At 34.5% G+C, this 71583-nt stretch overlaps 6 protein-coding genes and 1 pseudogene across 7 annotated transcripts; 5 read left to right on the forward strand and 2 right to left on the reverse strand.

Moving 5' to 3' along the window:
- The first annotated feature begins 3902 nt into the window (after positions 1-3902).
- LOC114725608 (subtilisin-like protease SBT3.9) lies at positions 3903-9426 on the forward strand. Its single transcript, XM_028912134.1, has 11 exons — positions 3903-4056; positions 4181-4278; positions 4600-4697; positions 5544-5699; positions 5984-6095; positions 6389-6932; positions 7155-7252; positions 7417-7656; positions 7789-7903; positions 8079-8307; positions 8720-9426. The coding sequence occupies exons 1-11, from the start codon at positions 3970-3972 to the stop codon at positions 9292-9294; spliced, it is 2352 nt and encodes a 783-aa protein (XP_028767967.1). The 5' UTR covers positions 3903-3969; the 3' UTR covers positions 9295-9426.
- Positions 9427-20981: 11555 nt separating this feature from the next.
- LOC114725602 (GATA transcription factor 7-like) lies at positions 20982-22262 on the forward strand (annotated as a pseudogene).
- An 8607-nt stretch (positions 22263-30869) lies between these two features.
- LOC114725603 (endoglucanase 24-like) lies at positions 30870-34048 on the forward strand. Its single transcript, XM_028912128.1, has 4 exons — positions 30870-31283; positions 32281-32580; positions 32710-32871; positions 33326-34048. Exons 1-4 carry the CDS (start codon positions 30870-30872, stop codon positions 33932-33934), a joined length of 1485 nt encoding a protein of 494 aa, XP_028767961.1. The 3' UTR covers positions 33935-34048.
- A 6572-nt stretch (positions 34049-40620) lies between these two features.
- Positions 40621-47083, forward strand: LOC114725604 (kinesin-like protein KIN-7E). Its single transcript, XM_028912129.1, has 14 exons — positions 40621-41269; positions 41785-41874; positions 41986-42086; positions 42183-42296; positions 42381-42462; positions 42535-42602; positions 42688-42753; positions 42842-42966; positions 43371-43707; positions 44129-44230; positions 44315-44531; positions 44638-45296; positions 45939-46252; positions 46433-47083. Exons 1-14 carry the CDS (start codon positions 41050-41052, stop codon positions 46749-46751), a joined length of 2814 nt encoding a protein of 937 aa, XP_028767962.1. The 5' UTR covers positions 40621-41049; the 3' UTR covers positions 46752-47083.
- A 755-nt stretch (positions 47084-47838) lies between these two features.
- Positions 47839-51506, forward strand: LOC114725606 (NADH dehydrogenase [ubiquinone] 1 beta subcomplex subunit 9-like). 2 transcript variants are annotated; one of them, XM_028912131.1, is made up of 6 exons: positions 47840-48034; positions 48128-48169; positions 48621-48702; positions 50252-50307; positions 50935-51005; positions 51323-51506. In XM_028912131.1, the coding sequence occupies exons 1-5, from the start codon at positions 47903-47905 to the stop codon at positions 50974-50976; spliced, it is 354 nt and encodes a 117-aa protein (XP_028767964.1). In that variant the 5' UTR covers positions 47840-47902; the 3' UTR covers positions 50977-51005; positions 51323-51506. The 2 variants fall into 2 exon arrangements, with proteins under 2 accessions (XP_028767965.1, XP_028767964.1); XM_028912132.1 differs by lacking the exon at positions 51323-51506 and having other exon boundaries at positions 47839-48034.
- Positions 51507-53848: 2342 nt separating this feature from the next.
- LOC114725607 (30S ribosomal protein S31, mitochondrial) lies at positions 53849-54417 on the reverse strand. Its single transcript, XM_028912133.1, has one exon. The coding sequence runs from the start codon at positions 54383-54385 to the stop codon at positions 54101-54103; it is 285 nt and encodes a 94-aa protein (XP_028767966.1). The 5' UTR covers positions 54386-54417; the 3' UTR covers positions 53849-54100.
- A 5894-nt stretch (positions 54418-60311) lies between these two features.
- On the reverse strand, positions 60312-63394 carry LOC114725605 (arginine decarboxylase-like). Its single transcript, XM_028912130.1, has one exon. It carries the CDS (start codon positions 62845-62847, stop codon positions 60622-60624), a length of 2226 nt encoding a protein of 741 aa, XP_028767963.1. The 5' UTR covers positions 62848-63394; the 3' UTR covers positions 60312-60621.
- Positions 63395-71583: the final 8189 nt, after the last annotated feature.

The raw sequence follows: 71583 nt of genomic DNA on the forward strand, positions 1-71583 counted from the left end.
TGTTTAGATCCAGTAACAATATAACCTTCTACACCACGGACAATATCCCTTTGATAATGCTGAAGAATAAAAAGAAACTATCATTAGTCAAGGAAGTAAAAAGGAAACTGAGATGGAAAATGAAGAATATATAAAATCAGAGTATGAGGACCATGTAACCTTTCCTGCACGTGTTGATATGTAAAGCTTTTCAAGTTTCTGATGTTGCTGAAGCTCCATCCCATCGGTGACCACACTATCTGAACCTCCATATGCCCCAGCCCCAAACTGTTTCAGAACAGCCTATAAAATAATAATAGTGATTAACACCTTCATAAATAAAGCACACAAAAATGTTGAACATATTAAGAAGGAAAATAGAAAAGTTAAGAAAGGAACATGGTCATCATAACAACTATACACGTATGCAAGGGTCAATAATTTTCCGACACATGGTTATGCCAATCAACATAATGAGAAAAAGGCAGCACATATGAAGAAGAAAATTGTCATAAAAATATATCAATGCCATCTGTTAAGTTAAAGGTCTAGGTGTCTAATTCTAAAACAAGAGTAAACGTTTCCTTGTACTTCAAATTTAACACATGCTACCTAACCTAGTTTGTAGTGCAATTTGCACTACAAACTAGGTCTTATATTTAGGACCAGAGGTAGTATTTCCTTACATGGCCAATCAAAGAGCATATAAAGTCCAGCCAAACATAACATTAGGTTTGGTACCAAGTCGTGGTTCCCTTGAATATACAAAAAATGAAGAGTCAACTCCATCAAACCTAGTGATGTTTGAATCACTTATTGATTCTAAAGATGACTTTACTCATGATGGTTATCTCAATGCTTCCATGACAAAATTTGAAAGTCAAGTTCCAGTACATCTCCTTAGCAGTACTCATGGATACGAACATTTTTCTAATATGATGTCTATCCAGGTGATATTAAGAAAGTATTTAATGTTTCTAATCTGTGTGTCCCTCCAAACTATGATAAGAAATTGATCACTGAAGATGAAGGGGATTGCTTGTCATTCCACAAGTTTGAGTTTGAAAACTAAGAAAGATGATGATAATACTGAGATAAAACGTTTTCCACATCCAGTTGACTTCTCATGCAAAAGTTTGTTAATATAACAATTGACGAGTGGAGAATCAGTTGCAGCAAAAATTATGTAAAAAAAGCTTAAAATTAAAAGCAGAGTCTACTAGGGGAAAAACTATTAGATTCATGAAAGAAACAAAGTAAAAGCAAATAAAAGATGCTTAGTTGAGTTTTTTATTCAAACGAATTATAAAGATGAGAATTTGTGTGATGTTACTCCAATGGATGTTTCTCATCTACATTTTGGTCAACCATGACATAACGTAGGAAGGTTGTCAGTGTTGATTTTAAAAGTTCCTGCTCTTTTGGTGGTGACAGAAAATTGTTGGCATAAAAGAAGTATTATACCAGAGAAAATAGAAGAGGTGCAAGTAGGGGAAGATTATTTATCCTCCAAAGCAAATTTTTCAATCGTGAGATATTTTCAATTCTAGTTCACTGCTTGCTCAGAACCTTAAAAGGCCTTTTCTACTTCTCTCTCACAAAAAATCTTCCATAGCCATTTGTCCATTTTCCAGATAATTCCTTCTGCCATTGAAATTATTCCACGCACCTCCTAAAAGGCCCCTGTAACTTAATATGCAAGCTACCTTCCCTCTTAATCGATCTTACAATGATACTGTACATCCAGAACAGTCCCTGGCATAAGACAAGCAATAACGAATGACCGAAACTTACGTGAAGTTTTTTAAACGTTTGATGAAATGCCGATATTCTTTTTAAGCTTAGCACTACTCAATGGATTTTCTCTCCATGTGCCGTATTTTTATCGGAAACCTCACCATAAGTTTTGTCCATAAACCATTTTACAATCCATCTGATCGAATTCCAACATCTGCGATGATTCTGAGTTTCTTGACCAAGTTAATGTATATGCAAGCAACAGTACCAGCTCAAAATTCAACTTCTTCTGTGAGAATAAACATTAACAAATGCTGCGGCCATTCTCAATTTACTTCAGCAATATAAGCGCACAACTTCGTGCGTCTTATAACTAACCAGAATCAATTTCATGCGAACCAAAAACAATAATCATCCAAACGAAGTTGCATCGCCAACGTTAAAACCTCAGAAAACAGAGTAGAATAAAATTTCATCAAGCGCATATCAAAGCATAGCAAACGAAAAAAAAGAAGAAGAGCAAAATAAAATTACACAGGTAAAGAAATTTCATAAGAGGATAAAAGCGACCGAAAATATCTAAGATCTGAGGAGGAATCACACAATTGAGCGGGAGAGTGAGAGTTAGAGAGAGAGAGAGAACCTGTTGCTGCCGAGAGACCTGTTCTCGGAGCTTGTGGGCTTGCTTTCTGATGGCATCCATTTGCCCTGATGAAGAGATTGAAACTACCACCAGAAATCGATCTCAGAGCACCTCGCTCCAACACAAATCGTGTAAGAAAGTAAGGAAACACACACACAGAGTCAGAGGATTTTCAAAATTGATTTGGCATTCGGTTCCTTCGTGGGGACAGCATAAGTGTACCTCAAAGCCTCCCCGTTGGGATGATTAACTTCGTCAAAGATTACTCCACTATAATTTGAAATACAAGTTGGTCTTTGAAAGGGTAATATATAAATCTTTAAAATTAAAATTCAATAAAAATATTAAAATGATATTTAAAATCCCTAATAACCAATATCAGTACCACTTGCAGCCCCCTCCCATTATTATTATTATTATTATTAAAGATTAAGATAAAAGTAGACCCCACACCACTGGTTTAATTTTACCTCTGATTTGTTAAATTTGATGTAATCTGACTCATTTTTCAATTTTTTAATATTATTTCTGATACTAATTATAAGATCTTATTTGTATAAGATCTTATAATTAGGACCAAAGGTAGTATAATTGTAATTTCACAAGAGATAAATATGTAAAAAAAATTCAACTTAAATAATTAAATTGTATGTTATAAAAAAATTAAATTTCAAGCAATCTTATCCAATTATATAGGTTCGCAGTCAATTCTGAATATTAAGCATTTAAGCATATCTCTAAAAGGGAATGGCCACCCACCAAACAGGATGTTAGCTAACCGTAGGAAAATTTTAAACTTAAAAATAATTATGAGTAAGCACAAATGTTTTTTTTCTGCGTCCTTATCTATTTTTTAATCTTAAAAAATATAATTTTAATCTTTTAACTCTAAAATTATTAACAAAAAACAATATTAAAATCTTAAATATTGATAAAGCATTATTAGATGCTAATATATTAAGTTTAATTTTTAAAATAACTATAATTGTTAAAAAAATTATTTAAGTTTAACGATCATAGAATTAAAGCACTAAAGATATAATTTTTAAATTTAAGAGATTAAACTGAAATATTGTGCAAAATTAAAGAATTAAATGTACAGAAGGGATTTTACCGAGAAAAAACAATGGAGTTTACATCACCAAGCGCTAGTCTCGTCATAAACAGGAAAGTCAACGCAATAGAAAAAGAGTCGTTGAAGATGCGCCAGTGATATAAAGCCAATTTCTTACGTACTGATTTCACATCTGGGGGGTCTGTCTCATACGCTACCCCCCAAATGGAACCCACAAAAATCCCAAGATTCCTAAATCAAATCATTGGAACCTAAAGCAAAAGCAAAAGCCTATCGCCATTAATGATCCTAGTGGAGTTTGTACGTGGCGGAACTTCCTTTGCCGATATCTTTTTTCATAAATCAAATTTCACAAATGCACAAAGAGTTTACAATAAAATAGTCTTCACAAAAAGTTTTCACTCACTTGTATATATATAATCCAACATTATGAGCCTGCTTCTTAAGAATCCCTCTCTACTGTGTACAAAACAAAGCTAGGCTAGCTTAGCTATCCTATCCCATAAGCGCCACTCATTCTGGTTTTCTCGAACTCATGGCTCGCGCTCGGGATTTAAGCATGGGTTTGGTGCTTCTTGCTCTGCTAGTATCTTGCTTTCTTGTAGCTTCTGAATCAAGCAATGTGAGTTTATCTTATGCCTCTTTGTTCTGTGCTATGGCCTTCTGGGATTTCTCTTTCTCCCCACGCTGCAAGTTCAGTTTTTTTGTTTCTTCCCATATCTTCTCTCTTCAATTTTGTCCTGCAGGTTTATATTGTGTATATGGGAGACAGAAGCATGAACCTCAATGAACAAGACCTTCTTGAAGATTCTCACCTTCACATACTGTCAAACATTCTCGGAAGGTTTTCAATCCCTTGTTCTTTTGTACAATGACTTTTTTTTTTTTCCCCAAGAGAGAGAGAGATTGAGAATAACCAGTATCAAGCTACAAGTAAACCTTTTCTCTTATTCTGTTTTCGTTAATCTCCATGCTTAATTACTTTGACAGAAGTAAGGAAACACATTTGAAGAGTTTAGCCACCTGCTCTTTGTTGAATATGGAGTAGATACTAGTATAAACTTGGCCCCTTAACACAATTAGTCACTTACAAATAAACAAGCAAGTCATAATAATAACAGTGAAATAGAGTTTTATAATCTGTTATTTTTATCATTGTTAACAGCAAAAGAGCTGCTAGGAACTCCATTCTGTACAGCTACAAACATGGATTTTCAGGATTTGCTGCTGTTTTAAGCCAGTCTCAAGCTAAACTCGTTGCAGGTATGGCAATGTTTGGGTTCATATATCAGAATTTGAAGATCAATAGTATGAAAACCTTTTCACTCTTTTTTTTTTTTTTTCCTGATAATCAAGTACGGAACTGAAATGGTTGAGACTAGACTTGTATGGCAGTCTGGCTTTCTTGTTGGATTCATTAATTGGCCCATAAATGCTTGTGACAAGTGCCAGAGCAATGCGCATGATAGTGATGTTTATGAAATGTAACTTTGAACAATTAATAAGACTTTCTATATATGCATTGTATTACTTATATCATACTCTCTCCAGTCTTATTTATAAAATCTCAAAATTTGAATTGATTTTGTCATTTTTGTAAGATCCCACTGAAGATTGTCTGAACATTAAATGCATTTTCACCAATTTTGCTACTAATTAATTTTCTATTATCTTTCCCCTTTATCTCACAACTGGTATTTCTCTTTCTTATCTGCTCCCTCATTAAATAAAGGCATACTTGAAAAAAAAAAGGGTTTAATTTGTATATATTTATTCTTTTTAACTAATTTTAATTGTTTTCTTAAACGGCATAATTTAATTAATAGGATTTTATAAAAGAGACTGGAGGGAGTATTGAAGAACACATTGGCTAAATATGCTTGCTTTGCATACACTAGGAAAACACTTTCTGAGGTCTGGTGAAGTCTCTTCTTAAGACTGTGGTCCACGTTGGAAATTTAAAAGTCTTAAATTAATGCCGATGATTCTTTCTTACTTGAAGTAGCACTCTTCAATTTTTTCATAATAATGATATGGTGTACTTTGAAATTTGAATTTCCTCCTTGAACGATATTTTAGGTACAGAATTTAATAGTTTAGTTAATGCAGATTTTCCAGGAGTTGTTCATGTAATTCCAAACAGAATTCTCAGTTTGCACACAACTAGAAGCTGGGATTTCTTGAGTGTAAAGCCAGATATTGTGAATGGAATTCTTTCAAAGTGTAAATCTGGAAAGGGCACTATCATTGGCATCTTGGACACTGGTCAGTATCAAAGATCCCAACTTCAGAACATGTAGACAAAACATAATCTGATGTCTCTCCATATAATTTTTAGTGTCGTATCACATTTAATGTGATTTTCCGGTACTTGATAGTTCATAACCATTTAACCATATCTTAGCTCAATCCTGTTAAGACCCAACTAAATCTAGCCATTAGATTAATAACTAAGTAAGTGGGATCGATCAAACAATTGGTGTATATGAAATTGTCAAAGGTGCATATGATTAAGTATGATTATGATCTTTCCATTGTCGGGTTTGCAGGCATATGGCCTGAGTCAGAGAGCTTTATGGATGAGAATATGGATAATCCACCTTCTAGTTGGCGCGGCATATGCCAAGCAGGAGAGAATTTCAGCCACTCCCACTGTAATAGGTCGGTTTGAAACATCCTTCTTAATCGCTTTCATGCTCACTTTTTGTACGCATATCAGGATTTTTTAATGGTAACATTATTCAAATAACGTAATTGGATATATACTGTTTAAATTTAATCGTCCAAGGGGCTCTAAATTCAATATAAACGTTACATATATCCAACACTTGGATGAGACACAGCTTAAAGCCTGCACGTTACACACACGTACTTAATATTGCCTCTTATGGCACTGTCAGACATATCAGTGTCATTTTTTCAGCTTTAAACAGTGTCATGTGATACGTTACCAGGAAAATCATTGGAGCTCGCTGGTACTACAGAGGCTATGAAGCTGAATTTGGGAAATTAAACACAAGCGATGGATCCGAATTCCTATCGCCACGAGACGCATCGGGCCATGGCACTCACACTTCATCAACAGCAGCAGGAGCATCAGTAGAGAATGCAAGCTTCATGGGACTAGCAAAAGGGTCAGCAAGAGGAGGTGCTCCTTCAGCTCACTTAGCTATCTACAAAATCTGCTGGTCTAATGGAGCTTGCAGCTCAGCTGATCTTCTTGCAGCATTTGATGATGCAATATTTGATGGGGTTAATGTTCTTTCTGTGTCTCTGGGATCATACCCTCCACTTCCCACTTATGTTGAGGATGTTTTGGCCATTGGATCTTTTCATGCTGTTGCTAGAGGAATTTCTGTGGTGTGTTCTGGTGGCAATTCTGGACCTTACCCTCAAACTGTCATAAACACTGCTCCTTGGATTCTTACTGTAGCTGCTAGCACTCTTGATAGAGCATTTCCTTCTATAATTACCTTGGGAAACAATCAAACCCTACAGGTACTTCATCTTTGAAATGTCCTATCAGGTCTTGCACAAATGTCTGACGCATTTTAAACACAGATGGATAACATACTCAGTTTTCATTTAAACGTGTATCTTCTTTATGGATATAATCTGGTTTTTGACAACGGTGTTCACAATTCACAAGTGTGCATGCTTCATAGTATTATACCTTTTGCAGTGTGCAGACCCAGAACAATATTTTGTTTCCTTATATAGGGTCAGAGTTTATATACAGGGAAGGACGTGAACAAGTTTTACCCCATTGTGTATGGAGAAGACATAGAATCTGAAGATTCGGATGGAGAAAGCGCAAGGTAGAACAAAAATGCCTTATTAGAGAAATGAGATTTATAACTAAGCATATATGTACGTATGAATTCAGATTCTGGGCATTACTTAAGAAATTAACGCCATAACATACAGTCAAAAAGAGATAGGAATGAGTAGAGTATGATATATAATCGTATATTTTGCGCAGAAGCTGTGAAGCGGGAAGCCTGAATGCAACATTGGCTAAAGGAAAAGTAATTGTGTGTTTCCAATCTGGATCACAGAGATCAGCCGTGGGTGCTATAAGAACCGTAACGGAAGTCCAAGGTTCGGGTCTCATCTTTGCTCAGTTTCCTACTAAAGATGTTGCTTTGTCTTGGAGTATTCCCTCTGTCCAAGTTGACTTCATCACTGGAACTTCAGTACTCTCATACATGGAAGCTACCAGGTTAGTCCTTTGAATGGGCCGAATCACTAAACGTGACAGCTTATTATTTTGTTATAATTAAATTAGTAATTATGTACATTTCATTTATAATGATTAATAAAGCTAAAAGAATGGTTGTGGGGAACGTGGTAGGAACCCTGTTGTGAAGTTCAGCAGGACCAAAACAACAGTGGGACAACAGATATCTCCAGAAGTGGCATTCTTCTCATCTAGAGGACCGAGTTCTCTGTCTCCTTCAGTGTTAAAGGTTCTCATCATATTCTTGCTCTCTATCTATTAAAAAAAAAGAATTAAAATTTTTTTTAAAAAAAAAGCCCTATCTTCTTCTAAGTTCTTAGAAATCAGAATCTAGCTAGCAAGGTATTGGCCGGAGTAGAGATATATAAAAGCTTAATGAATGTATGGATGGTGGGTATGTGCAGCCTGACATTGCAGCTCCGGGAGTTGATATTCTAGCAGCATGGTCGCCGGCTTCTTCTGATTACTTGCAAACTGATTATGCGGCTGTGAATGGATTCGTTCCTCTTCACTTCAAGATTGAATCAGGAACTTCAATGGCTTGCCCTCACGTTTCTGCCATTGTCGCACTTGTCAAATCTATTTATCCTGCCTGGTCTCCTGCTGCTATCAAATCTGCCATCATCACTACAGGTACTGTAATTGTACCCATTAATTCATCATCTAATCTCCTGTCAAGAGTCCTACATTGGGAGGGTTATCTTGTTTTTGCTCGTTATATTAGTGCTTTCATTGAAAGCCCATCAATATGAGAGGCTACCATCAAAAGGTTCTCACTAGTAGCAGGAGGCTGAGTGAAGCACCAAGTGAAGTGATATAGTATGGAGCCACCGGAATGTCAACTCTCGTGGAAAATGCATTGTCGTGAGTCTGACGTTGAGAGGATTATCTTAAAAGAAAAGCCTTATAAGACCTTGGGTTGTCCAACTCCTAGCTTTTAGGATGCGTTTCTCCTAAGAACTTGTGCTCTTCATATCAGCTTAAAATCTAATCTTTAAAAAGTAGTTCAAGCAAGGAATTAATTATTTCACTCATTCATGTGCAGCTTCATTGACAAATGAGTACAACCTATATGTTGGAGCAGAGGGAGCTCCGCACAAGCAGGCTGATCCATTCGACTATGGAGGTGGACACGTTGATCCCAACAAAGCCACGAATCCTGGTCTCATATACGACTTAGGAACCTCAGATTATGTTCGTTTTCTTTGTTCTCTGGGCTATAACTACACTGCCATAGCCTTAATGACCAAATCCCCCACTAAATGCCGTAAATCCCCCAAGTTCTTGCTCGATCTCAACCTCCCTTCTATCACCATTCCTGAGCTGATGAATAACCACCCTTTGACTGTGTCGAGAACAGTCACGAACGTAGGACCAGTGGAATCTACCTACGTTGCTCGTGTTGTTGCTCCCATTGGAGTCTCTGTGACGGTTGTACCCCAAGTCTTAAAGTTTGATGCTACGAGGAAGAAACTGAAATTCAAGGTTACGTTTTTGCCCAACATTAATGTTGAAGGCGGTTTCTCGTTTGGGTATCTGTTCTGGGAAGATGGCTCACATGAAGTGAGGATACCTTTGGTAGTCCGAACTGTTGTTGACCAGTTTTACGCAGACGCATAGTCTCATTGTCATTAAACTGACACAATTTTTCTTTCTAAATTGAATTATATATACACACCAATATGATTGGTCTGGCGTTGTAGTTCAACACCGTCTTATTCATAAATCATGATACATGTGGTTTATTCTAAACTTCCTATAATGTGGCTAATATGAATGAAAGGATTCGAATCTTTCAGGTTTAATTAAGCACCAAGCACTTGATTCAATTAGAAGTCTTGAATTTAAATTATGATAATGCAGTAACGTTAAATACTTGGTGGTATAGTTTTGTCGTTGTTATAGGCCTACTCAGCTTGATTCGAATTAGTCTAAGGAGGTGTTTAGGTAGAAATAAAACCATAATTTTAAAAGTACTTTTACGGTATACGAAGTAAATATATAAAAGAATTTGTCTTGATTTGCGGAAAAGTGTTTTTGAAAAACACTTTTACACTCATCCAAACACCCTCTAAACCTTCGATGAATTCGCCTAATTAGGCTTAGGACATCAGGTGCTTCATATGGGGAAAAAAAATGGGTTGAGAGCAGAAACGACATGCGCATCGAACTAATTGATGGCTTCCAAGTCATCACAATAAGGAAGGACCATCGTCGTCTGAGATGAATGATAATATACATGATAGGTCAATGGATAACAGTGGAGGGAGTTAAAGAGACATGATATATTTTGCGCCTGCTTTCATGTGGAGCCAGGCCATGGGATAAGAACAAGTGGCGGAGCGAGAGGGGCAGTGTCGTTTTAGTGGATTCCCTTGTAGTGATGCTGGTAATTATACGATAAGAAAGTCCAAAACGACTGGGACCATCCACGTAGAAATAAATGGAGTGACGTGTCCACTTTGTCCTCTCCTTGTTGCTTTCGTCAAAGTGTCGGCCTAGCTCCCCCATGCTAACTGCTAAGGCCCGGTTTGACATTAAGCACATTTCATCGCAGTTATATATATTTTTTTAATGTATTTACTTTATATTTTCTGAATTATGATTAAGAAATTATTTATAAGTTATTTTAAATCGGTTCTAAAGGGCCGGACGCCAGACTGATATATCAATATATAATACTACCTCATATATTTAATATAACAGTTATTTAACTAATTAAAATTAGTTATTTATCATAGCTATGAGTTGATTTTTTTTAAAGTTTTTTTTTAATTATGACTGCTTATGACTGCCCTTGATGAAAACCTCTTAGCATGTATAATCAATAGAGATATTTTAGAAAGTAAATTACAAATTTAGAAGATAAAATGGATCGAGGTCTTATATTTAGAACCAAATTAAATATCTAACTAATTTTATATTAAAGACGAAATATTATACCACAAATTACAAAATTGATAAGGTATTGCACTCTTTTTTATTTATGAACTGATTTATTTATCAGTTTTTTGTCCAATATACGAGCTTAAATACAGTTCTTAAATATGTTATCAAAAAATACAGCCTTAATTGATATTTGAACAAGTAAAGTTATGTTCTGGTCTGAGTAGGAATAACATTTCTCTTCTACATGTTTATGGAACTTTAAAAAATCCAAACATCTCAGAAATAGATAGAGACGTAGGAATTTATTGAACCAATCGTACTCTTTCATATATGTCAAGAGTCCATTGATGCCTTACACGAAAATTTTAAGCATATCAGTTGAAGCCATACGAACCTTTTAAAAAAATTACATTATTTTTTGAGAGAATAACAAAAAAGAAAGTTAAAAATTATTCAATCACAAATCAAGTTTGATAACAATACTTCATCTGGTGTTGATAACAATAAATTTGCAAATGACAATAAATTTTTGTTGATATTTTTTATCTGGTATTTACAAATTTTCAACTTTTTTATCATTTTCCCTAATTTTTTCCTAAAATTTAACAATGATTGGTAATAAATTTTCTTAGATTTAATTAGTATTTGTATCATAACTCATGAATATATACATATATATATATATATATATTTGCGGCGACTTGCGTATAAAGAACCCACACCACCCGTAATCAGATAAAATATCTTATTATGAGGCCAAAAAGATATCTTATTAATTTGATTGGCAAAATAGTGCATTTTTCCTTTTAAATTGAGACACGTTCACATCATTAATATAATATAAAATCAATACAAATAACTTTATTAATAATTTATGATAAGTCATAATATTAATACGAGAAAAAAAAATTAAGAAAAAGAATATTTTGAAAGTTCTCACATTTTCTTATCTGTCATCCAAAAGTGAGATCATAAAAAGAAGACTTTTTTTTCGCCTACCATAAAAAGAAGACTTAAGATACTTTTCTATAAACTTTTATGATAAAGAGAGACCGGATTCTGGCTTTAATGGTAATAATAAAGCTAGGATAAACATTACTTTACTGTTTTCACAAGACTAATCAGCTAATTGCCATGCCATTTCTTCTTTTAAGACCTTTTGACCTCTTCAATCCCTAACCTCATCAGCCGCCATTTGATCAACCTTTTGCTTTGAATTTGTACCGCAAAACTCAAAACTAATCATAATCACTATCTCTACTTTAGTAAAAACAATTACTAATTAATTAAAATCACTTTTAACAGTTATGACAAGATGGATCATATGAAATAGTAGTGTTTATGGATCAAATTCCCTTTATACGATTCAAAATAAAATCATATTTAAAAGTTCCTCTAGAATGAATGGGACCACCGTGTCAAATGGACACAAAACATCGATCAACATGTATTCGTTCAAGAAAATAATTATTGTCAGATAATCCATACTTAATATGAGATCTAATTAAAAAGTTAATGTTAATCTTATATAGAAGACATATTTTATATAACTAATAATTTTTTTAAATTAATCATGTTAATGTTTTCTTAACAATAATTAAGTAGAAAATGAAGGAAGAGAATTAAAAAGATATTTAAGATATTTTAGCAAAAAATCATTTAACTATTCAACTAGCATTCTTAAGTTACTCAAAATAATTAATTAGGTGTTATATTAAGAACCAAATAAAAACTATTTCCAATCCTTAATATAATATTTAGTTTATAATTTAATTTTAACTACGAACTAAATATTATAATCAGCCGAGGTAGTAACTTTATTTGATTTTAACCTGCTTATCTTCTTTTTCTAGTACATAACCAAATGAAAGTCTATTATATACTTACTCTTTTGGTCCTATTTATAACTCATTTTCAATATGTTTCACACTCACTAAAAAAACTTTAAACTTCATTAATTCTCATTTAAAATTCAATAATTTTTCAAACTTATCCCCATTTAATACACATTATACCTCATGTAAACAAAGTCAACACAATAATAAATAAAGAGTATAATTGTATATTCATATAAAAAAAATTTTTCAGTACCTTATAAATCAAACTAAAAATACGTTTTTTTTTTTTTTCTGTTTTATAAATAGAACCAGGGAGATACCGCTTTAAATTGGTACACACGCGCCATATGAAGCTGTCAACCATAGGAAGTCATCAGACCCAAAGAAAAACTAAAGGAAGCCCTATTTTTCTCTTAAATACACGTAGCTTTTTTCTTATACGCGGTGCAATAAACGCGGAGAAAAAATTTAGTTTCAAAAAAATGCCATGAAATAAAAAAATGCTCCCTCTAATACTTATTATAAGAACACACTAACTACCAATAATAAAACAGTTACAAACATTAAGGGTTAATATAATCTTTGGTCCATCAAGTTTATTGTCATTTTGATTTTGGTTTTTCAAATTTCAAATCATAGGGACAAAATATTCAAGTTTTTATTGAATTATAAAGATTAATGTTTTAAATGAAAAGAAACTTAAGAGATCAAAACCTAAGGTTTAAAATTTGAGAGACTAAAACCAAAACTAAAACAAATATAAGGGATCAAAATTTATATTAATCCAGGCATTAAATTTTTCATAAAATTCAAATAATTTTCAATATTATTTTTATCAATTGCACTAAATTCCAACATCACATTAATTTTTATATTTTTTAACTATCCTTATTAAACGTGGATATATATATGAAAAATATTTAATACTCATTCATTTCATTCTAAATATAGCAAGTATAGTAAATATAAGTCACAGGAACTAAAAAGGAAAAACTATGTTCTAAATCCTTATAGTTTCAGTCAAATTTAGTCAAGGTCCCTGTAATTTATTTTTCAGGAGATGGGTCCTTATAGTTTCAATCAAACTCGGTCAAAGTCCTTCCATTAATTGATATAACTTGACAACGTGAAAATTGATTATGTGGCAAATGGTTTAATGAGTTGGCATACTTTTTTATGATGATTGGACATGAAAAAAAAAAAAAAAACTAGTGCCAGCTCACAATTCTAAGGAATGCCCACTACCTGTAGATCCTCCTCTTCTTGCATTCTTCATCTTGCCTTCCTTCTAGATCTAAGCAATTCAGACGTTAGACCTTCCTTTTCGGTGACCATGACTTTGGATTCGGCATCCATCGCGATGAACTTCAGAATCGTTGCCGATCCCATTTTTGCACCAGCGCTGCCTCGTTGCAGAAGAAGGAGCAGAGAAGCTAAGCAATTGTCGTGGTTTAATTTCTTCAACTGCTCAGTTTACCCAAAAAAAAAAAATTCTTCAACTGCTCACGATCTTCAATTTTATCTAGAATCGTATCCAAAGCATTAACAACTCTTTTGAGCATTTCAATGATGCCATTGACATTATCGAGTAAATCAACGAGTAAAGGTACGAATCCGTCTCATATCGCGAGGAACTCACGATTCTCTTTAGATTCTTCGGTGAAATATGCAATTCTTGTTAAGGAATTGAAACAGTCCTCACCTTGGCCATCCAAGAATTTAATAGAGTTGACGGCCTGATTAGGGGAGGGGACTGTTCTAGTGGCCAGAGAATCAGCCAATTCAACTCGGCTGCTTACTGAGTTAGACAAGATATAGATAAGCCTCTGTACGTTAGGAACAAATTCTTTGGTTTGCAAAACCTGCATGGTGGCTGGGCAGGTGTTTTTGCCATTGTCGAGCTAGAGTTGGATGATGTAATGATTGCAGGTAACGCTAGTGCAAAGACTCACTAGAGATTTCATGATATCGAGGGATATAGGACACCAGAAGAATCTCAAAATGATGATGTATAGATTGTCCCTAACCATGGTGACCGTTATTTGGCCTCCAGGAAAACGAGAGAAGGCAACGAAAGCAAAGAGAGAAAAAGAGAGAGGTAGGAAGTTGAGTGGAGAAGAGAGTGAGAGGGAGAAGATTCGAAGTTCTACTCAAACATAAGTTGTTGAGACAATGTTTTGAACAACGAAAGATGAAACACGATTAATAGAAGAGTGCCGACACATACCCATAATAGCTATAGATGATCAATGGTGACCCATGGCGACTGGAAGTGGAAGAGAAGGAATAGTGACTAGAGAGTGAACGAAACCCACGATGGGCGCAGAATATGGTAGAATGAGAAGGAACAAGACACGAAATGGCCCTGTTTTGGACCCTCGTCATGGAATGGTCTGCTTTAATTAGGCACGTGCATCCTATTTTGATGATCACTATGAAAGACTGAAACCCAGATGTAGAGGGAAGGAAAGATGAAGAGCGCAAGAAAAAAAGCATCAATAGGCGGTAGGCATTTCTCAAAATCATGAGCTGGCACCACTTTTTTTTTCTTTTCCTTTTTTTAAAACGTCTAGTCATCATAAAAAATTGCCAACTCATTAAACCATTTGTCACATAATCAGTTTTAACGCTGTCAAGTTATATCGGTTAATAGAAGGACTTTGACCAAGTTTGACTAAAACTATAAGGACCTATATCCTAAAAAATAAATTATAGGGACCTTGACCAAATTTGACTGAAACTATAAGGACTTAAAACACAGTTTTCCCAATTAAAAAAATACGAGCACCAGCACTTAGGGGTGAGCAAAACCGAACCGTAACCGAAAACCGAACCGAACCGAATTCAATTTCGGTTTTTCGGTTCGATTATTTCGGTTTTCGGTTATATATTCGGTTTTTATTTTTTAAATAATTCAGTTTCGGTGTTCGGTTCGGTTAGTAGAAAAAAATTTCGGTTATAACCGAATAACCGAAATAAATATATCATATATTTATATTTAATAAATATTATTATATTAAATATATATGTGGGTATATGTGAACTTTTTTAATATATTTATATTCAATAAATATGGTTATAATAAATATTATTATAATAAATCACATTGAATCATGAAATATTTATTAATTAATAGTTGTAATTGTGTTTTATTATTATTTTTAATTTAAAATCATTTTTCATATTTATATATTTCGGTTAATCGGTTAACCGAACCGAAATTTTCGGTTAATTCGGTTTCGGTTAGTTCGGTTAATCGGTTTCGGTTCGGTTTTTAAAATTTACTCTATTCGGTTATTCGGTTAGTTCAGTTATCACCGATAACCGAACCGAAAAACCGAATACTCACCCCTACCAGCACTCTCCCCACTCGCACTTAAAAAGGCACCGAAAGCACTGAAATCCGTTATAACCATCCGATTGTAATCCATTAGGGGAAATATGACCGTGGGATCAGTAGTGCGTGACGTAATCATCACAAGGCTCACGTTAGGAAACAGGTGGCGGGCAGCGGGCACATATAACTATAAGGGTTGAAGGAGGAAAATTAGAAAACAGAAAGCGGGAACGATTAATTTATAAAATTAACCTCATTACGAGGCGTGATTAACGCCGCTAAGCAACCCCTTCTCGTAAATATCCCAATCATTTTGTTTGCCCGAAATGTACCCAATTATTTGAGCTGATTCCAAAAAGGCTTTTCAAGCGCAAATTACAAAAAATAAAAAAGAAATTTATGACTGGAGATCGTACTAAGCATTTTTTAGTTATCGTTTTGGGTTAGGTAAATGATAAATATTCCTAATTCCACTGTTATACGCAAATAATACCCGACATACTGTACATACTGTACATCTTCCCGTATTGTAAGATGTACTTCCTCTTATCTTTAATATAAGAGATAGTTAATTAATTTGAATAGATTAATAAAACTAGTTAAGCTAATTATTTATAATAAATAGGTATTATCTTTCCTAAAATATCCTTGCTAATCAAGTTATTGGCTAAAAACTACCATATTATAAGCACTACCTTAAAAAAATAGATAAACACGAGACACAAAATAGATTGGGATCTTATATTAAGATCAAAATAAAAGTTATACGAGTTTTATATTAAGAATCTGAGGTATTATAAAACAAAAAAAAGGCATCAAATATATATATTATGTATATAAAAGTTAGGAATAATAACGTGATTTGGACCCCCAAATTATTTAATTATCACATGTACCAATTAAACTAATTTGACTAATTTATTTCTTAAACTGCTTTTATTTTTCTGATTCGACCTTTATTTAGCACCCACTTTTGTTGGCAAAAAAAAAAAAAAAAGCACCCACTTTATTGACTGACTTTAATTTAATGGAAAAAAAAACAACATTTATAACAAGCCATTGCATACATTTAATAGAAACATATTGAAAAATACCCATATAAACAGAAACAAATCACCTACCCAAATTTGTCCCACAAACATGAGCACAGAAAGTGCTCCCTCATGTCCTTTTTTATAAGTTACAGTTTTTTAATAGATCTGGTTTTTATTATAAATTACACCTTGAAAATGTATAAAATTTTAATGTATTTTTTATTTTTATCCCTAGTTAATTTTATTTCTCCTGTTCGTTCACTTTCTTCATAAATGAGGATGTATTTTAAAAAAAATACATTTTTTACATAATTATTAGGTTTAATTAATTTAATCAACCTTTTAATTTACATAATTTAGTTATTTTTAACTTGTGAAAATGACCTGAAGGGATATTATGTATGCATTAACAACTGAGGTGTTATATCTCCATTAGTATGGAAATTAGGAAGACTTCATTATAAATTATGACGTTTTAAATGTCATAAAGTAGAAATGTTATTTATATGTGTGGGTCCAAAAAAATTGAGATGGTACCATATTTGATGTTCATCACTTTCTTCATTCGTTCTTTTTAATACTTCCTCCATTTATAAATAAAGGTATTTAAAAAATTAAGTTAAAATTTTAAATATCTACTTGTCTTTTACTTACTCTATTTGTAAACAAAGGTACTAAGTTTGATGCTTACATAGAGGAGGAGCACTACTAATGAACAGAGTTGACTTGATGAGTCAAGTGAGTTCCTTTTTCCGTGATCACATGCCTCATTAGCGTGGACTTACTCGGACATAACTGGACTAGGACCGTTTAAGGATGTATTTAGAGTAACGGTAAAAATTACTTATAAATACGTTTTACGTAAGTTGAGAAAAAATTCATTTTATATACTTATCTCATATTTTATAAATTATAATTAAAAAATTATCTGTCAAATATATTCTAAATCGGCGGGTTAGGCGAGTTGCCTCATGATGATTGACGAGAAATTGCGCGTTTTGCACAGGCTCGAACCGGCGCACGTGAGCTGATTTTTTTTTTTTTTGAGTGATTGATGATAAAATTTAAAAACCAAATTCTTGGCAGTGAATAGTCACCAAAAAAGAATTCATTAAAGCATCAAATATAAGTCAATTTTTTAAAATTAAACTGTTAGCATTTGACAATCATAACTTCAAAAACAAAGACAAAAAGGATTTGTTTAAAATCTGTGTTAAATTTTACGATGGTAGATTCTAGGTTTTGATACTTCCATTTTTTAGATAAAAAACAATAGAACTTAACATGAAGTTAAAATATTTCAATTAATTTTCATTAATAAAAGGTAATTTAAGTTACAAGTCTACCTTATCCATATGAACTTATTTAAAAAGTTGAGTTGGACAGCAACTTTAATTATATCTAATGTAGCTTTACGTGGGGAAACAAAATTACTTGTCACAGCATTTAATATGGTAGATCACTTTTGACAAGTTGCTAATTCTTTAAAGAAGCGATTCAAATTTGAAGAAAAATTTGAATTTGAAATTTTGAATGCAACCCCGCCAATAATAAAAAACCTCTGAACAAAATCTGCTATGTAATTATTTCACTAATTAATTCATATTTCAAACTAAATATATAAATAGTTTGATCAACTCAAATTATCGCATTCGAGGAACAAAAAGCTTGCCTGTTTATCAAATTACTAATATCCACTTCATTTGTGTCACTGTTAGATTTAAAGAGGGTGAAATTTCTTTTTAACTATAATTTATATCTTTATATGATTTTGGTCATGTTATTGATTTTTGAAACTATCTATTAAAAATTTGATCATAAAAAAATGATTTATACATTCTCCGCAAAAAAGGCGTAAATGTAAAACCATTTACAATGAATTCTCCAGACGTAATTAAATTTTTTAACTATTTTTCGCCTGATTTTTTTTTTGTGCAGCCTATTTAAAGTATGATCATAAAAATGGATTCAAAAAGATAAATAATCTTTGCGTAGCAACTATAGCAAGTTTGGTATCATATTATCAGGTTACTAATTTTTTCCCAAAATATTGATTATAAATTATCTAATATCTATGCTCCACTAATTATCAGGTTTATGCATTGCTGAGTCTGAATGAGAATACTTTTAATGTGAATTTTATAATTTATAAAATCTTGGGGAGTTTGAAAATGTTTTAAAGTACAAAACTCTTCTCACATTTAAATATCATAAAATTATTTTTAAAAAGTTAATTTAAATAACTTACGAGTATTTTTTATTCTACTCAAGGGGAATCAATTCAGCGCCAAAGCACTGTTTTGAGACTGTTGTGGTCAGTCGAGTTAACCTCATCCGTTGATCGCCGTAACGGGCAAACTACGGCTGCGAAGTGGTAAAAAGTCAAAACTGGCGCGTGACTCACATTAAAAGTTTTGGATTTAATTGGTTGGACGGAACAAGGGGCAACCAAATCCCTGGAAAAAAAAAAAATCAGGGCCCACCAAGTCAGTCAAAATATGCCAATTTTTTTTTTGTCCAGAATGAAAATATTTGAATTCAAAAAGTTACGTATTATTGAGATTATAATATACTTTTGAACTAACTCAGCGCACGTTCAAAATAACTTATAGAGAGTTTTTTAATCGTAATTTTTAAAAAAAAACAAAGTAAGTATGTGAATAAAATTTTATTTTAAATTATATGAAACATGTTTTTAAGTGTTTAGATGTGAATAAGTTTCACATAATTTTTCTATAAACAAGTTTTACACAAATGTTTTTTTTTATATACAAAGAAATTTAAATGAGTTAGTATTGAGGGCTTACCAATGTTGGGGCTTACAGAAATATTCATAAATTGCCCATCAATAAAATTCTTATATCGGTAGCAGGATTTAAACTCATAACCTTGTAGGTTGTAAGCTCATTCCTTACCAATTGGACCAACTCTTATTGGTTCTTTTACATAAATGTTTATCAAACATGAAAAAAGGCTATTCAATCATAACAAAATAAAAAAAACAAAGTTTATTTTTTAAAAAAAAAATCTTAAATATTCTAAATAGTTGCTCAAAATTTAAACATATATAAATCTTGAAAAATAAAATATATAATTTTAATTTAAGAGTATAACCTCATTATGATCAAGCTATAGTTCATACAGCAGAACTAGATCAACTAGTTCAACCTGTCGGATCAAAATTAGACTTATGTTTAAACAAGATATGAGGGAGAATGAGGAGAGGAGAGAATCATCCAAAAATTCATCCAACCAGCCCTAACCAGTAAAAAATGCTTCAACTAGTAAGTGAACAAGTTGAACAAATCACAATTTTTTTAAACTAATTAATATTTTTAAGAAATAAAATGTGCGGTTTTGTGCTAATAATATTGGGAAACAAAGAATAATGACAAATAGGGAAAATGTGTAATATGTTCTAAAATCATACTATCTCTGGTCTTAATTATAAGAGCCAGTTGACTAATTTGAAGAGATTAAGAAAGTGAGTTGAGTTAGTTATTTGTTCTAAATAGGTATTGTCTTTCTTAAAATATCCTTGTTAATCAAGTATATTGACTAGAACTATCATTGTTAGAAGGACTACTTTGAAAAAAAATGCATAAATATGAGAGACAAAATGGATTGGGGTCTTATATTTAGAACCAAAATAAAAATCAAACAGTGTCGTATTAAGGACCGGAGGTAGTAAATAAATATAGACATCTGCATAAATATTAAGAAATATTTATAAATATTCTTTTTTTACATATATTACTTTGATTTAAATTTAATAATTATTTTTATCATTGAAAATATGTTATTTAGAATATACTCTATTGATTCATTATTAACTAATTTAAGCATCGAACCGTGAATTGGGGTATCTTAAATCTTAAATTAGCTCAATATATGTACTACCAGTTTCATAAGATATTCAAATCCCATCCCAAGACCAAATTCCCCACGCCAGGTTCAGCCACCCTCTCTCGGAAAATTTGGCAACATATTTAAATTGAAATTTGGTAGTGAGAAGAAAAGCAGAAAAAGATAAAGATAAACCAATAATCCACCTACAGTCTCGCTACCGAATCTGCCCCTATTTGTTTCAGTGCTTTCTTTCTACCCACAAAAAAATAAAACTCTTGCGTGCTTTCTCATCATTCCTTCCTTCCTTCCTTCCTTCGTCTTCTTCCATCAGGTAAAAGTTTCACGTGTTTCATAGTTTCAAGAATCAGCTCTGTGCAGAAATGGAGTTTGCAGTAGCTAAAGCGTTGAAACCCAGTTTACGAAGAGAACTATCCTTTCAACAGAAAACCTTGTGCGAGGAAATTTTGTACTTGAACGGAAACAACGGCGTCTCCGGTGAGGATTTCTCGGTGGATGACCTTCTTGACTTGTCTCACGACGAATTTCAGCACGTGCTTGCTGAAAAGGAAAACGATTTCGAAGACGACGAGGAGAAAAAAGATGGTTCCTTTGTTTCGGATGATGCAAACTCTAACTCTGGCAGTGATTCCGGCACCGCCGATACTGAGTCGGCTTTCGCAGGCGAACTCGCCGTTCCGGCAAGTTTACTTTCTCAAGCTTCAAGGTTTTCATTTTGTTTCTGGCAAGGAATTGAAATTTAAAACGTATTTGAATATTCTGCAGGCCGATGACTTAGCGGACCTTGAGTGGGTTCTCACTTTGTAGACGATTCTCTACTCCAGTTCTCGTATCCGCTTTGCTCAGAGCAGTCGAAGGCGGAGAAGCACTCTGCGACGGAGCTTAGAACGGACTTGACGACGGCAAAAACTCCCGTTTTCCGTCTAAAATCCCGGTGAAAACGAGGAGCACCAAATATAGAAAAGCCAACGCTCGTGTCTGGTCATCCAGCTTAATACTTTTGTTTCCCGGTCATCTCCAAAGTCTTCCTCGGCTCTCATCTTCGCCGGTGAAGCGTCGGCGATGAAGCAGAAAAAAGAGGAAACCGGTGGAAGGGGAAACGGGTGGGTCCCAGATTCAGCGTCGGTGCAGTCATTGTCATGTGCAGAAGACTCCACAGTGGAGAACCGGCCCACTAGGCGCCAAAACCCTGTGTAACGCATGCGGGGTCCGGTTCAAGTCCGGTCGGCTTTTTCCAGAGTATAGACCCGCATGCAGCCCAACTTTCTCCAGCGACTTGCACTCAAATAGCCATCGCAAGGTGTTGGAGATTAGGAGGAGGAAGGAGACGGTTGGTCCGGAGGCCGGTTTGACCCAATCACAAATGGTTCAGAGCTTCTGAAGTTTCAAATTCCCAAGTAAACCGGGTCCAACCCGGTTCGGTTTTTGTACAATAGTAGTATCAGTTAACGGTCAGTCTTAATTAGTGAAGTCGGCTAGGAAGGTCACAGGTAGGTATTAATTAGGAGGAGATTGATTGTTTGTGTTACTTTAGAATTTAGGGCAGTTGATTTAACTTATATATTTATTATTAGAGTAAAGTAGAAGCAGAGGAGAATATATATATATATATATGGATATATAAATATATATATTATGTAAGCCTTTTTTTTTTTGGACTCAATATATTTATAAAGCCTTTTAATTTGAGCCATTTATTGAGTCTGGTGTTTGATATTTTAATTGCATTTGAATCATTCAAGTTTGCGGGTGTCGAGTGATGGGAGATTCAAAGAAAGAGATGGGTGACAGTGTGATTGAAACTTTTTATTAAAGTTTGTATTATTGATTTGAGACCACTGAATCTGTATTAGTGCCATATGGAGTGGTCAAGTGGGAACCAACGTGAGGAACATTTAAGTTGACCCAGAGATTTTTCTTTCATATCACAATTTTTTTAAAGTTTTATATTTTTTTTAATCAAGGTCCTTCATTGAAAATACAATAAACAGGAACTTGTAATATGATTTATGACTTGAGAGGTAGTAGTTTTACACATTCAAGCTAAAAGCATGGTGGTAATTACAAAGGTTAATTGGCCCCAAAAAAAATTATTAATTTGAATCTTGAAGCCCTAGTTCTATAATAGAAGTCTGTTTAGAAATTTATTAATTAAAAAATATTTGATATATTTTTATGCATAGGAAATTCAATACTCAAATTCAAGCCCTTTTGTTATGATCAAAAAATTTACAAAAATGACTTTTCGCGGATTTTCTTAATAATAATTGAGTTGAGCAAAAAAAAATTCAATACCTGGAGGTCAAGGTTTAAGCACCGCGAATGTATAAAAATAATGCTTCTCTAATCTTAAATATAAGATCTACTTTGTAGTGTAAATTACATTACAAAATGAGTCTTATATCAGGATTGGAGGAGTATTAGGTTATTTGGATTTAACAATATTTAAATTTAGATTAGTTGACAGTACTAAATACTATATAATTACAAAAAAATAAATAGAATTTTTATTAATTACCGAAATGAAAAAAGTCGTTATGGCTAAAAAGAAAATCAATTTATTTTAAAACTAAGCATGAATCGATTATTTTTTACGTTGAAATTCGAATAATTTAATTTTATTTGAATGGTTGGTATTTTAATGATTATAAATACTAGAATATAGAATTTAGACAAATTATTATATAATTTAATTTCCACTGTTCAAATTTAGGATGAGCGCTTTGTCTTCCTTGAGTCGAGCAGAGAATCTATTATATCACTATATGCAACGTGCTTAAAGAAAGATACATGCATGCAACATTTTATATACTTTCTTATTCAATTTTAAAGATTTTTAATATTAATTGAAAAATGATTTTTTACCTGAAGAAATTGATCTTTTGATATATCAAATGAGGGAACAAAAATTAAATATCATCATCATCATCATCATTTTCTGCAAGTTGTAGGATCATCATATCCGAAAGAAGTTGACATATTGTTTCCGCAACTTCTAAAATAGAGACCTTCATTGGCATTTTTTGTACTGCACGGATTACATCGACTTTAAAAAAAAAAAATGTTGTTTTCCGATGTCGTTGATTAAGAGCACTCCTTTTCATCCAAAATATGTTTTTGACCCAAAAAAAAAATCTAAAATATATTATCTTTTAATTTTCATCTATAATATATGTAATTGATACTTAAACACTGTTCTTTACATTTTTCCTCTTCATCCATACCTCACTCAATAAGTATGAAGTTAGAGTTTTTTTTCCCCTCAATTTAAGACAGGTTTAATAAGTTAATTATTTCTTTTAATTCTGGTAAATTAATTGAAAATGACTTTATATTTTATAGCGGATATATATATATATTAATATTGGTTGAAATTTTCTTCATTTGAATTTGGCACAAAAAGTTGAAAAATATTCAAGTATATATGCAGACATTAGAAGATACTTACGTTCGACATGTTGGCCCATAGATCCATGCATCGAAAATGAAAGAAGGAATTTATTTAAAATTATGATTCAATAAATAATAGGGGGCTATTTTTTTGGGGCCAGAATAAGGGGCTAATTAAGGGTCATGGGTGCTTTGGATTACAGAAAAATTTCACATGAGCACAATTTCAGACTTTTAAGCTAAGGCTTAGGCATTAATATAATAAAGTTTATAATAAAGTTTAAAATTAGAATTATGTTTAGTTGGAGAAAAAAAAAAAAGGGGTGAACAGAAATGAAGGCGTGGAGTGAAAGCATGAGGGAGCCGCCTTTGAAATAAACGTGCATGCACGTGAGCCAATTATGGAAGGTGGTGGGTCAGTGGGCATATCATGTTCAATGGATCAACATAATTCAAATTATTGGTCTTGTATATCATTTCTGTTCCCAACCCAAAAAAAAAAAACAAGATCAGAATTTTGAAAAAAAATTCATTTCTTATCCCAAATTTATAATTCATGTATAGGACTGCAGAAAGGTGTCCTTTTGTTGTGAGTATAAAATATAGTATGTTAATAAACTACTCTTTTATTTTTATTTATAAGATAAAAGAGATTTTTTTTAATTTTATTTATAAGTTACTCTATATCATTTTTTTTTAAAAATGTACTTTTGTTGGTGTTTGCTTGGAGGGTGAAATTAGTAGGCACGGGGATGCAGGTCTTAACAACACTGATGATTCCATTTTTGGACTATGAGTCCATGCAAGGCCTTCATAACATTTCCCCTTTTTGGTAGGCTAACTAACAGGTATCATTTTCGACATGATTAATTATGGACATTTTAAGAAAAGAAAAAAGGTATTTAACGAAGCAATTTATATTGCTGGACAACCAAAACATACCTTATAATACCTCTGGCCCTTAATATAAGAACTAGTTGACTAATTTAAGTAAATTAAGAAAACTAGTTAAACTAGTCATTTGTAATAAATATATGTTGTCTTTCCTAAAATGTTCTTACTATGTATTAGTAAAACTATTATTATTACAAGAATTATCTTAAAAATAAATAAATAAATATGAAAGATAAAATGGATTGTTGTCTTATATTTAGAACTAAAATAAAAATCAAATAAGCTCTTATATTAAAAACCAGAGGTAATATATAAAACTAGAGAAAGTTCGTGACATTTAAAAAACACCAAAAAAAAAACCAACAAGAAAGGGATCAAAGAAAGAAGCTAAAGAAACAGCAAACTAAATAAAGTGGATTCTCTTTGAGTGGTACGTATTTTTTTGATTTGTGCTTTCAACTTGCGTCCCTCTTTCCTGCAAAGGCTTCCTTATTTCATGTCTTTAAAATTGCTCAATTACTCAAATAAATACGGAAATTGAAATAAAGGAGAGCGCATGTGGGGCCCACATGTACAACTTGATATTGCTTCCTCCGCAACTTCCAACCAGTCTTCCTTGCCTCCACATTCTTTTTTAAATGACAAGGCAAACATCACGCTTGAAGTTACAAAACACAAAAAAAATCATCCACTAGGGGAAGGCGAAGCTTCCTGGTCGGAACTTTCCCGATCAAACCTCAGCTGGTCCAAACACACGGGGTTAGGGTCTTGGAAATAAATCCCCTTACTGGCACTGCTGACATTGTGAGCGTTTCTGGCAAGATATCAGCACATTTGATTGCCTTCTCTTTCTTTCCCAGCAATTTCAGAGAAAACTCTCACATCCACCCACCGGCCTCAATGGGCCACCGAATTATTGGAAACATGTTGGTGATGGGTCAACCCACCCACACTCAGGGGTCTAGCCCGACTCACCAAAAACCATGGTGGGCTTTTTGACATAGCACGTGTATCTTCACCTGATAAGATCGCTGATGAAGATGGCCAAAAAACAAGGGATAATTAATCTGTAAGTCATTATAGTTTTAACTGATTTTAAATCAGGTCTCTGTAGTTTTATTTCTTTTTATTAGGTCCTTATACTTTCACATCTTTTTAATTAGATCCTTGTATTTATTTTTCTTTTTATGAAATCCTTATAAGTTCACCTCATTTTTAATTAAGTCCTTGAATTTTTTACTCTTTATTTTATGAATTCTAATAATACTATTCTATAATCATAAAATAGTATATATTATTTAATATTAGTTTATAAACAATAATACTCTAAAAATAATGAATTATTACAATAATTTTATTTTTTGCCAGCAAGAAAATATTATTTGTTCTAAAAAATTTATCTGAATTAATTAATTATATTACTTATATTAATTTAATTTAATTATTAATATTTTATATTTCAGTAATCTAATTAATTAAGTTTATATTTAACTAATAAATAAAAATTAAAACAACATGGACTTGATTAAGAATTTAGGGAAATTATAAGGACTTTATAAAAAGAAAAATAAATGTAAGGACCTAATTAAAAACATGTGAAAGAATAAGGACCTAATAAAAAGAAAAAAACTATAAGGACCTGATTCAAAATTAGTTGAAACTATAAGAACTTACAGATTAATTAATCCAAAAAACAAAAAAGCAAAAACAAAAACAAAAAGAACAAAAGATCATTGATTTTTTTTTTTTGGTAATGAACGAGGGCTAGGCCCGAGGATATACTCCTTTGGTCCTATTTATAGGACAGAGAAAGAGAGAGTTTTTTTTTGTTTTATTTATAAGTCACTTTATTAAATTTTTACCATAACTGTAACATATTGTCATTCATTTATTATAGTATAGATAGTTTTTTTTTTTAAAATGTATACATTAAATAGGGATAAAGTTGAAAAGTTGTTATATTTTAATGAAAAGTTAATGCAGTTTAATGTTTTCTTTAGTATGTATAAAACATGTTAGAAGTACCTTATAAATAGGATTAAAAGAGTATTAAATAACTTAGAAGGGAATAGTCTCATACAATCACTCGAGAGCAAAGTTCCTAAATGAGTAGGATAGGAATGTAAAACTAAATCAAAGGAAAGTCCTTGTTTAGCTAGAGCATCAGCCAGCTGGTTTTGTTTTGGGTCACTTGCAGGTCCTATGAGTAGTTAAACATGCTCTAGATTTGAAAAAAGTAAGACTACTACTGTGAAAGGTATCTTTGGTTTGAACCATCTCTACTAGGATCTTTGAATCTGAATTCCAGAATTATTTTTCTGAATCCAAATTCCCAAGCCAATCTCAAACCTCTTAACATGGCCCATTCTTCCGCAGCAAGGATAGTACAGCTTTTAAGAGTTTGAGTAAACCCCACAATCCATGACCCATCATGGTTTCTAATAACTCTGCCACATCTAACTTTGTTCTTGGTTGTTGAAATAACACCATCTACATTCAACTTCAACCAACCAGGTTGAGGGGGTAGCCACTTTGAAGGAGCTCTTGGTAGAGGAGATGTCTGTGTGAAGGAAATATTAGTATCTTGCACAAATTTCCTCCAACAATTCAGAATAACAGTAGCTAGGTTGTATGGTTTTATGAAGTCAGTATCAAAGATAAAACTATTCCTCCCTCTCCATAGTAGCTAGACAGTAACGCCCCATAAAAGACTCCAAGGGGGAGAGGAGTTAATTCCTAAATCTTTTTTGAGATTCATGGCAAACCAATCTCTAATAGAAGCAACAAAGAATTGGGTATAATGAAACGGATTCAAGAAACATATCCACAACCGTCTAGCATAAGTGCAATATCTCAAGATATGCATCACATTTTCCATTGTAGAATTGCAAAAGGAGCACAATGGTGAGGCTAGCGACTATTTACTTCTCCATCTATTAGTAGGAAGTCTGCTATGAAAAAAAATTCATAAGAGGACTCTAATTCTTTCAGCTCCTCTCCATTTCCAAATAGCCTTGTAAGTTGAGCTATACAAATTATTAGGTGGTCACTCAATCACATAGTAAGTACTTTTAACAGTAAAGTTACCATGTCTATGAGCATCATTACCAGCTTCTACCGCAGGGAGAGAGATTATACTTAATAGGGAAGGAGACTGATTTCAAAAAATCACAACATGCACCTACGGTGACCAGAGACAACATTAAAAAGCTCCTATCATGGTAAATGTCAAAATCCAATGGCTGTGTTGTGCTTTTGTTCAGATTATTACATCACCTTCCTCTGGAAATTTATGAAGCATGCTATTCACTTCTGTTTTGAACTTCTGCGTTTTGTTTCTGAATACAAGAGATCCATACCCTTCATCAAGGACTAGATTCTGGTTCAATTATCCGCAATTTTTTTTACATTATAGTAAATATAAATAATAACAGATATATAATAAGTTTCAAATATTTTTTTTTTGGGTGCAGTAATTTCAACTGTTTATTGAGGATGGGACGTCATGTTCGGCGGGGCAGAGGTCGTGGCATCTGCTATAGAATGGGCCATGACAGAGCTTATGAGAAGCCCAATGGACCGCAAGGAGACCCAACAAGAGCTGCTGATATTGTGGGCCTGGATCAAAGATTTGCAAAACCCATCCTGACAAGTTGAATTACCTCAAATGTGCAGTCATGTACCAGGGAAAAACAATGCGCGCTCCAAGAAACATTATGGCATCTTAAGTTTAGTAAAAATAGCTAATTCTTCCAATGCACTCGTAGAGATTGAATTCAGCAAAAGAAACTAGTCTCCAAAATATAACAAATCAAGATTTGAATCTCCATTAAAAGATATATCTGCATTTAGTATCTAATAATGTCTCGGAAAGGGGAAAAAAAACTTATTAAAAAGTGCAACATTTTTTACGGATGGAGGTGAGCACAGTCCAAATTATATTACTAATGATTATTAGAGCAACGAGTTAATAATTCTCAGAGCAGAGATTTTTCTTTTGTTGTTAACTTACAATTTTCTTTTTTGGGAAACTCCAATTGTAACCCATTTAGCCAACTTCCAGAGTCGGAAATTAACGATAATTGTCACATCGAGATCGTGAGGATAAACAGTTTTTGAAACATTATATCTTTAATAGAAACTTAGCTTGATGCTAGAGATATATGAACGATTCGATTTTTCTGTTTTCAGTGAGTAATACGATTTTTAAAATGTGATGCATGCTCGTTATTACAGTATCGTATTTTAAGGACTATGAATGAAAAATGCATTAAATCGGTGGTTAGATGTATATTGCGGTATGCACTGATCGACTCTCAAGGCAAACTCACTATATGTACAAAGAAGTGAAGAACCAACCACACTCTTTTGTCCTGCTATTTTCCCCCTTTTTTTATGCGAAGAATTTGACGGTTTCTCTTAATCATCATTCTTTTATTCTTTTAAAACTTATCTTCGGTAAAAGTAAAAAAAAAAAAAGATCACGATTCATGAATAAAAAATAACACTCTTGTTCATATTAAAAAAAAAATAAAGCGATATCATTAAACTATAAAAAGATTGCATATATAATTTTGAAACTCAATCTGAACACAACAGATGATTTTTCTCATGCAGGAAATTTGGGAATGTCACTTTTATTTTGTGGACTCCGAATAGGAGGTGATACTTATATGAAGAAGAAAGACGGGAATTAGACATTAAATAATAATAATAGTAATACCTCCGGTCTTAAATATAAGATCTATTTTGTAATGTAAATCACACTATAAAATGAATATTATATTTGGGATTAGCGGAGTAATAATAAAAGAACTGCTCAATCACCAAGCCGCTTTTTGCTAACTTGATTAGAGGGATAAGTATATTTGATGTCTCTTTATTTTGGCTCTTACACATTTTTTGGAATCCATCTCTCCCACTCTTCCTTCTCAACTTCCACCAAAGCAAATCCCACTCTCTCCTCGCGAACATGTACCACGCGCTCGCGCGTACTGTTCTTAAAAATTCAATATCATGTGATCCTCAGTCTTAAAACGAATAGCAATTTGTTACGTTTTTGCTTTAAAATTCGATAGTCTTTTTTGAAAGGTAAAAAAAAAGAATGAAGACTAGAAATAGCAACGACACAGAAAAAACACAACAACAATTTTACCCTGACGGCCTAAACAAAACAAAAATGACACTCTTTCCAGTCCTAAATATAATGCTCGTTTTGTAGTATAATTTTATACTACAAAACAAGTCTTATATTTAGGACTGGAGAAATATTTTTATGAGCGTCAAATAGGAACAGTCATAATATGCTGCGAATAAAATAAACAAAGCAAAACCTGCGCGTATGGATTATAGTAGCGTAATAACTTAACAAATTCAGATTAATTAGCAATTACAATAATAATATTATTATATATTATTTAAGCACAAAAGGTAAAAATTAATACTAATAATATTTTTTTAAAAAAAGGATTGGAATTGGCCCCACAAATAAAGCCTCCATCACCTTTCCCTCAAGCTCAAGCATTGTGCACTCTCACACTTCGTGTCCTTTTTGCCTTGTGCTTGCATGTGACCTCACTCCCACTTCCCATTTTACTGTCGGCGCTTTCATATTTCAGTTATCACAAACCCTAACCTTTCTGCTTCTTATTCTGATTATTAATATCCCTTTTTTTTTGCCAACATTAATATATAATATATTACTACTATTTAAGAGAGAGTTAAAAATAATGAGTATCTATTTCAACATTTAAAGTAATATTAAGTGTTTCATATAAAAAAAAAAAAGATACGACTAATTTTCTAAAGATTTCAAAGTCTCTCACTCTCTCTAGCTTGGCTTTCAAGTCTCAAACCCGTGAGACTCACTGCTACTATAAATGAATCGCACTTTCATTTCAGTTTCAACACAGAGCGTTTCATCAAACACATTGTGCTCACTCAACAATGATGCTCCTCAGATTCTCTTACCTCGCTCTGTTCATAGTCTTCCTCGCTGGGTTGCCGGATACTGGAATCGCTCATGATTATAGAGATGCATTGTCGAAGGCAATCTTGTTCTTCGAGGGCCAGCGATCAGGGTATCTGCCGGTTGACCAGAGAATGAGATGGAGAGACCATTCAGGGCTGAGCGACGGGTGGACTTACAACACAGACCTCACCGGCGGCTACTACGACGCCGGCGACAACGTGAAGTTTGGATTCCCGATGGCATTCACCGCCACAATGTTGGCCTGGAGCGTCGTCGAATTCAGAGATGAGATGCCTCCTGAGGAGCTTCGGAATTGCCTCGTTGCTATTCGCTGGGGTACCGATTATCTGCTCAAGACTGTGTCTCAGCCCGATCGAATTTTTGTTCAGGTAACTACAATTGCAAATGAATCATTTTCACTTAGATTTTCTTACTGTTTTTGCGAATCAAAATTGTTTTATAGCAATCCTCCATTACATTATTAATCATTTAAGATATAGAAATATAAAATTTGGATAATAATTTCATGCATCGATCCTAGACAGTCGTGTGGTTGAGGTTGAAAACAGATTGAGAAGGTAGGTGAGGTTAGTTTGGAGAATTGAAAGGGCAGGCATGATCTTGTGTTGTGTGCTCTATTAGTGCGTGAATGGGCAGCGGGAATGTAGTTACGTGGTCACACTCTTTTTTTTTTTGGCCAAAGGTACGTGGTCACATTAGTCCTCGCCTTTTCTTCGATCTCGACCCTTTCGTCTCCACGTCATTCCATTCATTTTCTTTTATATACTACCAATCAAAACTACTTGTATCTATACCTCTTCACCTGATATTTAAGGTTTTATTGATTATTTTTTATTAATTTACATATTAAGATCTGATATTCTTCTATTCAATAATGTTATTTTTCACATTTTCTCGTGCACAGATGATTGGACCACTTTCTTTTCCGTCAACGTTTGCTCTTTTTTTAAAAAAAAATTTAATTATCATTGGATGACTCAAAATATTGATCAAATTTATGTGTATGAATGCATCCAGTTATATAACTGTTTTGTTCTTAATTTTTCTATTTATTTTTTAATCATTAACTGAAAATAATTTTTATTATCTCATCTGTATGTTCTAAAGTTAAAAATTACTCACATAAAAAGGAATATATGAGATGAGGGGCGAAGAATCAGAATCTAGGCTAGCAAGTAATCTAAGGATTGTAAGTTAAGATTCTTCTTTCGGAACAAGATGCTTCACCTACGCGCTGACGATGATCGTGTACTATACTCCCTCACTAACCCAGTTATTAACAAGGCTTTAATTATTATTAATAAATTGATTGATATGATTGATGGATTATTGACCTGTGTTATATGAACGCAATGAAATTTGAAGGTGGGGGATCCAAACTCAGACCACAACTGTTGGGAGAGGCCAGAGGACATGGACACAGACAGGACGGTTTACGCCATTGACGCGCCAAATCCAGCTTCTGACATCGCCGGCGAAACAGCGGCGGCACTGGCCGCTTCATCCATGGCGTTCCGGTCGTCGGACCCCGGATATTCCGAGACACTGCTAAGAAATGCGATCAAGGCCTTTCAGTACGCTGATAACTACAGAGGTGCTTACACGGACAATGATCACGTCAGGGACGGTGCTTGCCCTTATTACTGCAACTTTGGAGGCCATCAGGTAAATTAACTTCACTATTAATTAAATAATGATGCTGCGATAATTATAATTTATTAAACAAAATTGATTATTATCATCGTGCGATTGGGAAATATATATGTGAATAATCAACAAATGAAGACGATACAGGATGAGTTGTTATGGGGAGCGGCATGGCTGAGGAGGGCAACAGGGCACGATGATTTCTTGAACTACGTTCAGTTCAATGCCAAAGCATTCGGTGCTGACGATAACATCAATGAGTTTGGCTGGGAAAACAAGCATGCTGGCCTTAACGTTCTTGTCTCCAAGGTATATTTATTATATACACAAATTCAAATTCTTAATTTATTCACCAAACAACCACGTAGCACCATGATCTTATTTCCTAGGTGTATCCAGAATTCGATATTTTTATATGGTACATCCAATACTCTTATTTTTAGTGTATCTAATACTCTAAAGATTTGGGATGCTAGATGTTCTTAGCAAAATAAGATCAGGGGTTAGGCGTAGCATCCTGATCTTATTTCCTATGTACGTTTAAAATCCGATCTCTTATATGGTATAGATCTTATTTTTTTATGCATCCGCTACCTTAATTTTATTTTTAGTGCATCCAATACCCTAAACATTTGGAATGCTGAATGTTCTAGAAAAATAAGATTAGGGTCTTAGGTACATTTTTACCCTAAAAATTTTTCATGAATAGATATGCATCCATTCTGTCTATATTCAAATAAAAGTGCATGGGTTTAATTTTCAGGAAGCGGTAGAAGGAAGCTTGTACTCTCTACAATCCTACAGGGAGTCAGCAGAGAGCTTCATGTGCACACTGATACCCGAATCACCAACCTCACAAATCCAATACACTCCTGGAGGTCTCATTTACAGACCTGGAGGCAGCAATTTACAGCATGCCACCTCCCTCTCTTTTCTTCAGCTTGTCTACGCCAATTATCTCTCTCGCTCCTCCCAAACCCTAAATTGTGGGACCCTCTCCGACATCACTCCCCAAACCCTTCGTCGTATAGCCAAGAGACAAGTTGACTACATCTTAGGCGACAACCCCATGGGACTGTCCTACATGGTCGGATATGGAGATCATTACCCTCAAAGGATTCACCATCGTGGCTCTTCTGTGCCTTCCATTAAAGACCATCCTCAGTTCATTTCATGCAAGGAAGGCTCCGTCTATTACAATTCTTCTAACCCTAACCCTAATCTTCTTGTCGGGGCTCTCGTTGGAGGGCCTGAGGACGATGATGAGTACGAGGATGATCGAGCCAATTTCAGAAAGTCTGAACCCACTACATATATTAATGCTCCTTTTGTCGGCGTTTTAGCGTACTTTGCCGCTCATCCTGACCCTTGATCCATTACTCATGATGACACAATGACGGCATAACTTAAGAACAGGTATTTTTAGGTATTTATTGTCAGGTTCTTCACAAGAAGTCGCGCCTGCGATGTTGATATTGCTTTTTACATGTGATTAGGTGTTTTGATCGAATAAAACCTATTCGGCTATTCACATGTTTTACATATATATATATATATATTAAATTACTGAAGAACTTGAGTAAATACTTAAAAGAACATTTCTTAAGTCTTTTCTCTATATATATATTTGAGGTTTTGTAAATAAAAGGAGATGCTGTATACAGTAAAGAGGTCTCTCGTCTTGAGAAAAAGGCAAGGGGGAAGAGGCTTGCTTGTGTTGGATATATATCTATATATAGGACATTGTGGTTGTTTGGAGAGCTACTTGAGGTTTTTAATTAAATTACAAATTACACTATGCATGTTGAATGGAAGATTAATTAGTTCGAGGGTCTCATTCTCGATTTTGAGGAGGGGTTGAGAGATTGTGTACTTTACAAGTTTGTTAAATATCATTGTATAAATGGACGTGATGATATTGCCTCCCCTCCCTTTCTTTTAAAACTGATATATTTAATTAATTGTCGGTGGCAACTAACTTCATATTTTATATATCTCATCATAACACCTCTCCATCAATTACCTTATTCATTGATTGATTACTCTTAATATATAACATTAATTTATTGTTATTAAAACTAACACGACACCAACTGCAAGAATTTAACCTTTCATTTATCAAACAAATATCATTTTCGAATATTATGTTTGAGTAGTGAAAGAATGTGACGCAGAAAACAGAAAGTCATCAATCGTATGTAACGTACGGGAAAGCTGAACAGCGAGCACGAACGCCATGAATTGCCCAAACCAAATAACGTATTGGACCACCAAATGAGCAATCACCAACTATAGCTGCAGATTGAATTTCAGCACTGGCTACTAGAAAAATCTCTCTTTTTTTTTGTTGATAAAAAGAAAATTTAGATCAATTAGGTCTCGAGAGCTTAACAGGATCATGACATACCTTAATATTAAGTAATCATGCACATATTTTGATCCACTTTTTTATTTGGTAGAATGAAGATTGAATGCAGTTGGGTTTTGAAGATTTTCTTATGGTTAAAGCATGTCCTATAACAACTGCTTATAAAATGACTCGCTAATAACTAAGATCCTCGCGTAAGGTCATCATAAATGAGCTTTGTTTTAATTTTTGGGCAGTCGGATGTGGCTTCTTGAACAATGTTTTTTTTTTTTTTAAATAAGCACAGTACCTTTTTATTACATATGGACATATAGATTGAACCTTGGATTCCCGAACAAATTAGTTTTTTTTTTCCCTAAAGCATAGGTATTATACTATTGGAGGTAATCCTAATCGAGGCACTGTCAGACACTAAATGTGGACACCTCTCCTAGCGGGGATTCAAACCTTGATTTATCAGATTGTGGGAGACTAGTCCTTTCTGCTAGACCTAACCCTCGTTGATCTGAACAAATTAGCTGAGAGTTGAGAGAATGCGAAGGTAAACATAATGCCCCCGTTGCAGTACTGGGCTTTAGTTTTGTTGTGGGAGCCGTAAGTGGGCTTTTTTGGGTCCATTGATGGTGGGCTCTTGAAAAACAAAAAAGGGAGGTCCTATCCTAATCTTACCTTCTAGTCTAGGCTGATCTTAATAAGAGCCCACGCATGAAAACGATTCCATTGTAACCAGGGGCGGCAAAAAAAAGAAAAAGGAAAAAAGCCCACATAAAGCAACGAAATGAAATTACACAAATTCACAAACAGTAAAATGCCCGTGCAGCCATTTACAACACTACGTTATTTTATGTACTATGCATATATACTTTCAAATCTGAAATTATATGATGCCATAACTTCATCAATTCTTTGAAATGCCGGGGTAATTTTTGTTATTCTGTACTACTTTTGGTCTATATAGAAGAACTAGATAACTAATTTGTAAATTTTAAAAAAATTAATTAAATTAGTTATTTGTTTTTCCTAACATGTCTTTATGAATTTTGCACATTGGAACTAATATTGATGAAAGCTTCTTAACATATGCAATCATTATATGAATTACTTAAAGATGAAATAGATAAATATTGGAAATTGATATTTTATATTTAGGATCAAATTAAATCTTCAATTAGCTCTTAATATATTAAGGACAGGAGGTACCATAATATTTTCTTTTTCCCTCATAAATTCATCAATTAAAACTGTGCCCACATGTTTTTTTTTTTGCCGAAAACAAGTCTATTTTATTAATTGCAAAAACAAAATCATGTTACTACACACATGTTGTTTCATTAAACCTATTTTGTTCGTAGTCCTGTGTTGAGGAGTTTTTTTTTTTTTTCCCGTCCATGATGAGTTGTTGTACTTGTACCTTCTCAATCCAAATTAGTCTTCTCATTAATGCTGTGGACTGTGGTTGATTGTGGACCGATCTTATCATAATATCGTTTATCCATTTTAAAAAATAAGAATGTAAAACTGTCGGCAAAGGAAGAAGAACAAGGATATAAGATTCCTTGGTTGGCTGCCCTAGCGAGACCATTAGCCCTAAAGAATTAAAAATTTCCCAACACAACCAATTCATAAACCGATTTGATTGAGATCTTAAACCACCTAAAACCAACTAGTTCTTCCATTTACTCATAACACTCTCATCACTAAACCAAAAACCAAAACAACTCCTTTTATATATAACTTTGCTGAGATTATTAAATGCCAAGTTTAATTATCAGTTCTCATTTAATTTACTTCAAACCTTTAAAATAGGCCTGCTTGGGGTTGCTAATTTCGTCATGTTAATAGATAGATTTGCTGGTGCTCCAAATAAAACGATTCAGCTTGTCAGAATGGGTGTATTATGAAAAGGATTGGCCTGATAGATCTCTCTAATTAAATCACACACACATAAATGATCAGTTGGACTTGATAATAAAATATGTTGTTTTTAATATAAAAATATATCATTTTTAATGCCAAATTTGACGCTTTCAAAATATAAAGCCTTCTTGAGTAGCTAATAAGTGCTCAACTCATGATTCCGAACGCACATAATTTCCATTGTCAGATTAGTTGGGAGAAGGCAGAATTAAAATCGTTTAGCAAAAAAACGATTTCCCTTCTTAATCTAAAAAAAACTACACTTTAGATCTGTCACAACATGAAAATTGTTTTTGCCGTGAACAATTTCGGTGTAAAATTCAACTCCTTCTGAGTATGAATGAGCTTGGGTGCAGCATCCTGATAAATATTTTTAACAATGCAGCATTTCAGTAATAATTTTTACTGTGCATAGCATATGGGTCAAAAAGCCGAAATTTCATCATACATAAAGCAAAATTTATAATTCAAAATCAAATGTAAATAACAGTAACGCTAAAAATATGACTCCTACGTGTTGACCAGCAACAGGGATTCTATGACGAGATGTTTATTTTATTTTATTTTTTAATTCTTCCTACGAGGAAATGGATCTATAAAGGTTGAAGCCGACAAATTAAATACTCCCTCGGTCTTTAATATAAGATTTATTTAACTAATTTGATTAGATTAAGATAGTTAAGTGAGTTAGTTAATTATAAAAAATATGTTATGTTTTTCCTAAAATACTATAATCATCTTTTTTAATATCCTCCATCTCTCTTTTACTTGGTTATGGTTGAAGAAGTATTCATGGGGGTAATTTAGAAAAAACTGATAAATATGAGAAATAAATCTTATATTTAGGACTAAAATCAACTTAACAATTAGTTTCTATATTAAATATCGAAAGAGTATATATATTTAGAGAGAGAGAATTTGATTGCCATTGGTTTGACTTTTGCAGATACCATATAATGTAATATAATATAATCGCAGTGTTTAAATGATTTAATTGGGTATGGGCAACGACTAATTAAAATCCTTCGTGACCACTTTTTCCCTTCAAATGATGGTAATGGTCTCCCAATCATATGATGGAATCTTGACTTAATACACACACATATGTAAATAATATTTTATAAAGTTGAAACTGCTGTAATGTACCAGTGTTAATATGCATTAATTTCAACCAAATAGTTCAATGGTTCTTGTCAACCATCGTATAGTAGTATTATTACTCGTTCCATCTCTAATTGTAAGATCTTTTTTTTGAATGGATTTGTACCTTTTTATAAGATCCTCTTAGAGTTTGTCTGAACATTTAATGTATTTTTACGTATTTTATTCCTAATAAATTTCATATATTACATTTTCTCTCTATTTATTTTATTATTACTCTATTACATTTATTAGGGGTGTATTTGAAAAAAAATTACATTTGTTACATATTAATTGCTTTTAACTAATTTTAACTGTTTTTTTAAAAAACACAATTAGGCCAAAAGGTTCTTATAATTAAAGACAGAGTAGTATATTATAATTTTCCTGCGACTCTTCAGATTTGTTTCGTAATCAAGCATTAAACCACCTTATGTGCATCGAGGATAAATAATTAACGAGCTTGTTTAACTTATTACATATCAGAAACATGTTTTCTCGAGCCTAATGCGCGTTTTATACTAATTTATGTCAGCAAAATACTTTGATTTTATGGATATTATAATATAATCCAGGTCTCATTTTTTTTTGGATTGTTTGCAAAAGTTACCACAATCTAAATAATTTGGCACTCCCTTCATTATAGTCTCACATTTATATATGAGCTTATTTCAAACATTATAAATATATTGTGTAAGTTGAAACAAAATTTTTATATCATATACTGTGAATTACGTAAAAAAGTTATTTCTAAAAAATCTTACCACCATTTCAAATAACCACACACACACACACACGCACATATATATAGATTGACGTATGAATCTTGCTTAATGGTTATTTGAATGTTTTACTTTTTTTTCTTAAATATTAAATAATTTATTGTTAACACAATCTAAATTTAGGAAGTAATTATTTAACTTTAAAAATTTGCCATGCATTTCGAGCTAATAAATTATGGTGTAGGGGCCGTACGTCATGCATAATAAAAACAAAAAGAAATATATAAAATATAAAGTGATATATTTGCAGTTATGATCATGTACTTCGATTCTCATTCATTCAACTGCTTGAGTTAGATAACAATTAACAAGGGATAATCTTTACATTTTAAAGATTTTAAAGCATTCAATAAATTTCAACAATTAAATAAATATTTATCATTCCCTTTTTATTATTTCCCTATTTTAGGTTTACTTCAAATGACTGTTCCGTCGTCGTCGTGAACTGAGATCAAATGACCGTTAGAAGCCAGAACGTAAAATCCTGCAGCGCATTTATCTTCGCTAACATCCTCGTGTGACCGTTTACTAACGGTGTTCATGATCAACCGCCAACCCTCCGACGTGGAAAATAAATTTTTTATTTGTTTTTTTCTGTGCCGATAAAACAAAGAAAATATTTTTGGCCACAAAAGAAAATGGAAATGGCTGTTGGATTTGGATCTTCGCTAGTTCGCTTCTCCCACCACTGCGAGGGGAAAACGAAATAAATATACAGAAAATAGAAACTTCAACGACGTTGTCATTTATCATTGACACTCCTCGCTGGCTTCAGATTTACACGGACCTGTTTGGTGTTGGTCCATTTTCACACTGCGAGAGAGAGAGAGTGCAATCGACGACTCTCTCTCTCACACATGATCTTATTGTCGATTTATGTAGCTTTCGTTTTCTCTTCCGATCGTGAATGGTGAAGTTTTCTTCAGGTACTGATTTTTCTTTCCCCTTTTTCCTGTTGTCACTTTATTCCCATTTAGAGAAGCCTTCTGCATTTCCGTCTTTCCTTTGAAGCTACGTCTCGCAGATTATTACCCGTCGTTAGAATGGTTTGTGTGAAGAGTGGATTAAGCTTATAGAGAAAGTTCAGAGTTCTGACGGTCTTTTGGTCATGTGCGACTCATGTTTTTCCCTCCTGGACTGCTAAATATTAGGGGGCGTGATAATGAATGTTGAAGAAAACTAGAGGGATTAATGCGTGGAATCTAACTTTCTGGTCCTTGTACCGGCGTAATTACTCATTTTCGAATCGATTGATCATAGCCATTGTGGTCCAGTATTCAATTGTGTAGTTTTCTATGAGGAAAAAAAAAAATATTTGTATCTGATTTTGGTCGAGAGATCACGATGAACGCTGTTTGAGAAGCGAAACGTGCGTCGCAGAGGATTCAGATTCCTGAAGCAAGTGCTCTGTGAATTTTGTTCCAGTGATTTCCGCCGAATGTGTCGTGGAAACTGGGAAGGTAAATTCCTGTAATTTCTGCGTCTAACATCACGCTTCTGAAATGTCTATGATTGTGAGAGAGACAAAGAGAGCTACGGTGAAAAGGATCGTCCTGTTTTTTAGTCACCAGCGTGCAGATATACGTTAAATTGGATTTACTTCGTTCTCAAGCATTGTGGGCCGCCATCATGGACATTTTTTTCCCTTTCATTTCAGTTGGTTGAAGGAAGGATATTAATTGGAGACCATACTTTTTACATTTTTGTGACCTGCCATTGCTTTCTATCCCTTTTCATCCGGGGCTCATCTCATCTTTCTTTCTTCATTCTTCCCTCTTTTTACAAGCAAAAGAGACCAGCGTATGCTATAATCACAACGGAACCATGATTGGTTCTTTTTTTTCTTCTTAATTTTTAAAAAAGAGGTTTTGGATCGTGACATTATGCCGGCGACAGATAATTTGTTATTGACAGAAACGTAATTGGTTGGCATTCTGTTTCACCTTTCTTTTTCCTTCTGGTTGTTGGATGCAAAGCAAGGTTAGCTTGTCGTCCCCGTTGTTGCCTCGCTTTTGTGTGTGTGTGTGTGTGTGTGGATCCATTATTAGAATCTTGTTCATAATTTCAACCCAAAAAGAAGCGGAAAAAAGAAAAGAAAAGAATACTGTTCATGACTTTCAAATGAACTGCTAAGTATTTACGTGAACTGTCAGGGACTCTTTTTCTCTCTTAATGTCTTGCATTTTAGGAAAGCAACTAACTTTTGGATTTTGAGGTCACGGGCATGTTCGGATAACCTTGTGAACCGAATTCTGAAGAACAATAGGTAAAAAGTGAGCAATGGGGTCTATTGGCGGGGAGGAGCTGGTCAAATGGGAGAAGATGCAAGGACCGACTGGTCGTGGAGAGAAGATTCTCGTGTTAGTGAGGTTGCGGCCTTTGAGTGAGAAGGAAACCACCGCTAACGAAGTAGCAGACTGGGAATGCATCAATGATACCACCATCTTGTACCGGAACACCCTGCGGGAGGGCTCCACTTTTCCAAGTGCCCACACCTTTGGTAAGCCAATGTCTCTAATGACTTCTCATTGGCAAGTTTGTGTTGCCACTAAATCTGAATTATATAGTATCATATTTACCCACAAGAATTGGGATCTCACAATGTGGGTCTGGTTTATCAAACATGTTTTATTTTTCTAAAAGATTACTTTCTCTTACATGGAGAACAAGATCTTGAGCAGTTCAATATTCCGTAGCTTTGGAAAACCTTTTTGTTTTCGGAAATGAGCTCTTCCGCTTAGCTTCCCGGGGCCAACTTCCGAAAGGCTTCAAACCATGTGGTGATTCTTTCTAATTTTGTTTTAGATTCAAGTCACGTCAATTACCAAAGCGTCAATTCCTTCTATTACCACATTGACTTTGAATTTTAATCTGAGATAACTTGAAAAGCATATTGGGTTGTTTTGTTAAAGGATAATGTTTAGAAGCATTTCTAATTTTAGAATGCACTTGTACCGATGGTCCATTTATCATAGACAGAATGTTTCTGAATAATTGGTCTATGTTTGGCGGTAGACAGAGTATTTCGCGGTGACTGCCCCACAAAGCAGGTATACGAGGAAGGAGCCAAAGAAATTGCTCTTTCAGTTGTTAATGGAATTAACTGTAAGTATAAATTGTTTTATCGGCTGGTTTCTTTCTTATGAGTTATGACCCACTTTCAAGGGGACCATCTTAACGCTTTTAACTAATGCATGAGTCTGTATATTTCTTTAGCAACTATATTTGCGTATGGACAAACGAGTAGCGGGAAGACATACACCATGGTTGGAATAACTGAGTATGCTGTAGCAGATATATTTAACTACATAAGTAAGGTAATGAGACTACTAATCAATTGACCTGCCTGTTTGGTTCTTCAATATAGTTATTCATCGAAGTCATGTCAACACGGGTTGATCTTTCTTTTATAGCACGAAGAAAGAGCATTTGTGGTGAAGTTCTCAGCAATTGAAATTTACAATGAAATTGTTAGAGACCTCCTAAGCGCGGACAACAGCACACTTAGACTGCGTGATGACCCTGAGGTGAATATTTTTTATTTGTTTTATTGGAACGTAATTGATCAATGTGCACATATGAAGGTTCTCATGGTCTCTACTTCTTATCAGAAAGGAACCATTGTAGAGAAACTTACTGAGGAGACTCTACGGGACTGGGGACATTTGAAAGAGCTCCTATCCTTTTGTGAAGGTAAGGGAATATGGCTAAACTTTTTGTTCTAGGGTGAATCGTACAATTGCATTGATTACTATATTATTGCAGCTCAAAGACAGGTGGGAGAGACTTACCTGAACGAAAAGAGTTCTAGATCTCACCAAATCATCAGACTAGTTTGTGCCCTTGTCGTTTATGGCTCAAAACTATGCTTTAGATTTTTCTTACTCGTATCTTAATAATACATTTGCAAACTTGCAGACAATTGAAAGTTCTGCTCGAGAATTCTTGGGTAAAGGCAACTGTGCCACCCTATCAGCTTCTGTGGTATGCCCACATTCTCTTTATCCATGCTTGTTCAAGAAATGGTTCTTGTAGATTTTAGATATATTAAATTTGTTTTGTTTCTGTGCAGAATTTTGTTGATTTGGCAGGGAGTGAGCGTGCATCTCAGGCGTTATCAGCTGGCACAAGATTGAAAGAAGGTTGTCACATAAATCGGAGTTTACTTACTCTTGGAACTGTCATTCGTAAGCTTAGGTTGTCTACCTCTTCCTTAATTTGTATCTGCTTTAATTTCACTGTCTGCTGTCGGTGAAACTCTGGTGATTAAGTTGTCTCGAGTGTTCTGCTCTGCTTGCGTGAAATTTACTGACAATATCATGACAACAGGATAGCCTTTTTCTTATATGCTATTGGCGATTGAATTTCTTTCTGGGAGGGGGGTAACTAATTTATGTAATGTCAATTTCACTCTTGGGTAAAAAACGTGACAGAAGCAAAGAGAGATTATTCTTTGTTTACCGAAAAAAGAGAGAGATTATTCTTTATACTCTGACGAATTAAATGTGTTTCCATTAGAAAACATAATTGATAGAGACACTATTTTCCTTTTTCAGAAAACTATTCATATGTTTTTGTTGACCTAACGTGATTGAACGCAGTAAGGGTAGACATGGACACATCAATTACCGAGATTCCAAGTTAACGCGCCTACTGCAGCCTTGCTTAGGTGGCAATGCTAGAACAGCCGTCATTTGCACTTTGAGCCCCGCGAGGAGCCACGTTGAGCAGACTAGAAACACACTTCTTTTTGCCTGTTGTGCTAAAGAAGTGACCACCAAAGCGCAGGTTAATGTAGTGATGTCTGATAAGGCCTTGGTCAAGCAATTGCAAAAAGAGGTGGCCAGATTGGAGAGCGAGTTGAGAGCACCAGCTCCTCCTACTGCCAGCTGTGATCATGCGGCATTGCTGAGAAAGAAAGATCTCCAAATAGAGAAGGTCATTATTTTCTATTTGAAATCTAAATAGAAGAGGACTCAAGATTGCTTGATGATATCTGGCCATAACAAATAAGGACAGCTTTTGAAAAGCTAATCACAACATTTTGGATAGTGAATCCTAATTGAGACTAGTTAATACTGATAAGCTTAGACGAAGAAATAAACGTGAGTATACGTCATAATGAATCCAAGATTCCACAATCTCATTGGAGCTAAAACAAAATATGAGCACATTCTCAGTAATATTTTACATGTCCAGTACCTGATAGTTGTAATTGTTACGGTGAAATATGTAACGCTACTTTACAAGTCCAAAACAGCTAGGTTCTTAGTAATATTTATGATTAGAGATACATTTTTTAGGCACATCCATGATATAATTTCCTTTGAATGCTGATGATATGGCTTTTAAATTTCAGATGGAGAAGAAGATCAGGGAGCTAACTCAGCAGCTTGAGCTTGCACAATCAAGGATTGAGGATTTGCTTGGCATGATTGATAATGATCAGAAATCCGGAAAAGTAATCATTTCCTGATTTCTGAAATGTTTATAATGCGTGAAAGGTCTTGCTTTAAATGTGGAATCTTATTTTATTTCCATTCAGGCTGGCATTGATAGTCCTCAACATATGCTGGGAGGGGAGGATGAGTGGGAAGATGACTATTCAGTGCGAGAGTCATTAGGCATTTCCACTCCTGCTCATCCAGATGGTCGCATTAGAGAGCTCAGCAATCCTCACCATAACAACGGAGACTGTGGAAGTAATCCCGAGCAGCCCTATCACCACTCTGAAGGGACTGAACATCATTCACGCTCTGATGGTAACTTTTTCTTCTCTGCTTTTAGTAATCAACCGGGGAAAAAAAGTATGGTATTCTCAGAGCTTAACAGTATCAAATCATTATATATTTGTTGTTTTTCCTTCAGAGTTTCCCGATCAGTTCTGCAAAGAAGTTCAATGTGTCGAGAAGGAAGATTCAAATAGACAGAACTCAGAATATCTTAATCCATCAAGAAGTGAAAATGGGGGTTTAGAATTACCAATGTCTGAAGAAGTAATTGCACCGGGCCAGAAAGAGTCAACCTCTGTGAATAAAGATAGGGAAGCCAATCAGGTCCATGATAGTCCTGCGCCTGCAAATGGTGCTGCAGAGCAGAGACTCCGTGATGTACAAATGACCGTTGATTCTCCTGTATGCCCACAACCTGATAGTCAATCTCCACGGGCCACTTTGCCAAATATGTCAAATTTAAGGAACTTAAACTTATCCAGGAGCTGGAGTTGTAGGGAATATTTCATGACTGGTTCTCTAGAGAGTGCAGGAGAGTTAGAAAGCACTCCTGCCAATGGGATTGAGAAAGGATTTCCAGGAAGACCCGAAAGATTTCGGAGAAACCTTCTTCATTTAAGGCTTGATCCCGTCACAAGGTTGTCCAGGGATGGTTCTCTGTCTACTGTTGGAAGTCCTTGCCTAGACAGCATGAGAACACCTGGCAATGAGGGTATTACTAGCATACGAACTTTTGTTGCTGGGATGAAGGAAATGGTGAAGCTTGAGTATGAGAAGCAACTTGTTGATGGTCAGGTGCGACAAAATCAATTTTCAATCGCATTTTCTTGGGGTGACAATTCAATCGCAATCTTTATTATTAAATTTGATGAAAAGAAAAACTGGTCTATTTATTCTTCTTCTCTTATCCCTTTTCTTTTAATTCCCCTTTTTTTTTTGGGGGGGGGGGGTGGGAGGAATATTTATGCAATGAAGATATGTTATTTATAGCTTTATGAGCTTTAAAAACTGCAATTTGTTATGTTTTCTTCTGTAACTAGTCAGTACTCGGTGGCCCGTGCATATATATGCACGAGGAGTGTAAAAGTTTGTCCTTCAAATTGTTAATTCCTGTACTCTTTAATTTGATGATTATTTTAAGGGTCAGACAACAAGATTTTATTTTAGATTCACCATTAATTATTCTTGTGCATAAATTATTTAAATCAGACAAGGAGATTTTGCAGCAAATAGTGGGAGAGTTTTTAACTTCTACTTTACTTAGACATGCACATTGATCGATAGTTGCGGCAGACATGGAATATAGTCCTCACAATTATATTTTTATCTGGTAGCTTGTTTTAGCTGCTACACTTAATGTTGCGTTTGCTGCTTAAAGCACTCGTTTGTCTGTTCAGACCCTTCTGCTATCCCTAAATTCTACTTTCTGAATTGTAGGGCAAGGAAACAGAGAGGGGTGCTTCTACATTAGAGAAGAACGTGAAAGAGGTAGGTATAGATTCAATGCTTGAGGCACCTGGAACTCCGTTGAATTGGACCCTGCAATTCGAGAGGCAGCAAAAGGAGATAGTAGAACTTTGGCACACTTGCCACGTATCATTGATCCACAGAACCTACTTCTTTCTTCTGTTCAGCGGTGATCCCTCAGACTCCATTTACATGGAGGTAGAGCTTCGAAGACTAGCCTTCCTGAAAGAAACATTTTCAAAGGGGTCTGAGAAGGATAGTCAGAAAGACACATTAGCTTCAAGGTGCTGTCTTAATTTCTCTTTTTCACGTGCACATTTACTTGAGAATCTCCTACATTTGGTTTAATTACACACAAGGACATGTCTAGTTGAAAATTTTCGATCTGACCGAGTTATACTTCTTTTCCACGTAATGGCAAATCTTATGATGCTGAATTAAAGTAGTTTTATCTTGGGACGCAGCATGAAGACTCTTCGGCGTGAGAGGGAAGCACTGGTGAAGCTGATGCAGAAAAGGCTTACTGAGGAAGAAAGGGAAGACCTATACGAGAAGTGGGGCATTGCACTGGAATCAAAACGCAGGAGAGTGCAGCTAGTAAACCTTTTGTGGAGCAACACTAACATTACTCTCGCTAAAGAGAGTGCAAATTTAATTGCCAAGTTGTTGAAGTTCTCAGAGAAGGGTAAGGCACTGAAGGAGATGTTTGGCCTCAGCTTCACACCCCGTTACTCTAAAAGGAGGTCTTTTTCCTGGATTACTAGCAAACCACCACTTTTATAGGCCTTCTTTTTTTTAACTCTTATAAATTTGGGGGATAGTCCTCATGTTTTATGTACAGTCTGACAGCACTTTCTATCAGAGTGCCCATTGGACATAGATTTGTCTGAGTTTCTACCTAATTACACACAAAAAATTACTAAACCGGACTTCTGTAAGTCCTTAAAAGATCAATTGCGAAGGGATTCATTCAATACAGGAGCTTTTTGAGTGGTTTTTTTTTCCCTCCATTAAGTGCTGTACCGATTGGGATAGTGAATCATTGTTATGTTTTCCCCACTTCTATGGGTACAGAATCATTATTATAAATGATAATCATAATCTCTAGCCAGAAACCAGAAGTCTCCTATAGAGGAGGCCTTGAATTTCATATATAAAATTTACGGTCTAGAATTCGAAAGTGCAAATTTTGAGAGGTCTGAAGAGATTTTTTTTTTTGTGAGTTTATAAAAATATGTTCACAATGAATATTCCAAGACACTAATACATGATAGTTTAAATTTCTGGAAAAAGCAGAATTTTTTATATTATAATACAATAATTCTAGAAATTCGTTTTAACTTCACAAAAGCATAGGTAATACCTTTATAAATCTATAATGGCATCTTGGGATGTATGAATTTTATCATAATTACGAAACACTCAAAAATAAGCAGTAACAATTTTCAAAATCTTTTTTTTTTTCACTTCAAAAAATTCAAGTGATGACCTTTGGAGAGGAAATTGAAGTGATATTATTTTTCCTATTAATGACAAAATTTAAATCTTCTGAGCCTTAATCTATAAGGTCTTTCACTTTTTATTTGAGGAATACAGTGTCGCACACTAAACCAACTGGATAGTGAGTCAACAAATGAAGTCTATTATTTGATCAAAAGATGAATGGCATCATCCTTTTGCCCCGGTTTCTTTCTTCTTCTTTCTTTTTTTTGTAAATGATGAATGATATCCTTCAATGAGTGGACTGCGTAGGAGACTTAAGCTATTGGGCCTCTATACCTAAACCCAAAATAAGGGTTCATTAGAACAGTCCCGATGAGATACGGCGTCGTTTGATGGCCCTGCCGCGGCACTAGAAATGCACTGGCGAGGTTCCTGGTTCTCCTTCCTCACCTGAGTGTGGAAAAGCCGATCAGTGGAAGCGAGAGGGGGAAATGAGCATCACATCGACGGCAGCGTACCTTGCTCGGCGAGCTGCGCAGAAGGAGAGGGTTCGGATCCTCTACCGCCGCGCCCTTAAAGACACCCTCACCTGGGCTGTCCATCGCCACCTCTTTTACGACGACGTACTGTCCTTTTTACCGATCTCTCTCATTTTAAATTCCAATTTCCAGCTCAATCTTTCAATGTTCTCATTCTATTCTATTTATCTATTCCAGGCTAATAACCTCCGAGAAAGGTTCGAAGCAAATAAACATGTGGTTCGTTTCCTTGATTCCCCCTTTTCACTTTCTGTAAAATTTTGGTCGTGGTGGAATATATTTCCTAGATTTGTTCGGGAACATAGTGCAAATAAGCTATGAAATTTTGTTTCGATTAGCTATCGGAAGAATTATCTTTTTGATTATTGGCTACAAAATTTTCGCTTGACGAGGGTAAGATGGTGCGGAAGAGGGAATGTGTTTCCTTTGGTATGATTTACATATGTTATGATGTGAAAGTGGGTAATGCGACAGAAGAATGATTGGCTCTGATATTAAGAGGACTGTCTAGCCATTAGGAAAAGAAAGGAAGCATGCATTTTGTCACCCATACTCTTTTTGGTCAAAGAGAGGTTCTTCTGTTGTTGTATTCTTTCCGTACTCAATTGTATTCACTCATTTCTCCATCCTCTGATTTTGGCTGCATTTTGTTTCGGTTGGATACTTGTAGGAAGACCTTGATACTATCGATAGACTGATAGAAGATGCTGAGGCAACCTACAATAAGTGGCGGCACCCTGACCCTTATATTGGTAAACATGTCATCAAACTTGCATTACTTTCTGAGCTATAACGGGTGGTTGTGATAGTGCTTGTTTTAGGACAATATGTTGCCATGATTTTCTTTAATTCTAGTTGATACCTCCTTCAAGCATAATCATAAGCATCCCTACTCTTGTTTGGAGGATTATTAGGGAATGAGGAACCTTAAAAGGGGCTTCAAAGAGTTGAGTGGACTGCCATGATAATATTTTTGTCATTATCATTATGTCACTAAAACACAACCACCAATTACGTAAAACTAGGCCACATTACTTGATAAATGCCATATGCCAAAGGTGCCCTGCCTGCGGAAAGCATTGACACAAAAGCTAGTTTTTTGCTCTTCTTTTGTCGTTCTGGGCTGAGGTTATTTTATGTGTGCCTTTGCTTGAGAATGTGAAGTATGTGGGTGGTCCTTCTCACTGAATGATGACTAAGGAACTGAGGATTTGTATACTGAAATGATCATTATGAATTAGGCTTTCTAGGATAAATTTGTGGATTGTGGAAATGTAAAGAGATGACCAGTTTTCAGGTGGTAGGATCTGAAATTAGGGCTAGTCTACTTACTGAGTTCTGCATTGTAAACGGTACCTGCAGGCATAATGATGTGCTTAAATCCTCAAATACGTCAATTTTTAAGATTTGGAGTCTAAGATTTATATTGAGATGTCTTCACTCCTTTTTCTTCTTCAACAAATGCAACATCATTATATAAGCATTGCTCAGTTTTGTTTTCATCTTACCAAGAGCACAAGAAAAAGATGACGTCTCCCTCTCTCTTGCTTTTGATATTGTTAATGAATATTAAATCATTTGATATAGATTGCCCAAGAGTCTGTCAAGTAAATATCCAGTTGTAGCATTTGCAGAATCACTTGAATTAGGATTGTGGTTCCTTTATTTATATGCAGCATCAGTTACACCTAGACTAAAGTAGTTTTTGTGTCACCCTTATAGTGGAGCTACATGTGAAGTGCGATGGCATAGTGCCAAGAGCTGGCGCATTGAGCTACCAGCTTTAGCACAAACTCTGGTGTGCAACGAATAACTATGCCTGCATTTGGATTTGATAAGTTTTAAAAAGAACTTCGAATGAATGATTTGGTATGATGAATTCAATGTGCTGTTTGCTAAGAATAACAAGCTTCACATAACATAGAAAATTAAAGAATTATATGTACTCATGTACCCATGTATCGGATGTCTGCAAATTAAAAAGAAAAGAAAGAAAAAGTTAAGAGATAGTTATTTTCTTGGTGTGCCTTTATTCTTGTGTATGAATGCAGCCTAAATTTCTGTTCTACTTGCACTTTGTCATCCCCAGGGACAAAAATGTAAGGATGAATAGAGTAATTACTGAATAAAGCTATTAACCCTTAATATTATTAATCCATTGAATATTAACTAGTAAGTATAGTCGGATATATTGCTCTCAACTGAGACAAAACCAAGCCAACGGCATTGCATTTCTTGTTATTTGTTGCAATCAATCACTAACCCCCTTTTCTCATATTTTCTGATTTATACTAATGATAGTTCCTTGGGCTCCTGGCGGTTCAAAGTTTACTCGTAACCCAACTCCACCTGAAGGGGTAAGTCATTATGGTTATGTACTAATAAGTTTTTCTGTGTATTGTTTTTCATGACTTATGCTTGATGTGATGATTAGAACACACACATGGATAACTCATCGAAGTTGACAACTAAATGCATTTGGTGGATGGCACAAGAATGATTAAATATTAAAACACAATAAAACAGAGAAGGTCAAGTGATCTATTTTGGCGTAGATTTAGTGTGGATCTTACCATCCCCTACGCTCCACTTTTATAATTGCTGTTGGAGCAATTATCTCCATTTACCTTTAAATCCTTCAATATGTTATTGCCCATGCGTACAGATACAGAATAGAACATCGTGGATGCACTAATCAATAAATTCATTTGCCTTTATGGTAAAGATTGCAAATTCAGTGAACGTATCATTCTTTAAATTCCTCTTTTCTGTATTGAACAAATTGCCTGTCAACAATTCAGCATTTATAGGAGACAAAATAATTAAAATATTGTAAGGAATGTGGAAAAACAAAACATTCTTCGCTCTAGAGTGAGTTAGTTATTCGTTCTGTTTGTTGCTGATGAGTTCCTTTAAATTTGCACTTATACAGCTTCGGTTTGAGCTTATTTGTGGCTGAATTTGATAATCTGTTGTTGATGCAGATTGAGATAATATATGATTATGGTCGTGAAGACAATAACTGAAACTGTCATTTTCTGTGCAATGAATAAAGGTCAGCAGCCAAATTGTTCTTTTACTAAACTAATTCCCGTGCCCTGACTACACAATTATTCATGAAGCATGTATTAGTTCCCCCCTGCTTGGATGAAAAGCATGGACATATGGTGTATGAGCACTGAGTCTTATCCTTTGTGGCATTTTCAATCATGTCTCCTGCTCATGGCTTTTTAAAGTTTTATGTATAAACTATTTTGTCAGGTGGACGGTATATTCGGTGCATAGCTTTCCCTTCTCCCCGCCATTCACATTGGGAGAAACGACCCATTTTACTTCATATTTTTAAAAGTGTAATTTTAATTAATTATGCAGATAAAAATTATCCAGACTTGCGAGAAGGGAGAACGCCATGGCAGGCTTTGTTTGTTACTTGGAGCATAATTGCTATGTCGTTGTCATTTCATCATTGTTACAATGGCTTGTTATGTTGCTGGATTTGGATTAATCCCTGAATTTGACGGCAAGTTATGTGCATACAATTTTCTTTTTCATCTTATTATTCTTTTTTCCCACTTTTATTTTATCAAAAGGGAGCCGGTCTATGGCAAATTATATGTTACGTCCCATGCGGGTCTAACAAGTTCTGATCTCCCAATCCCTGATAATCAAGGCTTCCGATATCTGAAATGAGATCCTCATACGCGTTTCCGTTTGTCTTATTCTGAATTTCTAGCAATGTTAACCAGTAGCAACTAGTTTTTGCTGCTACTCTGCTCGGCCTCTTGGAGCTTCAAAGATGTTAATATACGGATGCAGCTCATGAAATTTTGATGTCCGAGGTGATTGACAGATCATGTTAACATGTATTCCTACAGGTTATAATATAGGATTAGCCACGTATCTTGTAATAATTAAGTAATAACATCTAGCAATAATTGATGCTATTGTGTTAATTTTAAATGTCAACTCATTAGAATATTATTTTGGGGGCATTTGAAATGTTTAGCTCATAGAATGCCTTGAAAAGATAAAAGGAAAATGGAGAAAGCAAAATTGATGCATTACTTGCCATTTATAAGAAATCGCGTTACTTGTTTATAGACAATGAAACCAATATAGGATATAAACATGTCATAGGACTTGGAGGAAATTAGTACATACAAGGACACGGAGCCTATAGAAACAGATCTTCTTCAATTAAGGTCGTAATGAAAGAGGATACTTAATAAATCCTCTCAAGTTTATGCGTGATTAAAGGTTCAAACAATTATTTGCAAAGAAACTTGGGATTCAAGAGATTATTTACATTCAAAAAATTACCAGATGTATCATGCTTCTTCCACGAATAGAATTACTAACAAGGTCAAGAACTGTTTATACAAAATTAGAAGTTTGAAAATTTATTAGCAAGATGATGATTACAAAAATTTCATACATGCATATAAGCAACCTAAAATTTAAAAAGATATAGATATTTTTACCTATTTTCAGTTTAATTGTAACTCTTCCAGATGGATTTCTAAAGCAACAAGGGAAATATAAATTTGATTAAAACTCAGTAACCTTGAAACTAGAAGCTTCGCAAAATGTGTCGGCAAACAACTTATCACTCTTGGTCGTGGTTTCAAGTCCGCGCTCTTTATTTCAAACCAGGCTAAAGGGGGATGCCAATTGCATATGAATGACGATATTTTTCCTTGTGCTTGAAGCAATATCTTGGCAACAAACAAGAGCTTCGTGAAATTGCTAGACTTGATCCACACCATACATCTGACGAATCTTCATTAATAAGCGGTAACACATGCCAGATTCTAAACCCAGTTAAAATGGATTTTCCATAAATAACACCCATTCGGTCCTTAATATAAGACCTATTTAACTAATTTGATTAGATTAAGGAAGTTAGGTAAGTTAGTTAATCATAAGAAATATGACACGTTTTTCCTAAAATACCATAATCATCTTTCTTAATACTCCTCTTCCTCTTATACTTGATTATGGTTGAGGGAGTATCCATATGAGTAACTTAGAGAAAATTGATAAATATAAGAAATGAATCTTATATTTAGGACCAAAACCAACTCAACAATTAGGTCCTATATTAAGAACCGAAGGAGTAATCAATAATTTTTATAGAATGAAAAATAGAAAGCACTGTGATACCTTTTTTAAAGGGAAAAGGAAAAACCAAATTAAGTGCCTAGCATTTGTACAGATATCTTACTTGGATTAAACTTCGCATACAAAACACACCATCCACCCCGGGGGCCCAAAAACAAAAAGGGGAGAGGGGGGGGTCCCTCCATGGCTAGATGCATCAAACTATTACATTCCAAGTCTAAACTGCAACGTCGAGAGTAAATATTGATTCTATGTACGATATAAATTTCTGTAGAAGTCCCAACCTAGCAACTCAAATTACTCTCTCATCTAACACAGAAACTCCAGATTTTGACCACTCAGCCTCAAATTCAATGATTTCTAACGGTGTAAGATTTAAAGATAGGATTCCTTCACATTATTTTGGTGCTAAGTACTAACTACAGCTACAAATTAAAGTCAATGAGTGTCTCAACTCAAGTTGCTGCTAACGAAGGAATGCCACCTATGATATCCCCATTACATAAACCCATTCAGGAACCCAGTTTCTTGACGCATTCTTGGCAGTATTTGGTGAAGGAAAATGCGGATACGAAGCCAGATGTTCTTTACTTATTAATCTCACTTAACTTCACATGTTTATGTGCAGCCTTAAAGATTATGTAATCTCATGTGTATACTTCTTACTCCACTAAAACCAGAAAAAGAGAGGAGAAAACGTATCAATCCTAAGTTACAAAGGACAGGAAAAAAAAAACTGAATCGTGATGATAATTAAGTTCACAATCAAACAGAGCATCACGAAACTGCTATCAGTATTCCGTATAGTATAAATTAAGGGTGAATGTCCATTTATAAAGGCCAGTGAAGGAAGAGCCATAACATCCACTATGAAAGTCGAAGCACATGTAACAGTAGTTGGGTGAATTCAAACAGAAACCAGTATTCAGTAATAAATGGTAAAGGGAGCATGAATCAGAGATTTATGAAGTCTAATCCCTAGCACCAAAGGCCCAAAATTATGAGCTAGAAAACTCTTAGAATTCAAAATCAGATAAGCTTGAATGGAAGAGGCCAAGGAGTAGACCTGGGAACCTCGACCTTGTCTTTAATGCGCTCGATCATCTTCTCCCTCTTAGGCCTAGCGTTGCCATATGATCCCTTGAATCTCTTCCCTCGCTTCGTCTTTTTGTCCCCGCGCCCGCACAACACCGGCAACGGAATAGCTCCTCCACAGGACGGCGCCGCAGGAGAAGTCGCCGTCGAGGTCGGCCGCGGTGTCATCATAACCCGCCACAATACTCCGCCGGATCTCTGCATCGCACCTGTTGCCATGGTTCTAGCTGACTCGCGCTCCAGTGGCTAAACCCCGAGAGCAGAACAGGAGGGAAGGGGAAACGGGAATCGCTGATGGGTAACATGGGCTGGGCTTTGCTTTGAAACTGGGCCTATGGGCTATACGGGCCATGATTGGTCCTTTGGTCTGGGCTTTGCTTTCAAACTGGGCCTATCAGCTATACAGGCCCAATAGTCGCTGTCTTAACATTGGCTAGTGAGGCCACGGTCCAGTTTGATATTTGAAGCCGCCATCTGATTGTTTAAAATAATTATTTGCTCAAAAAAAAAAAAAATTGTTTAAAATAATTAATGACACGGGGGCCCACATCTTTGAACGGCGTCTTGTGCCTTTTGGCAGATTCCGGATCCAAGGCACTAATAAAAGCTCTAGATATGGATCTATTGCAGTGGCCGATATTGTATGTTACTTTTGTAAAAGTAACACTTTTATAGTATTTATATAATAATGGATATTCCGTTCATAATTTGGGATTTCAAATAATATGAATGGTTTGAAAATTTTATAAATTTAAAAAGAAAAATAAATTGATATCTTTTATTTATGATCAAAGTAAACATCCTAATTAGTTTTTAGATTTGAGATCAAAAGAAGTATATATTTTAAATTGGATGATTTTTAGCAACATGGAAAAAAAAGAAACTACGGCGAATTCAAACCCCTAATGCTATACCTCGCGATCTTGGGAGGATTTTCCCCAAGAGTGGCTTCCCTCTGCTACTTGTTTGGTTCTTTGACTGCCCACTGCTTGAAGTGACGCCGTTTTGTAGCTGTTTCCTTTTTTTTTCCTTACATTACAATTAGGTGAGGTTGCGCTAAGAAAGAGAATGGGAGAGGGGGCTATTCTCCTTTTTGGGAAGTTAGTTGTAGTTGGGATCCACTCAATAGGAATAAAAAATATTTATAAAATACTACTAAATAAAAATTAATAGAAATGATTTTGAAGAGAAAATAAAATTAAATGAAAGAAAAATTAAAATAAATAAAATGATTTTATAGATACAAAGTATTTTTATATTTCTAAAATAAAAATTAGTAAAAGAATACTCCTCTCTAGCCCTATTTATTATAAGGCACTTCAAGTTAAGAAAAACCTTAAATTGTATTAATTATCTATTAAAATACACTAACTCTTTAACTTTATACCTATTTGATATATATTTAAAAATAGATCTATATTATAATAAATGAAGGATAAAATAATATATTCATACTAAAAATTTAATAAAGCGACCTATAAATAAGAATAGGAAAAATCATCTCTTTTTGCCTTATAAATAAAATCAAAAGAGTAAAGAGTTAACTTTCATCGTGCACTTTAAAGTATTTTTTAATAACGTTTAATATTTCAAAGTAATTTTTGTGCATCTAAAATTCTTAAAAATTTTTTTAGTAATTATCAGTATCTAAAGTAATTTTTGGTGGTAATTTTGCCATTGAAATATTTTCTAAGTAGCAATGAGCACCCTAAATTTAGAATACTAAGTTCTTCTGAAAAAATACTTTAGTATGTTAAATGCATAAAAATATTATAAAACACTGAATGCTATTAAAAAAAATACTATAAGGTGTTAGATAGAACTTAACTCTTTGTCTTTTACTAATTTTTATTTAGAAATACAGAAATATTTTGTATCTACAAAATCATTTTATTTATTTTAATTTTTCTTTCATTTAATTTTATTTTCTCTTCAAAATCATTTCTATTTACTTTTATTGAGGAGTATTTAGTAAACATTTTTTTTATTCCTTTTGGGTGGACCCCAACCACGACCGACTTTCCAAAAATTAGAATATTCTCCTCTCCCATTCTCTCTCTTGGCGCAACCTCACCTATGGAAATGTGAGGAAGAAAAGAAGAAAATCAGCTACAAAACGGCGTCACTTCAAGCAGCGGACCACGTAGTGCAGAGAAGCCACTCCCATTTTCCCTAACCACCATCTTCACTAGCAGAAAGGAAAAAGAAAAAGTGGGAACTCAGGCTAATATTTATAAGGGTAATTAATCAAGATAAACAATTGATGATTTCATACCAGGAAAGTGTGTCTTCATGTTTTTACCCTTAGGAAGAGCTTCCTTATAAAATATTATCTTAAAAAATTCAAAGGTTGAACCACAGTTAAAGTTATTACATGAAGGCAGAGTGCTAGCATAGATGCACTATCTTCCTTTATGCGATAGGGGTGAGACCTATTTGAATAAAGGCTTGCTTTATAATTGGTACATTGCTCACTTTATTCAACACTCGCAATAATTCCATTAAGGACTGTCTTGCCTCTTTGAATTGGTCTTTTTAAAGCCCAATCACATATCTAGGGTCTAAACAGACTATAACAACAACGAAAATGCAACTTTAAAAGATCAATGTTCTTTAAGTATTTTTCCTCTCTCATTGCACGGTCATTTTTGCAAGTGCTAAGTATTCAAATTGAAGTTCTCTCTCTCTCTCTCTCTCTCTCTCTCTCTCTCTCTCAACCAAAGGCTATGGATATGCCATAAAAACAAGATAAACCATATCAAGTTTAGATGCAATTTTAGCCGGCCAATAGCTTTTTACAGAATTAGATCCCCTACCCATTTTTCAACATGGGTAAGGCGCCCAAACGCTCATCTCATGATAAAAGTAGTTATGGTACAATCTTGAAATTATTTAAAAAAACCATAAAAATGCGAAAATGTGTCATTTTATAACTGCAAGGTATCTGCATATGTCCTATTTTATCTATAAGCTACAACAACAACAACAAACCTTGTTCCATTATATGAGATTAGTTGCATGTTTGCAAAATGATATTGTGCTTTATTATTAACTAAATCTTTAGATGGGTTGACAGCTAAAAAGTATCGTTCAATGATTTTATTGAGTGTTCTTTTCAATCTTTTCCTATTCTTTTTTAGAGGACTTTGTATTTTCTTATCTACTATTCTCATTGGTGCCTCCAAAAGCCTTATTTTTACATTTCCAAACGGAAGAACAATATCATCAAGGAAAAGCATTCACTTAAAGATTCCTTGTTGAATAAGCTTAGTTAGAAAACATCTAGAATAAGGTCAAACAAAAAAAATTGAAGTATAAACATTACAAGAGAGATTGCGGGTTTAAGCTCTTGAAGAAGAAGCTGGAAAAGAATTTGGGAATGCCATTTGCATGTGAACACACTTGCTTTTGTTAAAGCAGAGATTCAGCTTGTAGTTGCAGATATATGAGGAGGAGGAGGATGCCAAAAGAACCTCTAAAAAAAACAAGCATAAGATGCTGAGAGCCTGCACATCATAATTATTCATTAGATATTCTTACGTGCCATTTGTTGATATTCAAATTCCACTTTGTATTCTTCTCGTTACAGCTGCCGATATATATGCCTTATTGATTGCTCTGATCTAGAATCTTGAATATTCTGTAAAAGTTATCTTATAATTATATTTTATACATATATGCTTCCACAATACAAGTAAACCCAGAGCAACATGTATGTGTAAAAGTCAGACCTAGCTAGCCACAAAGCAATCTTTGTGAGGTTCGCACACAGACACAGAGGATTTTAGATTAAGAAACAGAGATCCAATTCTAAGAACTATGAGACAGTGAGAATATGAAGGACAATCATGACTTTCATACCACTTGCTTTGGTTTCTTTGGCATATGCCATTTTCTCTCCAATACTGACCTGCAAGCTTTATTTCAAGCTAGCAATGGAAGGCACATTTCTGTTATGTTTGGTTGGAAAGTAATAGAGAAATAAAGGAGAAGGATTTTCTTTATTTACCATTAAGAATGCCTTTCCAGTCATCTCTATCTCCTAGATTGCGTCGAACCTCTTCCAAATAACCAAAAAAGAAACCTATGCTACGTGCTGATGTCCTTGAAAGAATAAGAAGCTCAAACGCGTAAAATCTTGGATTCCTTTCTGGAATAAGGATTTTGGGAACTAGTTTTAATACTTATCGTAATAATAAACATCATAATACTCATCATTGTGTTAAAATCTAAACCATTCCAAACTAGTTTTAATGGTTTAAATTTAAAATTTTTAACTTGTGATTTTTAAATAAAAAATTTATTTTTTGAAAACACTTACAGTTAAGATGTTACATTTATTCTAGATTATGTAACTATTGAAGAAAAAATATTTTTTGAACAACAAAAATATTTAATATTAAATATTGACTGTCCATATTAAATTTGAATAGTTGAGATTTGATAAGTATCATAGTGCTCATAACTTCAGTAAGCATCAAAACAGGCTTCAGGATTTAGGTATGTTTAAGCTTTTGTTTTGTATTTCTAAAAATTGACACGGAACATCAATTTAAGATAAGGATGAGGTTTTGGCAAGCACTAAGTAGAACATCAATTTTGGAAAGAAAGAAACATCAATGAAATTTATAAGAGTGGGTGTGATTTTTCTTTTATGCCTGGGCAACATAAAATTGGGGTAAATTAGTTACAGCCTCACAGGGACTTACAAGTAAGATTTTCAGATCAATGTAAAAAATGTGAATTAAAAGTCAAATCTTTACGAATAAAAATAACTTTTATTTGGAGGATGCGATGTAAAGCTAGATTAGGAGGTGTGGGAAGGGGAAAGCATCAAATTTGTGGTGAAATATAGGGCGAAAGAAGACCACTTGGAAAGAGGAAGCATCCAAGTCCCATGTACACCACAAATATGTGCCAACAAAATTGTGGTCAGCCCTTACGCGCAATTGGGGCAATTCCAACTCCTGCCGCCGCCCAACCCTCCCATTCATGCATCTCCCATTTCAGCAAAATGCCTTGCAAGCCATTTAATTGGATATCATAACTCTAATTTCCCATGGATCCGTCTTGGCTTCTATTACTAGTCAAAATATTTTTTATACGTTTCTTGTTAACTTTCCTTAAACATTTAATAATGTTTTGCTGCTTACAAATTGGGCCATGATATACCACTCTGATGCTTTTTTAATTGTTATTTATAAGAGAAGATTTTAGTCTTTTTTTAATTTATCACTTGTACTTTTTTTTTAGTACTTCATTTTCAATTCTATCCCCATCAATTTAAGGGCGATGAATGTAAAGATGAAGAAAGAAAAAAATGAGTGAGAAAAAATGTACCGGCTATTTAATAACAATAAAAAAAAATTTATGTCTTTTATAATTTCTTTAGTATTAAAAAAATTACAACAAATAACCATTAAAAAGTACCACAGTGGTTTATATTTCTAGAAATCAGAAATCAGAATCCAACTTTTGGTCATTGAAGCGATTGACCCATCCACCTGCACCGTCCACACACGCCTACGCAATAATAAAGCGGCCGAACGAAGGGCCCACGCAGAATCGCCATTAACTTAACCAAATTAAATCAATCAAACTCACACAATCACGGAAAACCCCACCAAAAAATGATTCCCTCACGCTTTTTCGTTGACCTTGATCTTAATTACAATCTTTTTTTATCTTTGTTTTATTGATATAATAGTATTAAATCGTTTTTATCTTCATTAAAGAATATTTAATTTATCGAATTTCATTGACCTTGATCTTAATTACAATCATTCTTTCTTTATTATTACCAATAATCCAATTTTTAGTTGAAAACTAACTTACATTTATATCCCCTCGACATCATAAAAGTTGTTGATGTCAGTTAAAATTCTAACCATACCAAAATGAACTATTAATATTAGTATCAATAGTTTAAAAAAAATTATTTGTTTTGCCAGCATACAAAAACACGTTTATCTAAGTCGTGCTACAACCCATTCTCATCGTTTATCTTTTCCCCCGTTCATTTTCATCGTTTATCACTAACCACGGTACTGGTACTCTTTGAGAGCGGACAAAGGGTTCAGCGCAAAAAGAAAAACAAATAAGGAAAGAAATGGATTTGAACAATAACTCTTGATGGGTCTTGGGGGGTCAAAAACACCAAAATTCAGGAACTCTTGGAACTTGGAACATAAATTCTAGCAGACAGACGTGAATGGAGGGAACAAACACCCTACACGCTTCCCACATTCAATCCGTTTGTTTTCTTTTTCTTCATTTTTCCTAAACTTGACAGTACCAGCAGCACAAGGCCAAAAAAAAAAAAATACCAGCAGCAAAATGCCGGCAACAAAAGCAAAATAAACATTAACGGACGACCTCGACGACGACAAGCATTAATTTAAAAATACACACTGCGGGCAGGGGAATGCAAAAGCGTAAATGGACAAACTCACATCTCAAGCAACGCAATAGGACCACTGCTCATCATCTGCGACCACAGAATCAGCAGAAACGCCATTGAAATCATCATCAGAAGCGCAGTAGTAAAAGCCATTATTGTTGTTGCGAGCAGCGGTCAAGCAGCAAGAATCCACAGCCAGATATGGCATGTTGTTGAACGAGCGGGCGAGGCTGGAAGCCAGAGCTGAAGCATTGTGGATCTTATCTTCATCCTCATCCTCCATTTGCTGCTCGAAGCTCTCTTGCACGCGGTGCTTCAGAGTCTCGAACATGAGCTCGGGCTCGTGTTGCATCACCCGTAGGACATCCGCGCACGACGGCCCCGGCACTGCACGCGTCACTGCGAAGCTGTATGGACCGTCGCTCTGCGACACCCGAACCACGCTCGGGCCACCGAACAGATTATGGACTCCTCCGAGTGCCTCCTCGTAAGCCCCACCTAAGAACATTCCCAGATAGTATTTCCTGACATTACCGCCATTGGCACCACCTTCGCCTTCCAGATCATGGAGCGGCAAACTAGACTCGCCTCCTATGAACTTGTCTATTTTTCCATCACTGTCACAGGTCAAATCTGATAAAATTCCCCTTGCGGAGGGCTTCTCGTCCAGACGATGAATGGGAGCTATGGGAAACAGTTGTCCAATGGCCCAAAAATCAGGAATGGAAGTGAATATCGAGATGTTGGCATGGTATGTCCTTACCGGATCTGTTGCACCCATTGCCTTATTCACCAAGTCACACAAACCATCAACAGCAGCAAGGTGCTCCATGTCTAGAGAACCCTGTTTGAATTGCTCAACACATCGTTGCTTCAATTGATCAACGTACAGCAAGCAGGTATCATAATCACCTCTCATGGCCGCAGCAGAAAGGTTACTATAATCTGCCCGAGCATCCTCTGAGAGCCTCTCCGCCAAATATTGCAACCCAAGGGTGGACATCGTTGGAACTTCGTAAGAAGTTGCAGAAACCACTTCAAAAATAAAAACAGAGTGATGAGAAACAATGGCCCTGCCGCTTTCACTGCAGAGCACTGGGTGCCTGACCGACCTGCGATCACAGACACACTGGAGTGCTTGAACAACTGCCGCAGCGTACTCTTGGAGACCATATCCAACAGATACATCAGAGTCAGCCGACTTGGAACCATCGTAATCTATGCCCAGACCACCTCCAATATCGAATACTTGCATATGAGCACCTAGTCGAACCAATTCACAATAAATCTGTGCCGCCTCTCCAACCCCATCAGCAAGCAATGTGGTGGAAGGAATTTGAGAGCCTATATGGAAATGAAGCAACTGTAGGCAATCAAGCATACCCGCTTGTTCCAGCTTTTTGACTACACGCAGAATCTGGATTGTGGTCAGCCCAAACTTTCCTTTCTCCCCTGAAGTTGAACCAAAATGACCAGAATGTTTTGTCCTCAGCTTAGCTCGAACACCAATAACAGGTCGAATGCAAAGCTGCTTGCTCAACCCAATGATCAAGTCAAGCTCTTCCTCTTGCTCAAGAACAATTATGGTGTTCAAGGCGAGCTTCCTTGCAATCAGAGCCAGAGAAATATATTCACCGTCTTTAAACCCATTGCATACCAAAAAGGCTTCAGAATTACCCGTGCACAAACAATTCATGGCTAGGAGGAGCTCAGGTTTCGATCCTGCCTCTAGCCCAAACCGGAATGGAGATCCAAACTTAACAATATCTTCCACAACGAACCGGTCCTGGTTACATTTGACCGGGTAAACACCTTGGTAATGGGATTCATATCCGAAAGATTGAATTGCGTACTCGAAAGCCGAGTTAAGGGATTCAAGCCGGTTCTTCAGCACGTCCGGAAACCGAACAACAAGAGGAAGCTGCATACCAAGGCCGCCGGATGATTTGGGATCTGAGACTTTCTTAACAATCTTGAGCAAATCAATCTCCTGGTGAGAAAGGGTCCCTGAACCATGAGGTCGGACAGAAATATTCCCAGATGAATTCACAGAAAAGTATGGAGCACCCCACCCATCGATCTTGTAAAGGGAAGCCGACAGAGAAGGTGACCAATGGGAATCGTCCATGGAAACGGTGACGGTGTTGTTATCGGCGGTAGTGTTCCTCGTCGCCGGAGGTACGCCAAAAAATGTGACCGGCGCCAGAAGAGAGCTATCCCCAGCTAAAGCGTAGCCAGGAGGACCAAGTGCAGCATCCACGCAACAAGCTAAGGCCGGCATCTCTTCTGCGACGATCAAATTGAATCAGGGAAAAAGATTCTTAAAATTTTTGTAATCTCGTTCAGATGGGGGCTTTAAAACCCGCCGAGGCCGAGGCCCCGGCTACCCCCTCAAAAGAAAACAGTAGAAGATCTATTGAAAATGGAGAAACCCTCCCTGTTCTCCTCACAGAAAATCCCCACACCGACCCCTCAGAAGAAGGATTTCCACACGGATAACAAAATGAAACAGGCAAGGGCAAAATGAGGTCGGCAATTAAACGCGGAAAGCTTCCCACACCATGCAGATCTGGTTCATAGATTCAAATAAAGAAAATAACCAGAAGAGCGTGGTGATCGGGGAAAGAGGAGGGCAAACAACGAGGAAACAGGACAAGCAGCTTCCGGGGAGGTCAAGATCGAGGAAATGGAAAGCGGAAGGATGGAAAGGCAAAAGAGGAAACCTCTGGGGAAATAACAGGCAAGAAACAAGGAATTTGAATGAAAATTACAAAGAGAGGCTCCAGAAATTATGAAGTTGGATGCAAGAAAGACGGAAACGAAGGTGGAATGGGCGAGATTTGCATGAGCGGCGAAGCTGATTTATATGGGGAGGGAGGGGCGGATTGGGCCGTGGGCCCGGATCTTGGACTCAAATAGATTCGAAAATTTATTTTCAACGTAACAAACCCTAAAATTCTTTTTCCAAGAAAAAAAGAAGATAAAAGTAAGCATACGTCATCATCAAAATAGTTAAGAGAATATAATATTTAAATTTATGTTTCAAATAGTGCTCAAAAAAAAAAATTTATGTTTCAAATACTATTTTCTCTTCGGACTGTATGTAGTCCAAATGTCTAAATGCAAATGCCAAAAAAATGTTTATTCAAATACTCTTCCGGTCCTTAATATAAAACCCAATTGTTGAGTTAATTTTGATCTTAAATATAAGACCTATTTCTCATATTTATCAATTTTCTCTAAATTACCTCTATGGATACTTCCTCAACTATAATCAAGTAAAAGAAGAGAAGGGGTATTAAGAAAGATAATTATGATATTTTAGGAAAAATGTGTCTCATTTCTTGTAATTAACTAACTTACCTAACTTTCTTAATCTAATCAAATTAGTTAAATGGGTCTTATATTAAAGACAGGAGGAGTATCAAGTTTAAATGATAGCTTACGGATTGACCAAGATGGGAATTTAGAGAGGTCCTGGAAAGTGAAAAACTGGGATTTAATCCCCTCTCATGTAATTTTATTTCGGACTTAGCCTTTCTTTTTTGATCAAAAAATAAAACATGAAATTTAAGCATGTGTATAGATGTAATATTCAAATTCTCGTGCTTTTCTCGTGGGGACTGCACCATGTTGGTGTTTCTTTGTCTTGGCTTGGCCAGCACTCCAGCAGCCAGGGGGAGGCAAAGGACTAATCAGCGTCGAGTTGCCGCGTGACTTGTGAAATGGGGCCTTTCTTTTCTTCTCGAGGAGAAACTCGCGCTGGCGATACAAGTGAGTTAGGTGAGGCGTGTGGTGTGTTCATCTCGCGAGCTTTTGGGCGAGATTTTGTTGAGGAAGCGACTAGGAAGTTTCCTTGGAAGTGGTGGGGATCCCGGGATACCCACATACTAACTAGAACACCGATGAACCCTCACGATGCTGACACGTTAGCCCGGGCAATTACTGACTGACCCAGTGGCCGGGGCTGTCTGACTTGCTGTAAATCAGTTTTTCAATTCATCTTTCGGCCAACAGAAGAAGAAAAAAAAAAAAAAACGTTTACTGTCCGTTGGTTCAAATCACCTCTACGCTCAACAGGTTAAAAAAGTTAAAAAAATATTTAGCGAGATAAAAAAGTGTTTTTTAAAAATATTTTTCCGTAAAATGAAACAGACTACTCTATATATTTACTTCGTATACAGTAAAAGCACTTTGAAAATTATAGCTTGGCTTTCATCCAGATGCTCTCTAAATTTAAAAAAAAGAGCTAGTCACTTTCACGGAATAATTAATTAAAATTTGAATTATTAGAAGAAATAGTTACGTTTTTAATAACATTTAGTTGTGACAGAACAGAATTATCTCTAAGAAAAAAAACACTTATGCTTGTCAAAAAATTTAGTTCTACAGGCTTTGTTTTCTGTTTCAACTTTTTTTTTTTCAAAAATTACAATGAAGCTTCAAAAACTAATTATTAAAAAGTCTTAATAACAACTTAACTAGTTTGTAATGACAAGTTTTAGAATAAGAATGAAATTTTTTAGATTTGTTTTGTAATTATTTTTCTTCCTAAAAACCTACTGTAATTCTGCTTTCTTTCTTTTTTTGCCAAATTTTCTATTTCAACTCAAAAACATTACTTTAGTTTTCTACTAATTATATTTTACTTCCTTATTATAAAATACTGGTTCCATTTCGTCCTTGTAACTAAAGAAAAAAGATTTAGATCCGTTTACATAAAATTAATTTATCGAAAAATCATCAATAACTTTTTTCTGAGATCATATATAATGGTAACGGCGAGCTTGTGATGGATCAAATAAAAAAATATTTTTCTCTGAATCAATAATTCAGTTTTCTGATACTAGATTGATAAATGATCATTGGGAGAATTGCAATTTGATCTTCGATCAATGTCATTTCCCTGTAATCCTCTTAACAAAATTAAAATACAATATTTGCTTCGTCAAATAAAAATCACTACATTCCATCCTTAGCATAAAAACTAGTTAGGGGTTAGATTTAATTCTAAATATAATATTTTAATCTATTTTATCTTTCATATTTATAATTTTTTTAATATCACTATTGATTATAAAAACATTCTATAGGTAGTTTCAATATAAATGATTAAAAAAAATAACAATTTAAGAAAGACAGCATAAATTTGTTATAAATAAATAATTTAATTAATTTTTTAACATACCTAAATTAGTTAGTTAGCTTTTATATTAAGAAACATAAGTAGTATAACATTGCGTTAAATTAAAAAGAATAAATTTGTTCAATATTATCTTTTAAAGAATAAAAGGTTCAATCCTCCATGATGCATAGAAAATACATTATTTATTATTCACACTGAAATATTTTTACCTGTGCTTTAAAAAATTATTTGCATTATTATCTACATGATCAAATAGGCATTGAATTTTAGATATAATTAAAATGCTCAACCCCCTACAGTTAATTTCTAAAATGTTAAAAATAAAAGATAATTACAAAATAAATGTCAAATAACCAGAGTTACTTTGCTCACGAGTATTTTTCACTCACACCACTTCTTTTAACCCAGCATAACTGTGTATGGATCTGAATATTGAGAGACTTGATTAATGATTATATAACTTCAGGGACCGGAAAAAAAAAAAGATTACTGCTATTATTCCTAAAATAGTACTCCCTCCGTTCCTTATTATAAGAGATATTTGATGCTTATGACATGTTCCTATATATAAGAGACACTTACAAGTTGTCTCTACTTTTTTGTGTTGATTTACTATTTTACCCATATTTATTATATCTCTAACTCACACTCTCTCTCCCTCTCACTTCTCTTTCTTTTAATAATTTAATTGTTCTCTCATGCTCTCTCTCCTTATTAATGAGGGCATTTTTGAAAAAAAATTATACTTTTTACACATTAATTGTTCTTAACTAATTTTAACTTGTTTTTTTATCAACGTATTTCGGTTATTTGTCTCTTATAATAAGAAACGGAGGGAGTATGGTATAGAGCTCGACAGAGTCATTGCCTGTGAAGAAGTTTTTTTTTTTTCTTCTTTTTTGCTAAAGCATAGCTATCCTCTAATTAGAAGCAATCCTATTCGAAACACTGTCAGGTACTAAACGTAAGCATCTCTCCTAATAAAATTCAAATCTTAGTTCATCAAATATGAGGGATTAGCTCCTTTCGCTGACTTAATCAGTCGGTATAAAGAAGGTTTTGATGATATCCAGGAAATGATTATTGAGGCGCCGCTAACCCACCAGTCGAGCTACTCAATTAGCCCACTCCTATTTTGGTGATACGATTAAAAGTCGATCCCAATATTAAAATTATTTGTTGTGAGAATTATTACTCATAAAAAAATACAATTATAAAATAATAATAATGAGTGAGCTGTTAAAGTCTGTTAAAATTTATCATTACAAATTGTTCACTATATTAGGATTTTTTTTTAAATTTTCCTTTCATCTTACTCCCCACAGTGAATTTCTCCAAAGGTAACAATAAAAGAAGAAAAAGAATTAAATATACTTATGGCGTTTTAATGAAAGGATTTTAAGTCAATAAGTTTAAATATGTTGCTGTACTTTTTATTATTACTCTTTATCTAAATTATAAGATCTCACTTATAATCTATAAATAATATCTTATAATTAGAACCGAAAATAATATTTTTTTTGTCTTGACAAACAAATTATGCATGTAAAATTTTTCCCACAGTAAAATTACTGACGCTGTTATCACACTCGCCACGTGACTCCGCGATTATGGTTAAATGCCATTAAGGCTTCGTCCATGCTTCATCTTTTTTGTTAAAAAAAAAATTCATCGGATCTATGTTATCCTCTTTCCAGGCTTAGGTCTTATTTGGATATCTCCTCAGATTATAATTTGAGAAGAAATCATCCAAACAAAAGAAAAAAATGTGAAACTATGGTTTGGAGTAAAGCTATGGTTTTGAATCCTAAAACCATCATTTTAATAAGAGCAGGTTTTCACATCCTGTGACATCTGCATTTATTGAAATCAGAGCTCGTACTTTTTTTTTTGGAGTGAGACTGTTTACTATATCTACTAATAATTTTTTTTTTTTTTGTGTGACAAGAATCATTCAGCCATATAAACACACATTAAAAACTAAACTCACTGTGTTCACCAAAAATAAATTACTGCACATTCATGTATTGTTGTGGATATATTATTTAAACGAAATTAGTAATCCCTTGGATGCCTACCCGTCCTAATGTTTTAAAAAGAAAACGGGATACATGACATGGTTCTTCTCCCTTGAGGGGGTGTTTGGATAGAAACCAAACTATAGTTTCAGAAGTGTTTTTTACGGTTTACGAAGTAAGTATGTGAAAAAGTTTGACTTGTTTTGCAGAAAAGTGCTTTTGAAACCCTGGTTTGGAGGTTGTGAAACACCCCCTGAGTTTGGTTCATATGCAATAGATGACAATGAAAACTCAACCACTTGAGTTAGCTGAATGTTAGATGGAAGAATGGGAAAATGAAGATGGAACAGAGATGGAGGGAGGAATTGGGGAGATGAAAAAGAGCATGAAATTTAATCTCAATGCTCATTGATGATTTGCTTACCCGTTGAAATACTAATTATAGTTACTAATAAAAAACTAGTTTGATATCTATTCTGATACTAAGGGCCTGTTTGGTTTGAGGGGAGGGGAGGTTTCATCCTCACCTTGTTTGGTTTGATTAAAAAGGAGGGGAGGGGAGGGTATTTAATGATTCCTTGTTTGGTTCAAGAGGGGAGGGATAGTAATAATCAATTTATCATTTTATCCTTACATATTAGTTTATGTTTTTATTGATATATTATATAAATTAATTTACATCTCAATTTAAATTATATAATTTAATAAAAATTCAGTCTTATCATGTTAATATGTGTATTAAAAAAACTGGTATAGTAATTTTTTATTCTAATTAATATAATAATATATTTAAAATAATCAAATAAACAAATTTTATATGCTCTAAGAAAAATGAAATTTTATTTTCTTTAGGCTATTTTTTTTCCAACTTTAAAACTTTAAAATAATATTTATAAAAAACAATTAATTTTATAATATTATAATTTTTATTAAATAATTTTTATAATATATTTTTATTATAATAATGTATATATTTTTTATTTTTTTTACTTAGGATAATATATTTTTTTTTTGAATAAATATTCTAATAATATATTTTTGATGGTGTATTAAAAAAATTCTAAGGACCATAATGGTCCAAAATTTTGGCTCCCCTCCAAAAACCCCCAATTTGGAAGGGGAGCCAAATGGGGGGGGGGAGGGAGGGGAGGGGAGGGGAGGGGACATTTTAGCTCCCCTCCCCTCCAAAATTTTCAACCAAATGAGGGGAGGGGCTCATTTTCCCTCCCCCCTCCCCTCCCTTCCCCTCCAACCAAACACACATCCTAAATATAATATATTAATCTACCATGTTTTCATATTTATCTATTTTTTTAAAATAACTACTGTGTAGTTTGCACAGTATTTCTTCGAATGGTAATTCTAACTAATACCCATGATTGACAATATATTTTAAAAATATAACACTTATTTATTACAAGTGATTAACTTAACAAGTTTTTTTAATTTATTCAAATTAATCAACTAGCTCTTACGTTAAAGGCCAGAGGTAATATAATTTTTTATGACTCAGATTTAAAATATTTAATTGAAGGTTTGGAAATTAAAAAACTTTTTTAAAAATTGATATATAAAAGATTACTTTTTATTTTGAATTACGTACGTACTAAAACATATTAAATTATTAAAAATATAAAAATCAAATCAGATTACGAAATATAAGTATTGAAATCGAATTAAAAGAGGTGGGAGGTTTATTTGGGGAGGGGGGTTTCCCCGCCCAATAATTCGTGTGTGAAATATCAAACCTGTCATCCCAAAAGGAGGCGTCAAAGAATTGATTTATTCGTAACGGGAAAATGATCGAGAACTCGGTTGCATGTAGACAGGTCTCAACTGATGGGAACTCTTCTGTAGTCCACGCTCGCCGCATTTGATTTGATTTTTTTTTCCCCACTCCACGTGGAAATATAAATGAACCTATTTGGAGCCTAAAATCTGCTCCAGCCTTCCGTCCCATATTATGGATATACCCCCGATGAGCCCATCGTCCACTTTGATGAAAACGCATGTCGTTTTGGTGGGGATGATGCGACAGAAACACCACTAGTTTTAGGACGCATGTCCGCCCGTGATGCGATAAACCGGAACCATTAATCTATTTTACATTTATCAATTCTCCTTCGACCTTGGGATGCCACGTCATCATCTCTATTCAAAACGCCGTTCCTTTCTTTGTCGTTTTCCCGTTGCGTTTTCCCGACTCTTTGCCCCTCCTTTATTTCCACCAACTTCTCCTCACCTTTTACCCGGCGTTGCCCGGGCTTTTAACCTGCCCCCGCGGCCTCTCCGTGTGCTAAATTAGTATCACGTATATGTTTGGATTTGAAGTCTAGCTTTATTTTAATCTCAGCCCTAGAATTTGAGAGCAGTATTTTTTATTCTTGATTAAAAATAAAATAAGATCAAATTTTAAGACTAAAAATTATATTACACATACATTTTATCACAATTGAAAAACCTTAAACTTTATTGATTTTATCTTAAAATTTTTTTTTGTAACTTTACCACTATTTAATAGCAACTTATATAATAATAATTATTATAAAGTCTAAAAAGAGATTTAATCACTAAACAATGAATAATAATTGAAGAATATGTAATGATATATTCTAACATAGAAAATAACAATAACTTTTTTTTGGTTGGCCTCTCGTTGAGATTTTTAATAATTAAATTAAAAAATATTTGGATGAAAAATAAATTATAATTTTAGAAATGACTCTGCAGAATTTAAAATTAATTCTCGACTTGCATGCACTTATTAAGGTGTTTTTCAGACACCCTAAAACACTTTTTAAATCTTGTCATTGGAGCTCAGTAATTCTACCCAAAAAAGCTAAAGCAGGATATCTTAAGACTTGTTTGGTTTCTTATTTTGAAAACATTTTTTGTTTTTAAAAATAAAAAACAAAAAGATTTATTGGGCAATTTGTTTTTTCTTGATTGTTTTAAAAACAAAAAACAATGATATGTTTTTTAAAACTGAAAAACCAAAACAACTTTTACGTGTTTATTTACTTTTGTTTTATGTTTTTTATTTTTTATTTTTTAAAAAATTGGAATAATCTTTTTCTTTTCTTTTTTTTTTTTCTACCACCTACTACTTATCACTACCTGTAATAACTACCACTGGTCAAAATGTAATTTTGTTTTGTTATAAATTTTTTTTTAAGAATAAGAAAACAAAAACAAACAAAAATAGGTTAGGAGATGAGAGCCAAGAACAAGGGTAAAATGCTAGGAGCAGGGATAGTGCTGAGGTGGCAGAGTGTGATAGGAAGAGAGGGATCTCAGGATATCTCAAAGCAGGCACTGCCGTTTTAAGAAATTTATTTCTTGTAGCCCTTAGGAGCACTCAGCACATTGTAACGGAGGAAGGGTAAAAAATCATGGATGAGAGGAGGAGACAGAGAGAAGAGGCGTGGCTGGTCAAAAAAAAAGAAGGGGCGTGAACGGGGACCGGGGTATACGCTGCTGTTGGGGGCAGGTCTCGATAGCGACAACGCGGTAATTGCTTGGTTTCTAGATTCTTAACCAGTCAGTGGGCCCCACCTTCCCGGCCTTCAAGTCCCTCCTTGCATTCTCTCCAGTCTCCATGGCTTCATCTCAGTTCCTCCAAGTCATCATTCATCATTATTATGTAAAGAATATTTTTTTTTGAAAAAATTAATTACATATATTTTGCAATGAGACTTAAAAATATAAGTCATTTGATAATATTTTCAAGTTTTATTTTGGTGCGTGTGTACTAAATTAACATCTGTCGTACTTATAGAACTAATATTTAGGGGGTGTTTAAATAAAACTAAACTATAGTTTGAAGAATAGCTTCTGGAGAATAAATTTTGTG

The sequence above is a fragment of the Neltuma alba genome, unplaced genomic scaffold (assembly GCF_004799145.2).
Source record: "Neltuma alba isolate B1F8T4 unplaced genomic scaffold, ASM479914v2 tig00012258_pilon, whole genome shotgun sequence".
Lineage (NCBI taxonomy): Eukaryota > Viridiplantae > Streptophyta > Magnoliopsida > Fabales > Fabaceae > Neltuma > Neltuma alba.

Excerpts from the sequence above, each read along its gene's own strand:
- LOC114725608 (XM_028912134.1), top strand. The coding sequence starts at position 3,970 with ATGGCTCGCGCTCGGGATTTAAGCATGGGTTTGGTGCTTCTTGCTCTG. Across the intron at positions 4,279-4,599 it reads CTGTCAAACATTCTCGGAAG|CAAAAGAGCTGCTAGGAACT; the intron begins GTTTTCAATCCC and ends CATTGTTAACAG. Across the intron at positions 6,933-7,154 it reads GAAACAATCAAACCCTACAG|GGTCAGAGTTTATATACAGG; the intron begins GTACTTCATCTT and ends TTCCTTATATAG.
- LOC114725603 (XM_028912128.1), top strand. The coding sequence starts at position 30,870 with ATGATGCTCCTCAGATTCTCTTACCTCGCTCTGTTCATAGTCTTCCTC. Across the intron at positions 32,581-32,709 it reads GCAACTTTGGAGGCCATCAG|GATGAGTTGTTATGGGGAGC; the intron begins GTAAATTAACTT and ends AAGACGATACAG. Across the intron at positions 32,872-33,325 it reads TTAACGTTCTTGTCTCCAAG|GAAGCGGTAGAAGGAAGCTT; the intron begins GTATATTTATTA and ends TTTAATTTTCAG.
- LOC114725604 (XM_028912129.1), top strand. The coding sequence starts at position 41,050 with ATGGGGTCTATTGGCGGGGAGGAGCTGGTCAAATGGGAGAAGATGCAA. Across the intron at positions 44,532-44,637 it reads ACATCATTCACGCTCTGATG|AGTTTCCCGATCAGTTCTGC; the intron begins GTAACTTTTTCT and ends TTTTTCCTTCAG. Across the intron at positions 46,253-46,432 it reads AAAGACACATTAGCTTCAAG|CATGAAGACTCTTCGGCGTG; the intron begins GTGCTGTCTTAA and ends CTTGGGACGCAG.
- LOC114725606 (XM_028912132.1), top strand. The coding sequence starts at position 47,903 with ATGAGCATCACATCGACGGCAGCGTACCTTGCTCGGCGAGCTGCGCAG. Across the intron at positions 48,035-48,127 it reads GCCACCTCTTTTACGACGAC|GCTAATAACCTCCGAGAAAG; the intron begins GTACTGTCCTTT and ends TATCTATTCCAG. Across the intron at positions 48,170-48,620 it reads TCGAAGCAAATAAACATGTG|GAAGACCTTGATACTATCGA; the intron begins GTTCGTTTCCTT and ends GGATACTTGTAG.
- LOC114725607 (XM_028912133.1), bottom strand. The coding sequence starts at position 54,385 with ATGGCAACAGGTGCGATGCAGAGATCCGGCGGAGTATTGTGGCGGGTT.
- LOC114725605 (XM_028912130.1), bottom strand. The coding sequence starts at position 62,847 with ATGCCGGCCTTAGCTTGTTGCGTGGATGCTGCACTTGGTCCTCCTGGC.